Raw genomic sequence first — 60,948 nt, 5'->3', positions numbered from 1 at the left:
ATGCGGCCACCACTGCGAGCCCACCACCTGCCACTTCTCTCCACGTCTAATTCTTCCAGACTCGGCGTGCGGAAGCTCCGCTGGAACGCCCCTGCCACTCGTGGCTCCACAGTACCCGCCCCGGGCCACCCTCTTCCCGACACCCGGGAGAAAGACCGTACGTTCTACACGTTTCTGGTCCACGGAGGGTGTAAGGCGAATCTTTGGAGCCCGTTTTACGACAACTTGCGGCCGCGCGGTGCGGCTGACGGCAACGACGCGCTGCTCTTGGAGAGGTCACTTCGGAGACGGCGCTGGCTTTGGGGTGTGGGGGTCAGCGGCAGTATGTGGCGCGTCTGTGCGCGACAGGCCCAGAATGCAACCCCAAGGGCAGGATTTGGGGCTCGGTGGACGGCCTTGCGGGAGGAGCCGGGAGCTCGGTGCGTGACCCCGCAGGCTGGCTCGGCTCCGGCTCGTTGCTGCAGCAGGACCACAGGGTATGGCAGGCTCCGGGCACTCTGCGGCTGGAGCCCCAGCTCCTGGGCCACACCGCGGAATCGCGTCTTGCTGCAGCTTTGGGGACCTCCTAGGCGACGCTGGTATAGCCTCCCCCCGCATCAGAAGGTGAGCCCCATACCTGTCCTTCGCGGGACCCCGTTGTCCTTCATGGGATCCTTCCTCAGAGGCCTCAGTCAGTGATCCTCCATCCCCCTCCAAGTATACTGCGTGTCAGTGTCCCTTCTCCATTACCCAGCTTTGCTGTAGCTCTTGAGCTTCCTTCTCCTGACCTATTCCATTGAAGAGCGCCAAGCCTGGGGCGGTATGTGGAACGTCTGCTGAGTACAAGCTGTGAGACCCACGCAGGCCTGTGGAGCAGGAAGCCTGTCCTGGTGGAGAGCTTCTGGTGGCAGGAACCCCCTTTATATCCCCAGTGCCCACTGTGTGTTGGGACTCAAACTCTTTGCGTTAAATTGTAGTGACTTGAGTGAAGCGTTAAACCAGAATGAGAGTTAGGTAGCTCTTTGTAAATTTTGTATTTCTCCTTTGTCTTCTCCAGGTTCCATTGCCCTCTCTTTCCCCCACAATGCAGGCAGGCACCATAGCCCGCTGGGAGAAAAAGGAAGGGGAAAAAATCAACGAGGGTGAATTAATTGCAGAGGTAAGTTGTTTTAAAATATGGAAATGAGTTAGAAGGGACCGGCTTAGCTAAACTGAGCATTAACTTCCTGAGTGAGTAGTTATCCCTTTTGCTTAAGAAACTTTTAGATGTTTTTTACAATTTGATATTAGAGAAGGTTGGTTAGCTAAATAAGTTAGCAGCAGCTAGCCAAACTGATTTTTAGCTAAGATATTTTTAATAGTAATTCTTTCAAACCTGTGATAGAGGCTTTATTTTCTCGTGACTGTTGAACTGTATGATTTTTTTTAAATTGAAGTATAGTTGATTTACAATGTTGTGTTAACTTCTGCTGTACAGCAAAATGATTCCGTTATACATATATATACATTTTTAAAAAATATTCTTTTCTATTATGGTTTGTCACGGGAAACTGAATAAAGTTCCCTTGTTGGACCTTGTTGTTATCCATTCTATGTAATAGTTTGCATCTGCTAACCCCGAACTCCCACTCCATTCCCCTCCCGCCCCATAACCACAAGTCTGTTCTCTGTGTCTGTGAGTCCGTTTCCGTTCTGTAGATAAGTTCATTTGTGTCATATTTTAGATTCCACATATAAGTGATAGCGTGTGGTATTTTTCTTTTTCTTTCTGACTTACTGCACTTTGAACTGTATGATTTTAGACACAAGCTAATAAACTTCATACTGGCAGCAGAAGTCTAAGCTCCTGCTTTTGTGTTAAAAGGTTGAAACTGATAAAGCTACTGTTGGATTTGAGAGCCTGGAGGAGTGTTACATGGCAAAGATACTTGTTGCTGAAGGTACCAGAGATGTTCCAATTGGAGCAATCATCTGTATCACAGTTGAAAAGTGAGTAGTACCATGGCAATCTGTGGAACTTAGATGCTCAAGTGGAGTATTTTAACCCAGAATTGAGAAGTTAGTTAAAGGCTTCTAAGACTACTGAATCCACTTTATAACCCCCTTATACTTATGCATTCTTTCTCTTCCTTAGACCTGAAGATATTGAGGCCTTTAAAAATTATACACTGGACTCTTCAGCAGCACCTACCCCACAAGCAGCCCCAGCACCAACCCCTGCTGCCGCTGCTCCGTCACCTGCGCCTCCCGCTCAGGCTCCTGGTAGCTCATATCCTCCTCACATGCAGGTGAGGCTCAGCCTCTGGGTGTTTGCTCTAGAAAATTTATTATTCATTTATTATTTTTCATAGGTGGCTCTCACATCCTGGGAACTGACATTAAGTATGGCTAGTTTTTGTCATTTGAAAGTAAATAGAGGTTTAAACATGCAAATTGACAACTTTTATTCCTGGTGGTTATTTCCAGGTGTGTGAACTTGGCTAGTTCTTTTAACCTTTCACAGCCCCAGTGTAGCAGATAGGATAATGTTTGGTACTTCTCATTCAAGAACATTTTGTTAGATTTTGAGGATGATTTGTACTTATACTACTCCCTGTATAAACAAGAGTTTTTAGTAGGCCCCAAGTACTGTCTGTTGAATGAAAGTTCCCAATTGGTGTTTTTCCTTGACATGTGGTATTCTATTTTCTAAGAGTAAGTGAAGTAGTCCAGTAGTATTAATAAAAGACTGAACTAAAATAAAGAATAAGTGTCAAATAGACATATATAATAACATTGCAACAAAGCTGAAGGTGGTAAATATAGTCACTGTTGATTCTATTAACTAAATCAGTTTCTAAGAAGCTAATTAGTTTATTAGATATTAAGATTATCCCATCTATATTTGTGTTTCAGATACTGGAAATGGATAAAAGCCAGCTGCACTTTTTCTAAAGGATTAAGACTAGAACTTTCCTTCACTTAGTTTATTTGTAGAAATTTTTGTATAGGAATAATTTTTTCCTTTGGACATCATGTTCTATTCCATGGTCTTTTTTTTTTCTATAAATTTATTTATTTATTTATTTATGGCTGCATTGGGTCTTTGTTGCTGTGCACGGGCTTTCTCTAGTTGCGGCGAGGGGAGGCTACTCTTCGTTGAGGTGTGCAGGTTTCTCATTGTGTTGACTTCTCCTGTTGCGGGCCCTGGAGTGCGTGGGCTTCAGTAGTTGTGGCACATGGACTCAGTAGTTGTGGCTCGCGGGGGTCTAGAGCACAGACTCAGTAGTTGTGGCGCACGGGCTTAGTTGCTTCGCGGCATGTGGGATCTTCCCAGACCAGGGCTCGAACCCGTGTCTCCTGCATTGGCAGGCGGATTCTTAACCACTGCGCCACCAGGGAAGTCCTCCATGGTCTTTTATTAACATTCACTCATTATAAAGTTTTGCCTGGTGGTCAGTTCACGCATTTATCTCATCCTGTTCTGCAAATTCTGTCTCACTACACAAGACAGTACATTTCTCTATAATTTATGTCTTTGGCTTTTTGTGAAAGTTTTAGGGTTCTGTCTTAATTATCCTTTAAGATACAGTATAGAGATTATTGGATCCACTAATTTTTAAGAAGTAGATGAAGATGAGGGACTTCCCTAGTGGTCCAGTGGTTAAGACTCCACGCTCCCAATGCAGGGGGCCCGGGTTCGATCTCTGGTCAGGGAACTAAAAAAAGATTCTGCAGGTTGTAATGAAGATCCTGCACGCAGCTACGAAGGTCCCGAGTGCCACAACTAAGTCCCGGTGTTGGTAGGTAGGTAGATAGATAGATAAGATAGATAATTCTGACCAAGAAAAGCATTTTAAAAATTTTCTAATTAGAGTTCTAAGTTTTGTTTTACTGCCCCCCTCACCTTCCTGAGACATCATCAATTGAAATGATTTTTCTCTCAGCATAATCCTGTTGTTAATTAGAGGGCTTCCCTGGTGGTGCAGTGGTTGAGAGTCTGCCTGCTGATTCAGGGGACTCAGGTTCGTGCCCCGGTCTGGGAAGATCCCACATGCTGCGGAGCGGCTGGGCCTGTGAGTCATGGCTGCTGAGCCTGCGCATCCGGAGCCTGTGCTCCGCAACGGGAGAGGCCACAGTGGTGAGAGGCCTGCGTGCCGCAAAAAAACAAAACAAAACAAAACAAACCTAAAAGATAGCAAAGAAAACCCATAATGAGTAAGCATCCAAATTCAGTGGACATACAAGCCATATAAATAAGAAAGCAATTTTAAATTTAGATCAGCCAATCTGATGTTTAGATTTTACTGGGGTGGAAGTGACTATTGTAAGAGCAGTTTGTTCATTTGTTCATTCATTCATTCATTTTTTTTTTGCTGCACCGTGTGACATGTGGGATCTTAGTTTCCCGACCAGGGGATCGAACCCGTGCCCTTGCATCGGGAGTGCAGGATCTTAACCACTGGACCGCCAGGGAAGTCCCAAACAGTTCTTAATAAGAGTTTTTTTTATCTTGAAAAAGTATCTGGGAAGTTTGGGAGAAATTCAGTTTCCCCTGAGTGAAGAGATAGATGCCAATACAGCACACAGTAAAATTTTAGTGGAAAGTCTGGACTAAGGTCATTCTGTGAAAATGAAAAACTGTAGCTTAATCTAAGTGTTAAGAAAGACAAAAAGATGTCCTGTGCTTAGATATTTATTGAGGAATTAATTTTTAGTAAGAACTCTTTCCCATCTGCCCATTGTTTTTACGTTCGGAGGGTGGAAAAGTATTTCGAAGGTGGGTCAGAGTATCGCTGGTACTATAAAAGCTTGAGATTTGAAAGATTCACGTGTAGGGACACTTGAGGCAGTGGGCTTTTACTGCTGTGGGGGCATGGGAATTTGGATGGTCACAGTCATTATCATTCCATAAAACTGTTTGCTGGCCTGAGTTCCACTGTGTCCACAGCTTCCTAGTTATTACACAGTAATAAAATGTGTTTGTTTCTACAGGTGCTTCTTCCTGCCCTTTCTCCCACCATGACCATGGGCACAGTTCAGAGATGGGAAAAAAAAGTGGGTGAGAAGCTAAGTGAAGGAGATTTATTGGCAGAGATAGAGACTGACAAGGCCACTATAGGTGAGATTTCTTCAGCTCTTAATGGTTGAGGCACTGAGTTTTCCAATGAGGGAAGAGGATTGCCGTCCTATCCTATAATGAGTGAGTGATAACATGAAAAATTTTAATTCTTGGGATTCATTTCCTGGAACAGAATATTTCATAACAAAAGTGTGCATAGTTGGATTTGTCAGTACCATACTGTAGTCTCATTGGATCAAGGATATGTCAGGGATTATTTTTAGGCCAGAGTTTGCTTATTTATTAGCCTTATCATTGTCTAAACTGGGCAAGGGGGAAAAAAGAAGAAACAGGAGAAAATAACATCAAAGGCAGGAAAATACCAAAGAATTTCAGATGACTTTGAGGGAAGACTTGAAAGCAGGGCTTAGATTGTTTTCATAGTTTGAGAATGAGTGATGGAATGTATGTATTACCTGTTCAGATATCATATCACATTTCCTTTTATTCCCTCTCTGATTTATTTTTATGCTTAGAACAAAACCCATATAGATAATCATATTTGTCATACCATGTATAGATATTTGTATTCTCTTTTTTTTTTTTTTGCGGTACGCGGGCCTCTCGCTGTTGTGGCCTCTCCAGTTGCGGAGCACAGGCTCCGGACGCGCAGGCTCAGCGGCCATGGCTCACGGGCCCAGCCGCTCTGTGGCATGTGGAGTCTTCCCAGACCGGGGCATGAACCCACGTCCCCTGCATCGGCAGGCAGACTCTCAACCACTGCGACACCAGGGAAGCCCTAGATATTTGTAGATAAATGTATTTCCTGTCCAGTTCTCAGAGATGCAGTAGGAGATTCTGGGCATCCTCGGCAGTGGTTGTTTTCAGATTTTGTTATTCAAACCCTTGATGGCACGTTGAGGCAAAGGAGAACTTAAGGAGCAGCACTCTACTGTTCCGTGCCCGCTGCCCCACTTCCACCAGGACACCTCCTTTGTATCTTTCTGCATATTGCGCTTCCTCCCATAAGATTTTATTAGAAGAAAGGATTCTGTTTGTTGAAAAGAGAGAAACAAACAAAAAAACCCTGGCAAAAATAGATCTGCTTTGCATTTTAACTTGAATACCAATGTTGCTGTAGAGACTAGTAGTCTAAAGACTCTGGTCACTAGAGAAGTATTACCTTGGTCAAACTCTTTAAACTCCATTGTGGCCTTGGAGTCTTTTCTTTTTATACATGTCTTGTATATTAATTCTCACCTGGGATATGGAAGGATTCATCAAAGATGTGTTTGTCAGGGAGAGGCACAACGCCACAGAAAGCCAAGATCTGGAAGGCAAAAGTTGTCCTCTCCAATGGGTTCTTTTAGTTTTACTTTCGGAACTCTTCATATTTGAGTTATAAGAAGAGCATAGCTGGGGATTCCCTGGCGGTCCAGTGGTTAGGACTCCATGCTTCACTCCCGAGGGCCTGAGTTCAATCCCTGGTGGGGGAACTAAGATCCCGCAAGCCGTGTGGCCAGAAAAAGAAAAGAAAAGCAGTAGCTGAATAAAGTCAACACCACAGAATCTCTAGTTATGCTGTATTTCTTCATAATGAAATAGTTGGTGTAATACCAAGCATGACCTCTCAAAAAGTTCCAAAGATGCTTTTAGGAGTGTAATCCCATGTCACTATCAACTATAGTAGGTCTTTTAATTTAACCATGTGGTTCTGATCTTTAGCAGTACAACTGATGCCATCTTGGAGTCTTGTGGGTCTGCAAGGGGCTGCCCCTGGGGATGTTTTAAAGAAAACGTTCAGAACTAACCACTGTGTAATCTCTTATAGTTTTATTTAACAGATATTTATTTAGTATTTACTTTGTGCCAGGTACTGTTTCTAAGTACTTGGAAAATGTTCACTTACTTTTTGTAATATCCCCGTGAGGTAGGTACTATTGTCATTCCCATTTTGTAGGTAAAGAGGCTGAGACACAGAGAGGCTAAATAGCTTGCAAAAGGTTATATAGCTACTTTGAAGAAGAACCTTTTACTTAAAACTGTGCTTTGAGTTTGGTAGGATAGTGGAGTCCTTTAAGTTCCATAATGGTTTTTTCTTTCTATTTAAGGTTTTGAAGTACAGGAAGAAGGTTACCTAGCAAAAATCCTGATCCCTGAAGGTACAAGAGACGTCCCTCTAGGAACCCCACTCTGTATCATTGTAGAAAAAGAGGCAGATATACCAGCATTTGCTGACTATCGGCCAACTGAAGTAACTGATTTAAAACCACCAGCACCACCACCTACCCCATCCCCGGTAGGTATGCTTCTAGAATTGAGGGAACACTTAAACCTTATTCATCTCTAAATTAAGGGATTAAAGTAGATGATATTCTAGGTTCCTTCCAGCTCTAAGATTCTATGAATAAGGAAGGAGATAGTTAACATTTGTGGAGACCTACACAGTGTGTGGCACTGCACCATTCACATAATGGTCAATAGTTTGATTTGTATAGCTTTTTTTTTTCCTGGTGTCTTGAGTCCTGCTGAGAACAAAGCTGAGGTGACATGTTCTTTTTCTGCTTTAGGTGTAGATATATATATATACATATATATACATATATATATATACACATACGTATACATATATATATATATACATACATACATACATACATGGAAGGTAATGCTTTGTCACCCATTTTCTGTAGAATTTGTAGTTTTTGTCATTGTCAATCCTCTTGGTATTAACATATAGTAGGTCAAGCTTATATTTGTAATACATTGGAACCTTCACGTAAATGGCTTATTTTGCATAGAATTTAGTCTGTCTCTATGCACTGTATACTATATACCTGTAACATGAGCTTGTATGAATTCCAGGCATCAGTAACGCTATAATGAAGCTTCTGCAGGTGTAGAATCATGTGAGTTTAGATGAGGTACACAGTTCTGTCAGAGAAAACTTGATTTCTGACTGCCGTACATATATGGGGAGCTGGCAAGTGGTTGTAGTGGTTTATTTTTTAATGTGTTTCAACATGGAACCTTCCAGAATAATTTATTATTTTGGAATTAGGTTAAGTAAAAACAAAAGCCATGTAGGTGACATAAGAGAATGAGAATAAAGAAGGGACAAGTGATTAAAGTGAAGAAAGGCTATAAGGATGTTATATACTGGTTACCAAAATTAAATTCCATGCCTCTCTTTGTTAATCATGGAGTTAGAGAATTTGACTTTGTTCTGTCTTTGACATAAAATAATGTTATTCTATTCATATTGCTGTATTATGTTTAAGCAGGAAAAATGTGCATTTGATATTTGGAAAAAAGATGAAAGTTATTTAATTAAAATAGGTTTGACTAAATAAACTATAAACTCTTAAATCTTTCAGACCAATCTTTGCAGTGGTGAATTAACAATCTGTAACTTTTTTCAAAAGGCAGCTCCTGTTCCTCCAACTCCCCAACCTGTAGCCCCTACACCTTCAGCCACCCGCCCAGCTACTCCTGCTGGACCAAAGGGAAGGTTGTTTGTTAGCCCTCTTGCAAAGAAGCTGGCAACAGAGAAAGGGATTGACCTTACACAAGTAAAAGGTAAGTCTGTTTCTATGGAGTGGGGTTTTACTAAAATTTAGTAGAGTTTCTTCCTTAGGACCAGAGGGTACAACTGTATATAGTCATCTTATCTGCGATAGTCGGGGGAAGGATGAGGGAGGGAAATATCTCCTTTGGTGCCACCACAGAGTAGGAAAATTTACTGTGCTTTGTTTAGTCTGTCTAAGATCTACCTATATAATTTAGATCTTTTTTTCCTTCCCTGTTAACGGGAACTGCTAAATTGTTGGTGAAAGTATGATGTGTTTGTTCGGCAGAGTTGGGTTATGGTACTTGATTGTATAATAAGAAATCTGTATTAGTGCCAGGCTGATTGAATGTAGTAATACACAGAACAAAACATGAAGTTGGGGTGATTTGAAGTGACTTAAAATAATAAAGTTCATACAAAACTGAACTAATGCCCCTTGAGGGCAAAGGAAAATGTCTTACCTATCTTTTCCTCCCCAGAGAGATAGTGTAGCTTAGTGATAAGAGCATGGGGTCTTGAATCAGACCATCTAGGGTTTAATCCTGGCTTTATCATTTTCTGTGTAATATGTCTTTTGATGAATTACTTTAATCCATCTGTTTTTCCATCTGTAAAACTAGATAATAGTTTACATTAAAACAGGTGAAGTGCTTAGAACAGTATCTAGAATGTAATAAGTACTCAATACATATTAGTTTTGTTCACATTATTACTATTATTGGCTGGCATTTAAATGTTTTAAGCTAAAATTTAATGTAAGGTAATTAATATACTTTGGAAAAGGGGGGAAATTACTATTCCTGGAACATGGTTTGATGGCTAATACTATGTGCTAGTCTTTTAATTACCAGATTTAATTTGCATAACATTTATTGAAGTAAGAATTATCATTTCCCATTTTTTTATTGTCCAGCTATGAGCACTCATCAGTGGTTATCATCTGTCTGCAATCTATTGTTTTTATGGTTAGAAAGCAAGCCAATCCCCAAAGGCACAAGAATAGAATGTTATCGCTGTTTTACTTCAGAGGATTCTTGTAATATTGGAAGACCCTTTTTTCACCTTAATATTATTTCACTAGTGTATTGCCATTCTTTATGTACATGTGATTAGAATCAGGGACAGCAATTTAAATTGGAATACATTTTAAGGGGAGGAGGGACTAGGTTAATAATTATATCTGAAGAATTTAGACAAGTAAACAAGGACCATTTATTAGATATTTAGCAATACTGACTGCCTTAGGAGAGATTTAAGTGGAAAAATCTCAATATTCTTATCATGCAGTTAGAGTTAAATGATTCATTTATTTAGACAAATATTCATTGAGTATTGTTTATGTATCCAACACTTGTTCATAAGACAGACAAGATCCCAGTTTCAGATGCTCATATTACCAACAATAAAGAATTAAATGGACAGGGAGTTATAGCATAGTAGTTAAGAGTATTGGCTTTGGAGCTGGAGTGCTTGGATTTAAAACCCAGCTCTGTCGAACACTAGGTGTGTTACCTTTTGTGTCTCAGTTTCTTCATTTGTATATAAAAATAATAACTTATAGCTTGTTGGGATTAAATAAGTTAATAAACAGTGCCCGTACATAGAAAGCATTAGCTATGATGATACCATTAGCTATGATGATAATAACTTATTAAATAAGATGATTTGAGTGCTAAGAAAGAAATAAACCAAGTGATATACTAGTGAGTAACAGGGTGAATATATGTGTAGTCATGACTGCTTTTGGACGGGGTGGTTGGAGAAGGTCTTTTTGATGAGGTGACATTTGATCTGACCTGAAAGATGAGTCAGCTATGAGCCAACCATGTGAAGAACTGGAGGAAAACCATTTTGGGCAAAGACCAGCTTGAAGTGGAAAGAGCTTGGCATGTTTGAGGAACAGAAAGGAGGCCAGTGTTAATGGAGCATAGTGAGCAAATGATCTAGTGGTAGGAGATGAGGTCAGAAAGAAACTCAGGGGCGAGAACATAAAGGATTTTACAGGTTATGATAGTATTTGAATTTTATTTAAAGTACAGTAGGAAGCCATTGAAAGATTAATATGAGGAAGTGGCATAAAATGATTTATATTTTTAAAAGATCATTTTGGCTGCTCTGTGCAAATGGATTAAATGAAAGCCAAGGCACCTGTTAAGATGCTGTTGCTGGAGCTGATGATGGTGGCTTACACAAGGGTGGTGAGAGTAGAAATGAAAAGAAATGGACAGCTTCAACATACACTTCTGCTATAGAATCAACAGAACTTAGTCAGGGATTGGATATGGGGACTCGACAACAGCAACTTCAAAAGAAATGCGCAGTGGACGCTGGTCTGGACAGCTTGAAAAATGAAAAGTGGATGAGGAAGTGGAGATAACATTGTGGACAACTTATTCAAGAACATTTGCTGTGAAGGAAGGCATAGAAATAGAAGTGTAGCTTTTGGGAGCATTTGGGCTCAAGAGAGAGCTTTTGAAAATGAGTGATAGTAGAACAGGTCTAGTGTAGAGTTTCTCAGTTGTGGCAATGTTGACATTTTTGACCAGGTAATTCTTTGTTGGCAGGGTGGCAGCTGGTGTCCTGTGCATTGTAGCATGTTTAGCAACATCCTTGGCTTTTACCTGCTACATGGTAGTAGCATACCCCACTTGGGACAACCAAAAATATTTTCAAACATTGCCAGATGCCCCCTTGGGGGCAAAATTGCCCTGGCTGAGAACCAGTGGTCTAATAGAAAGGGATAAATTGGTGATGTAGAAAAGGAGAAAGAGCAGAATAATTTGGCAAGGTACAAAGTTTTTGAGAATGTAAGAGGGGATGGGATTGGTTTGGGGTAGGAATTAGGACAGTTTGTCTACTTTTATAGGAGAGAAGAGAATATGGGGTAGGTTTATAGGTTTGTTGGTAGCAGATGAGGAGAGTACCTCTCTGGTTCCTGCTATTTGATCAGTAACATATAAAGGGAGGGGGTAGTTCCCTGGTGGTCTGGCGGTTAGGATTCGGTGCTTTCACTGCTGTGGCCTGGGTTCAGTCCGGGTTAGGGAACTGAGATCCCACACGCAGCCAAAAAAATTAAAAAAGTATAAGGTGAGGGGATCTGCTGGAGAGTTAGTGTGGGAAGGTCTGAGATTAGAGAGATTGTGAAATAGTGTTCTCAGAGACAGGGAAAGTGAATTCAAGGGAAACAATTTAATTTCTGGATAGTTTTGTGTGTCTATTTTAGTTTTGTGCCTCTGAATTTATAGTACAGTCATTCAGCTAGGCGTGTACTTTTCCCCCCAGCAATATTAAGCTACTCTGGTGCTGGCACTGAGAAGGCATATGTTTTAGAGTTTGACCAGGGAGTCATTATAACAGTGATCCATAGAGTGTAGGCTGGGTAAGGAGGAAGTGAAGACAGGAGGCTTGACAACATGATGAAAGCAGAGGAATTAGTGGAGTGGAAGAAATTTTGCATTAGGGGGAGTAAGTGGCCTGAAATAAGTGAGCTGAGAGGATCAGTGGTTGGTGTTTTATGACACCACCTCTGATACTAAATGTAATTTTCTTTCCACACCAGCAATCAGTTCTCTACACCACGTGAGTATCCAACAATTCAATCCTATTCTGACACTCTCCAGAGTTAGCATCAGACTCCACACGTTTTTGTTTTTGTTTTAAATTATTTATTTTTGGCTGCGTTGGGTCTTCGTTGCTGCGTACAGGCTTTCCCTAGTTGTGGCGAGCGGGGGTTACTCTTCGTTTTGGTGTGCGGGCTTCTCATTGTGGCGGCTTCTCTTGTTGCAGAGCACAGGCTCTAGGCACGTGGGCTTCAGTAGTTGTGGCTCGCGGGCTGTAGAGCGCAGGCTCAGTAGTTGTGGCGCACAGGCTTAGTTGCTCCATGGCATGTGGTATCTTCCTGGACCAGGGCTCGAACCCGTGTCCCCTGCATTGGCAGGCGGATTCTTAACTGCTGCGCCACCAGGGAAGTTCCGAGACGCCACAGGTTTAAAGGCTCAGTCCCACAAGTCTGCCCCCACTTGAGATGCCAGTCCTGAGGATCACCCATACTTCTGACACACTGGCTATAAACCAGGAATTCCCAAGACCCCCTCCTCGGGTTTGATAATGCACTAGAATGACTCACAGAACTCAGGAAAGCACATTATTTACTATTGCCTGTTTATTATAAAGGATACAACTCAGAACAGTCAAATAGAAGAGATGCATGAGACAAAGTATGGGGAGTGGGGGTTGGTGCTGAGCTTCTGTGCCTCTCTGGGAGCACCCCCCCCACCCCCGGCACATTAATGTGTTCACCAACCCAGAAGCTCTCCAAATCCTGTTGTTCAAGAGTTTTATTTTTATAGGGATCAATTATTATTTTTATAGGCATCGTTGATTGTATCATTGGCCATTGGTTATTGAACTCAATCTCCAGTCCCACCCCTACCCCTTTCCCCCAGGGACAGATTGCTTACCAAATTTGACCAAAATGTAATCATCTGGGGAGAAACTGTTCTGAAACCCTGATATTCAGAGTTTGATTTGTCTCAGAGCTACCCATATTATGGTTTATATTTCTTTGATGCAGAGCATTTTCACATCACTGTCCCATTTTATCCTCACAGCATTCCCATGAGTAGGGGCTGGTATGATAATCTGTCCTACAGATGAGACTAAAGACCAGATAAGATTAAGTGACCACAATCATCTGTCTAGTTTATGTTTGACAACAACCCTACGTTTTTCACTCCTAGTCTAGTGTTCTTCCCTTTATACCATATTGCTTTATGATGGTCTGTTGTGCCTTCTTAGGGAGAGAGACAAAAGAATTTCAAAGATTTCAGCTAACTCCTAATAGGAAATTCTTATAGGTGGATGAAGCTTAGTATAAGGCAGGTGGTACTGCAGTTTCCTCATCTTGAGGGGCTGCAGTGTCCAGATGAGCCTTGATTGTAAGGGGAGGTTATGGTTTCTGTCTTTTATAAGGAAGGGAATCTAATAGGCATACTGCTGCCTCTGTTCTAGAGCTCCTGGTGAGGATAAACACAATCCTAGCCAACTCAGTTTTCATAATGAAGGAAAGGAGTTGGGACGAACTGCACACAACGAGAATCCTTTTAAAAGTCTGCCTTGGGGGAAGATGAATCAATTTGACCAAATATTTTCTAGAAGTGGGTCAGTGTAAAAGGTATTTTAATAACTAAATTCTGAATCTCCTTAGAATTAAGGTTCAGGATTATCTACTTAGGTGTAATGTTAAACCTAAGAGGTTGTGGATGGGAGGAGGAAAGAAATTGAATGAAAGTAAAATTAAGCCTGTTGAGGGAACTTTTAAGATCTTTCTTCATGTGTAACATGGCACCTTTTTCCTTCATAATCTCTAACACAAGCCAATATAGTGCCTTGGCTACTGTGAGAAAGCTGTGAATAATGGAGACCACATATAGAACGAATGGTTCTAAAGATGAGATCATTGCATTTGAGAGTTATTCATGCTATTTCAGGGTAAAAACAGTTGACTTGCCTGATTTGTCCAAAATAATTGTTATCATATCTGTCGACTCTGTAGCAAGGGAATTGTTTATGAGCAAATGAATGTAGAATCCAAATGAGATATATTGCAGGATTTCAAAAAGGGTGTTTTGGAGCTAACGGAGAGGAGGGCAACAAAAGGTGTTATTTTTAGGGAAAAGTTTAAGGGGCATGATTAAGGCAGTGGCCCCTTTAGAGGGTCTTTGTTAGAGAACCTTTAGGAACTTGCACTTCAGGATCACAGTGCTGATCTCCTTGAGGAATTAGCGGTACGCTGTCATGTGTGTGGTATTCCTGTGTCTCTTCCAGGGACGGGACCAGACGGCAGAATCATCAAGAAGGACGTCGACTCCTTTGTGCCTACTAAAACTGCTCCTGTGAGTTATATTTCGCTTCCTAAATTTTGGTTGCAGTTTGTCCCTGCAGAGTGCTTTGTCCAGCCTGTTAGACCTTTGCATACATTATTTATGAGTGAAATAGCTTAATCAGAACTGTGTTTCTGTTGTCTAATTTCACTGGCTAGTAATAAGTACATATGAATGTGCTGTTATTCATACACAAAAGCAAAGATGATATACCACATTGAAATCCACTCCAAGTTGTTTTTGTTCTTTTTTGAGTAGTGATACTAAATTTTTCCTAACTTATCATCTTATTCAGGCCCTATTTTTTAATTTTTTTTTTTTTTTTGGCGGTACGCGAGCCTCTCACTGTTGTGGCCTCTCCCGTTGCGGAGCACAGGATCCGGACGTGCAGGCTCAGCGGCCATGGCTCACGAGCCTAGCTGCTCCGCGGCATGTGGGATCTTCCCGGACCGGGGCACGAACCCGTGTCCCCCGCATCAGCAGGTGGACTCTCAACCACTGCGCCACCAGGGAAGCCCCAGGCCCTACTTTTTAAAGCATGCTTGCAAGTTGGTTGGCTAGTGTTTGAGTTTTATGTAGTTAATTAGTTCACAGGGGGATTAAATCCACATAGCCAACTCCGTTTGATCAGTAAAGGTGCTAAAATAATCAACTGTAAGTAAGGAAAATGATTTAGTTATTTAGATGTTTGCTTTAAAATAAAAGATTTGTCTTTCTTTTTTTAAAATAAATTTATTTATTTATTTTTGGTTGCGTTGGGTTTTTGTTGCTGCGTGTGGCGTTTCTCTAGTTGTTGTGAGCAGGGACTACTCTTCGTTGCGGTGCATGGGCTTCTCTTGCTGTGGAGCATGGGCTCTAGGCGTGCGGGCTTCAGTAGTTGTGGCTCGTGGGCTCAGTATTTGTGGCTCACGGGCTCTAGAGCACAGGCTCAGTAGTTGTGGTGCACAGGCTTAGTTGCTCCACGGCATGTGGGATCTTCCTAGACCAGGGCTCGAACCCGTGTCCCCTGCATTGACAGGAGGATTCTTAACCACTGTGCCACCAGGGAAGCCCCTGTCATTGTTTTTTCTTAACAGTATTCAGGAAAATACATTACTTTCTTTGTATTTATCTCTTAATCTTTTCAATTTAGGAATGCTTTGATTGCTTTTCTTGAAGAAAGTTTTGTGAAAACAAAATTATTTTGATATAAACTAGTCATAGAAACATTTAAAACATGATTACCCAATTCTAAGTATGAAAATTAGAAACAAAACTCTTAAACAAGCACAGTCCAAATCGGAGTTCCTTTTGCTCCCTTGGGATAGAAATAGCTGTTTTCCTATAAACCATTTAATTTTCACTTTGCCATCTGTAAAAGAGTCACTAACAGTTGTTCACAGTTGCTTATGCTAAGACTAAGAACTTTTTTACCTCCTTCTAGACTCCAGCAGCTGCTGTGTCTCCCCCGAGTCCAGGAGTGGCGCCGGTTCCTACAGGTGTCTTCACAGATATCCCAATCAGCAACATTCGCCGAGTAAGAGTATTACCATAACTTTTCGACCCAAAGCTGTTGGGGACATCTTTACTCTGATTGTTCAGTTGCATCCACAGTTTGAAACACTAAGAAGAGACTTTTTTAAAATTGGGAACCTTAGATGATTCATTTAATAGGTGTTTGGTTTGGCCAATAGAATTCTTGGGATACACAAACACTGTGTTCTGATTAAATACTATTGGAAGGGGCTAAGTTATGGTGCAGTCCTCCATCTTCCAGTTCTAATAATGCTTGAGGTAAGCATTACCAGGGAGCAAGGTAAAGGGGCAAACAGAGCCCTGAATGAGATGAGGTCTCATTTCAACTCAAGATAATTGATTTTTGAATCTCTTTGATTTTAGGTTATTGCACAGCGGTTAATGCAATCTAAGCAAACCATACCTCATTATTACCTTTCTGTTGATGTAAATATGGGAGAAGTTTTGTTGGTACGGAAAGAACTTAATAAGGTAAAAGGTCTGGAAATTCTACCTTCATAAATTCTAAAAATCTTGTTTTCCCTCACTGAATATTTACATTTTTGCTCATATATTGTATTTTGTTACAAACGCCAATTGATAATGGAAAAATGGATGTCATCTTAATTTTAACTGACAGAGAGTATCCTGGAGAATTTTCATTTTCTAACCCTTGATTAAAGTTTATGATTAAAGTCAACTTTGCTATGTATCCATTTTAGCCTAACATAGTCACTATGATCCTATGAGACTACTTGAGTCTCTTCTGGTAGGAAATAGTATGTTTACTTTGTGTTTATAGTTAGTACCAAGCACCTACTTAGTGTTTAGTTACTTAGTAACTTATGGGATGCAGCTAAAGCAGTGTTTAGCAGGAAATGTACAGGTGTAATGGTCTACATTAAAATAGATGAAGAAAACCAACTTTTGGTTTCTTTTCATCCTTTCCACCTCAGGACATAGGTATATCCACCCCCTCCCACCTTCTCAAGATTATATAGTTTCAGTCTTTGAGAAGAGAATTTAAGAAACTACTATGGTTTCTTGTCTTTGCAGATGTTAGAAGGGAGAAGCAAAATTTCTGTCAATGACTTCATTATAAAAGCTTCAGCTTTGGCATGTTTAAAAGTTCCTGAAGCAAATTCTTCTTGGCTGGACACAGTTATAAGACAGTAAGTATATCACTTCTGGGGAAGGTATATATATATACATATATATCCATCAGCAGTGTTTTGTGGGCTGTCTCACATATAACTAGGAGTATAGGGAGTAAGGAGAAGCAGAAGATGGAGGGGAGATGGCTTCCACAGGCAAGACAATTTGAAAACAACATAAAGCTATTTCTGAGATAATGCCAAATTTAGTTAGTAAAGACTACAGGTTCTTTGAGTTCAGAAAAGGGAGATAAGTGTACAAATATGTATAATTAAGTTGATAATGACTCTCACAAAGCAGGATTGAAATGGTTTTGTTCACCAATGAGTTCTGCTAAACTTTAGTGGGGGCAAAATTGAAAACAAAACCAAAAAAACAGTATTTGTTAATATTATGGTAGCATGTGACTGGCATGGTGCTCTTGGTGTCTTTCACATGTTGTCTCATTTAATCCTTATGACCACGTTATGAGTTAGGTGGTTTTACACATTTTCTAGATGAAGAAACTGAGGCTCAGTAAGTTGAGTTACTCGCTGAGTTAATATGTTAGTAGGTAGCAGAACTGTGATTGGAACCAGGATTCTGACTCAGCCTAGGTTTTTTCTACTATGTAGATGCTTTTATATTATTAATTTAAAATTTTTTACAATAATAGTATGTACATTAGAATATTAATTCATGGCTTATGGTGACCTGCTCAACCTTTAATCTGAGGTCCACTCCCAAGAGGCAAACACAGCCTTTAAATTGTTATTTCTTTTGGTATTTACTTTCCTATTTCTAAACATTTTTCTGTTGCCTTTCATAAATTTTTCATTTCATTTACTTTATCAACTGACGTCCTATTAAAGAAGGTTAAGATTTAGCTTTGTTCTACCCTCTCTACAAACACACACACACACACAACCCATCATCCTACCAAATTGATTGTAGCACAAATTTTGGACAAATCAGTATTCAGTGTTAATATCTTTATGACTATGAAAAATTGTTTATGACTAAGGAAGTATAGTATACCATGAATACTGACCTGATTTTAATGATTGCCTAAGAGGGGCTAATTTTTAACTTACTCACCATGAAATCTTTCTGAAACTCCCCAAGAGAACTCTAAACGTGTTTCACAGGACTGAAAAATGGTTTACTGATTCTAATTTTTTCCTTGGTCACCCCACTCTTAGAGAACATCTGAGGGTCTTACTATATTTTTAGAGACTATATTAGCTTTCTGGGGCTGCCATGACAAATTACCACAAAATTTGTGGCTTAACAAAAATTTATTCTCTCCTAGTTCTGAAGGTCAGAAGTGTGCAATCAAGGTGTCGGCAGGACTGTGCTCCCTCCACAGGCTCTCGGGTGGACTCTTGCTTGCATTTTCCAGTTCTGGCGGCTCCAGGCATACCTTGGCTTGTGGCTGCACAGCTCCAACTTCACATGGCCTTCATGTGTCTATGTCTTCTCTTCTGTCTCTTACAAGGACACTTGGCATTGGATTTAGGGCCCACCCAGATAATCTAGGGTGGTCTCATCTCAGGAACTTAATTACATCTGTGAAGACCTTTTTACTAAATAAGGTCACGTTAGTAGATTCTGGGATTAAGACATAGACATATCTTTTAGAGCATGGTTATGAACATTTGAGGACAGTTCTTTGTGTTGACATATGTTTTCACTTCTCTTGGGTAGACTCCTTGGAGTGGAATTACTGGGTCATAGGGTAAATTTATGTTTAATCTTTTAGGAATATCTGAAGGAAACACTACGTAGATGAAAGGATGGACATTGCAGGGCAAGTTCTATAAATTATTTATTAATCCTTACCAAATGCCCTTCAATTTGTTCGTCCAGCTATTCAACAAATATTTATTGAACATATACTGTTTGCTGGATTTAGTGGTGAACAAGATAGGAAACACCATCCCTACTGTCTTAGGAGGAAGATTATTGAAAAAATAATATTGTAATGACAAGGTAATTTAATTAAGAAAGAAGTGTTTGCTGTTTGATACCTTGGCCAGAGCCCAGCTACGGTAGTTGTTAAGTGTCATACACTGTATTATTAGAGCAGGTCCCTGTGTTTGCAAGTGATAAAAGCCTGCTGCCTCTGGCGAGCTTGGGCACACTGGGGGGTATGGTCCCCATAATCTCCAAAGAGCTGGAGTTCTTCCTTCATGTGAAGTTTTAACTTTTTCTTTTTTTTTTTTTAATTGAAGTATAGTTGATTTACAATATTATATTAGTTTTAGGTGTATGGCATAGTGATTCAGTATTTTTGCAGATTATACTCCATTATAAGTTATTACAAGATAATGGCTATAATTCCCTGTGCTATACAATATATCTTTGTTGATTATCTATTTTATACATGGTAGTTTGTATCTGTTAATGCCATACCCCTAATTTGTCACTCCCCCCTTCCCTCTGTCCTTTGGTAACCACTAGTTTGTTTTCTGTATTGTATCTGTGAGTTTGTTTCTGTCTTGCATGTGCATCCATTTGTATTATTTTTTACATTCCGCATATAAGATACACAGTATTTGTCTTTTTTTGATTTATTTCACTAAGCATAATATTCTCTAAGTCTGTCCACATGGCTGCAGATAGCAGAATTTCTTTCTTTTTTATGAATGAGTAATATTCATGTGTGTGTGTGGGTACTTGGGTTGCTTCCATGTCTTCTTTTTTGGCCATGCATGCAGGATCTTCCCCAACCAGGGAGCCACCCTGAGCCCCCTGCAGTGGAAGCTTGGAGTCTTAACCACTGGACTGCTAGGGAAGTCCCTTCTTCCATGTCTTTAATTAGTATGTTCATTTTTTCCAGATATATTCCCAGGATTGGAATTACTGGATCATATAGTAGTTCTATTTTTAGTTTTCTAAGGAACTTCCATACTCTTTTTCCACAGTGGTTGCACCAATTTGTTGATACATTCTCACCAACAGTATACAAGGGTTCCCTTTTCTCCATATCCTCACCAGCATTTGTTAACTTTTTCTTTATTGCAGATCACTTTAGCAGGGGCCCTTACATAGACGACCCCGAAGGAGACTCTGATACAATTCAGGAGTTTGGGAACTTGGTTGGGGGGGGGAAGTCATTCTTTTCTACTAACCTTTAACTGAAATTTAGCATTTCCTCCCATTATAAATATAAAGAACAAATCAAAGAGGTATTAATAGTACTTGTGCTGATGACCAAATAAAAATCAAGTTACTTTCGTATCACATTGTAGTTATTGCGGATATCTTAAAATATATTTTTTTCTTATCACTACTTCAAAAGTATAGCCATAATTAGACCTGCTGCAAGATTGTTGAGTTAATACAGAAGTGCATGTATCACAATTTTGTTTTTTGAATAGTTTGATAACTGAATTTCAATATAGTTTGTTTTGGGGGAAGTTTTTCTGGTAATTTGTGTATTTTGTTTTCTGTGTTTAAAAAATATATATATTCTGAGAAGGGACCCAAATGCAAATGTGCCCCATGGCGTAGAAAGGATTAAGAATCCTACTTTTATGTTTTGAGACAACACCACCACCCTACCACATGAGTACTTCTGTTTCTCCCGCCATGGAGTCCTTTCCCTTCACTCTTCCGTTCATCTGCTCAAGTTCTGCTTGCAGACTCAGCTCCAGCCAGTCCATTTCGTTTCAAAATGTAAGGAGTTCTTTTTAATTCTCACCGATGCTGAACCTTTTTTTCCCCACCTGTACCCATGGTGTTAGTCAAGGCAGATGAGGGATAGTTAGTGAGTACGTGTGAAACCAACCTACTGACATATCTCTCATTCATTTTTTAAAAGTGCAGGTCTAAGGGAGGCCACAGCAAAATTTAAAAACCAGGAAAGAGCTCTCCCTGGCTGAAAAGTAGCACAAACTGAAGTAAATACCACTATTCTTGGGTAACCTAAAACAAACTCTTAATTAAACATTGTTGATGATTATTGAGGTTTACTTTTCTTTTTCTTTTTAAATAGAAATCACGTTGTTGATATCAGTGTTGCAGTCAGTACCCCTGCAGGACTCATCACACCTATTGTATTTAACGCACACATAAAAGGACTGGAAACCATTGCTAATGATGTTGTTTCTTTAGCAACCAAAGCACGAGAGGGTAAACTACAACCACATGAGTTCCAGGTAAGGTATTAATTATTTATCTTCTGAATGTTATTATGTTATTTTAATGAATTATGTTATTTTAAAATTTGGTATTATGTTTCTATTGCATTTTCTGCCTTTTGATTCTGCCTTGTGTTCTCACTGACACAAGGTCTTGAAAATAAAGAAAAATTGAGTAACCTATCAAAAGCTGAAAATAACACATTTTCAAGTAGTGTGCAAAAGCCACGCAACTGACTTTCGTTCATATTGCTATAGTTGTATGTTTTCAGTAAAGTGTATTCCATTCATTCCTTTTTTCCTTTCGGCTTTATTTATGTATAATTAGCAAATAGGAATTGTAATATTTAAGGTGTACAACTTGATGTTTTGATATATGTATACACTGTGAAGTGATCATGACAAGCTAATTATCCATCCCCTCATATATTTACCATTTTCCTTTTCTTTTTTATGGTAGTTAAATCCTTTTTTAAAATTCATTTTATTGAAGTATAGTTGATTTACAGTGTTGTGTGAATTTCTACTGTACAGCAGAGTGATTCAGTTATACATGTATATACATTCTTTTTCATATCCTTTTCCATTATGGTTTATCACAGGATATTGAATATAGTTCCCTGTGCTATACAGTAGGACCTTGTTGTTTATCCATTCTATATATAATAGTTTGCATCTGCTAATCCCAAACTCCCAATCCATCCCTCCTCCACCGTCTCTCCCCACTTGACAACCACAAGTATGTTCTCCCTGTCTGTGAGTCTTGCTTATGTTTCGTAGAGAAGTTCATTTGTGTCATATTTTAGATTCCGCATATAAGTGATATCATATGGTATTTGTCTTTCTCTAACTTACTTCACTTGGTATGATAATCTCTAGGTCCAATCCATGTTGCTGAGAGTCCTTAAAGTAAAATATTATCTTAAGGTCTTTTCACAAAACATTTGTCATTTTTTTCTAATTTATGTTGACAAGCAGTTACCATGATCTGTTTTTAATCTTTTTTTCTTTAGGGTGGCACTTTTACGATCTCAAATTTAGGAATGTTTGGAATTAAGAACTTTTCTGCTATTATTAACCCACCTCAAGCATGTATTTTGGCAATTGGTGCTTCAGAGGATAGACTGGTTGCAGCAGATAATGAAAAAGGGTAAGTGCCAAAATGGAGAGGGAGTTGTAAACTCACTTTCATTACAATATACCTGTTTTTGAGTCTCAGTTTTTATAATTATTGCCATGGCATATTGGAGCTTCAGTCAACAACTCTTCTTGTTTTACTGTTTGAGATGGGAAGTCTTGTTTACTCTAGGTCAGGGGTCAGCATACTTTTTTCTTAAAGAGCCAGTTAGTAAATTATTTTATGCTTTCTGGGTCATACGGTGGCTATTGCAAATACTCTGCCATTGTGGTGTAAAAGCAGGCATAGGCAATACATAAATGTATTCCAGTAAACCTGTGGGATTTGGTCTGAGGGCTGTTGTTTGCGGACCTGTATCCTCTAGATGGCTGTTTGGTCTGTTTCTCCAAACTGTTAATTTGAGCTAGAGGTGTACAGCCCATGAAGAATAGGTGGAAAATAATGTTACCTGGTTGGGATTATAAGTTAGGTGTTGTCATTTGGGCTGGTTACTAGCTAAAATCTAGTGATTGCTTTCAGAATTCCTAATAATGTTTTTATCTTTTTCTAGATTTGATGTGGCTAGCATGATGTCTGTTACACTCAGTTGCGATCATCGGGTTGTGGATGGAGCAGTTGGAGCCCAGTGGCTTGCTGAGTTTAGAAAGTTCCTTGAAAAACCTATCACCATGTTGTTATAATTAACCCAAGAATTTCTAGACTTTCCCAGGTCACACTGGTTCATTCTTACCAAGATATAAATATGTTATTAAACGGTGGTTCTCTTTTTATTTTAAGGTTGACCAGTTACTTTTGAGTCTGTCCAGATAAGTTATTTGTAATGGGCATTACTGAATTTTTTAAAATGCCAATTACATCCAAATATTGTGCACATTTAATCAATACCAAATTTTAAGCTGTATACTCCTAGTCAAGGGGCATGTGGCTTAGCCCTTTGGTCATAAGGACTTCCACTGGGAAATGTAGAGGTAGAATTGTGGTTCCCTATCGAGACAGGCACATAAAAGTAACCTTGATGAGATCTTGAGGTTTTGAAATTTAATTACCTCAAATGTTTTGTTTAGATTTGAGAAAAAGAGAAGAAGTCGGGAAAATTAGTTCTCTTGGAGAAACGGTTTGAATTGAAGCTTGATTTTGGAACATAAACCTAATTTAAAATTTTCTGTTACATAATCTCGGTTTATCATGGATGGGAAGCATAGAGAACTTCAAGGAAAATAAGTGAAATTTTAAAAGTCAACATTTTCTTAGAACTGTTCCACCAGCTGTTCTTTGTTTATTTTTCTATGAATTCAGAAATGGTTGTTTTCCCCTCTTGAAATGAAGATATAAATATGAGCCAGCTACTTGGTATAAGTGAGAATTTGTGTGGGTATCTATTTAAACAATTGAAATGTGTCATTCTGAGAGCAGAATTCTATAATTACCTCCAAATAAAAGAATATGCTTATAGAATTTAACAGAGTAAAGTTGTGAAAGTAGAATTTTTCCTCCAAAATTAACTGGTGGTTACTTGCAAATGAACTTAATTACCAGGATTTATTACTTAAATAACTTTGAAAAGCTATATCAAGTAACTATGGAATTAAGTGTGCATATGTAAACTATGTTTCCTAGTGAGATATGTGCCAAAGTCCATTTATCACCAGGTTCTATCTGAAAAGAAGAGGGGAGAGATACGCTGGTGAACAGTTTGGAGTGATAAAAGATGATGACCAAAACGAAGTGGTTAGTTCTACTTGGATAAAGTGAAAAATGTTAAATGTGTACAAAAAAAGTGTTCTGTGTTTTTCCACCCCAGTGTTGTCTCATGTAAAATAAGAAAGCCCTAAAATCCTATCGGAGAGAAAAAAATTATTTAGGTTGTTTGCTACCTTATCAACCTAAATTTGTTTTTTCCATTTTGTTACGATTTGCCTTTCTTTGTGGGGGGTGGATGGTGTTCATATTCAGGATAATAAAATTGAATTAGAAACATCACAATTCTAGACTTTCTACTGAATTGATGTGTTTTAATAAATACTTGGAATTGTAATATGTGGAGCTGTTCCCTGAAATTTAGGTCTTTCAATGTTGAATCTATTTCTAAATGTTCGTTATTTTATGGTGCACAAGTGACACTCCAAATATTCCAGAAATATTTTCCTTGCTGTATTATTATGAAAACAATTCAATACATTAATCTGATTTTTCAGTAATTAGTAATTTTAGCTTGAACTGAAGATTTTGCAGAAGGAACAAACTTATGACAAGGGACCATCACCAGTATGAGCCATATCTGGTTCAAATACATGAAACTTCAAAGATAACTCATTCTTTGCTAATGTTTATGGCTCTATTGTTCCCTTGAGAGAAAAACAAAAAGTTGCATTCTAATAAAAATTGTTCTGAGTTAAAAATTAATCTGAGCTATAATCTAAATCTGGATTCAGTCTAGTTTGCTTACCAGAACTGAATGAACAAAAGTTAGAAATAGTGCTTTGGTTCAAATTAGATTGTTTAAAAATTAAACTATATGATTTCAATGTTTCTGGTCTAATATTTTTGATCTGTGGGTAATTATTTCTCACATTAGATTATTTAAGACCAGGAACAGCTGTGTACATGGTAAGCTGTACACAGAAACATTTTGAGTTTATAGAATTGGTAAAATAAGGACTGAGTTTAGGAGCATATAACCTAACGCTTTAGGCTTAAGGAGCTCTCTTGTTGGGGGGTGGCACATAGCAAGATGGAAGTGTGGTCTGGCTCTGTTAGGTACTTTACTCCATTCCTGAGGTTTGTGAGTGAGGTTAAAATATCCCAAGGCATGGTCTACAAGAGGAGTTGACCAGTGCAAGAGATAATAGGAATGTGCTGTAAGGAATACTCATCCCCCAGTAACGCGTGAACTCTGGAATACATGGGAAAATAATCACTGCTGATTACCTATCTCTAACACCAAGTTTACAGAAAAATCTGGTATCTAAATCAAGGCTAATTCATGTCCATCTCAAAGTTTTCAGTTTTGAAGAAGAAAAATCTTGGTAAGATTCCAATTTAAACTACTCCACAGTTCATCACTAGTTAATGCTCTTCCTGGACAAAGTTTTGCTTTTTGTAGGGAGGGTGAGGTGGAGATGTTAGAATATAAGTGAAAGTATTTTGGAAAATAACTAAGATGTAAATTTACCATTTTAACATTAAGCATGTTAGATCTTGTACTCATTTTATTAGTAAGTATCCAATTATATAGCTGCTGACATAAGTACCACCTAAGTGCGAGAGTGCAAGAGTAGAGTCAGCCAGTTCAATATAGTTAGGTATGGGAGTTTATAGGAAATAAGTTTCCACAGTGATTTTGTAGAAGCAAAGATAAGGTCAAAGCATTCCAGGTATTTTTGAGGGATAAGGAGAATATAATAGGTTTGTTAATTTTAGGACATCATATAGTTCTAGAAAACTTTCAGACAATAAATTATCCTATTGCTAGAAAAATTCAAGTCCAGGCCAGGTTTAAGAAAATTATATTTGTTTTTAATTGTCACATTTCAATTATTTCTATTACACATACATTAGTTTCTAAAGTTAAAAAGTTTTAAAGTTAATGAGAACTTTAAAGACCTTATGTTGAATTAGAAACTAATAATTACAAGGAAGTTGTTTTATATCTAGAAAAGACCAAGAGATGTTTAAAGTTTGATGTGAATGTTCCTTACTTAGGATATAAATTGGAAAGTTGATACTTTTGTATTGAACGAACTGACAGATGAATGGGAGTTTAAAAAGTACATCACTTCTGTATTTTAAAAATTATTTTCTTAGGAGAAAGGCACTGGTCCCAAAGTCAGCTCCTTTTTCTTAAATTAGAATTGGATGTATTTTGTGTCTTATGTGTAATAACATCCAATTACTGTTACTGCATCGTTGTATCTAATCCACAGACAAGTCCATATCTGATATTAAAAGGTAGGTAGGCTTGGACTCCTGCCAGAGCTGTTTTACAGAAGTACAGAGGTTAATAGAAGCAAAGGTTTGCATACTATTACATTGGCCCTACATCTTTATTGCTGGAGGAAACTGTCACTGCTAAGGCACATCTTGGTAATAAAAAACTTCTTTCACAGTGTGGGATTTATTCCTGACGCAGAAATTTACTAGAGACAAAAATTTTTTTTTCAACTGGTAAAGCAAGAATTCTCACATATTATTGAATACTTGGAGACAAATAGACTTTTCCCAAATGATATTTAAGTTACTTAAGACCATTACAAATATCTTTGAAACAAGTATATCATGGCAGTACTGTTTTCAGTAGTTTCTGCTTGATGCTAAGTTTACTTGAGAAGGAGAAAGAATTAAAACAAAACAAAAAAAACGGCTGATGAGAAAATCTCATTCCATCAAAAGGAACTCTTAGAAAATGAAACTAGTGTTTAAGATAAACCTCTTCACCCATAATGAAAGCCCTCTAGTTCACATGACTTTATCACTGAAAACTCCAAAAACTCCAAATACACGATGCTCTTAACTTACACCAATGGCATTGTGACAATTAATGTAGCTTTCTCTTTGATAAATTTTGCTGTAGTCATTTCAGTATCCACAGATTCTGGAAGATTCAGATGTAATCTGTACTCAGAAACCTCGATCAATAAGTCATCCTAAGAATAATAAACCAAGAGAAAATTTTAAAGATGAAAATAGAAAAATATTTCCTGGTTAAAATTTGTGTTATTTGTTTATTGTTCCCAGTTATTCACTCCTTTCGCATAAGAAGAGGATCCCACTTAAAAGCAATAAAGTTGCTGTTGTAAATCCCTGAGATTTTGAGGTGGTTATTGCTGCTCAGTATATCAAAAGTTAACTGATACAGTACCAGAAGATGGGTGTTGCCATCCTAAATTATGTAGCATTGACTTTGGGGCTGACCAGCAAACAGCAAGGAAACTTATTGGAGACTGGAAAGATGGTGATCTATGTTTTATGGTGACAAAGCCCTTTTCACAATAATTTGGAAGACATAATGTACCCGGTTAATTTGTGGCTTTAGGTACAGAAGTGGGAAAATAGAATGTTATTTGCATGCATTGGTTCTATTGGCCACATTTAACAAGGTACTACAAAAAGATGAGCTTAGAAAAGAATTTCTCAGTTTGCAAGGGAAAATACAGAATTGAAAGGGAATATACAGAGCCCAGAAATTCTAAGACTTGAGGAATGAAAAATGGAACTAATTTTTATTTTCAACCAGTAAACAATAAAGTTGAGAAATTATTTCTTTATCAACAAAGGCTGATTAAAGCTGCCTAGAGGCAAATACTAAATCATAAGTCTTTATACCCTTTGCTAAAACCTCTAACTGGATTAAGATGGACCTCATTAAAGCCTTACATTTGGCCCAGATGACAGCAATTAAGTCAAAAGAGGCTATTGAAAAATGGACATGTCTAAAAAAGAATTGAGAGGTGTAGCACTGACTGGAATCAAAGAAAGAAAGTGCTACCAGTCTGGACTAAAACTAATTTAAAATAATCTTTTGACCCCAGCATTCCATGGGCAGCAAACAGGCTGAGTAAGCTGCTCAGCACCTAATGACAGCATATTCTTCAACGCTCTTTTCAGATGTGGCTAAGGTAGATTATGAAAAAGGAAAAACGTCCCAAAGAATGGAGCTGAAAGTCATGGAAAACAATGGAACTAGGAGGCTAGGTAATCAAGGAACCTTGTCAAGGGACCTAAGCAAGAACATCCTCTACCTCCAGGAAAGGGACCCTCGCAATATCTGCCTACCAGGATTTCAGAATTGCCGTGCATCAGCAACTACTGTGTGCCTCATATTTTTTCCAATTTCTGAATTGAGACTGTTAATTGTGGTAATCGTCTCCCCATTCCACATTGTATGGTGCATGGGGTTACGGGAATAGATAACTTGTCTTTGCAGTTTGTGCAAACTTTGTCTAACGCAGAATATGATGGCAAAATCCTGTACTTTGGCGCCTGATACTGGGATTGGATGTGTCGTTCTGGGGAAAGAAGCAAATATTTGTGACCAAGAGGGTGGACTGTGGTAGACTGTAGGATTGTTACTCTTCTTATATAAGGGGATTATATATCCTTGCCATGTAACTTCTAGTGACTACCTGTGAGAAGAATGTTCTTCCCAGCCCTGTTGATGTAGGACTTGGCCTTGTGACTTACTTTGATCAGTACAGTGTGAGTAAAAGTAATATAGTCCATATCTGAGAGGAAGTTTTAGGATCTATTGCATGGTTTGGCCATTTCTATTTTTCCCTCTTCCATGAGAATGACTTACCTAAATTAGGAATTGTTTCTTCACCTGTATCTTAAAATGTGCAACACTCATGAAGCAAAGCAGGCTGAGCTGACATGTAACCTGAGAAAATTATTGTAAGCCACTGAGATTATGGAGTTTGTTACTAAAGCATAATATAGTGAATATTGACTGATACAAATTTACAGTATTATCCATTCAACTTACCTCAGAAACACTAAGGTCACAGTGAGATACTGAATTAATACCAGGTAGTTCAACTTTTAATTCAATTTTCAGAGGTTTCTCATTCTGATCTGCCACAATTTTTAATTCATAGGCTGGTCTCTTCATCTCCACTTCAATCTCTGTACTAGAAATCTCTTCTATCAGACACCTTGTTTTACTTGAAACTTCGTCTTTTGGCAGTAAAAGTTGAGGAAACTGATCTGAATTGCTCACAGTACTGCTTCTTATCTGTTCAAGGGTTAGTTCTTTATGAAAAAAAAAGAAGATGAAATCACAAAATCAATCAACAACATGAAGTACTATCAGGCGATGAGCTGTAGTAGATGTAGTGTTAGCCAAGATGGCAGATAAAGCTGCAGCTAAATCGGTTTGGGAAATCTTTAAAGACTTTTTTTTTTTTTTTTTTTGGTGGTACGCAGGCCTCTCACTGTTGTGGCCTCTCCCATTGCGGAGCACAGGCTCCGGACGCGCAGGCTCAGCGGCCATGGCTCACAGGCCTAGCTGCTCCGCAGCATGTGGGATCTTCCCGGACCGGGGCACGAACCCATGTCCCCTGCATCAGCAGGCAGACTCTCAACCACTGCGCCACCAGGGAAGCCCTTAAAAGACTCTTAAACCAAAGAATCTGGTTTAAAAGTTTGCAGGATTTAAACATCTTTAAGGACATGCTAATTTTAAAAAAAATTTATTGAAGTATAGTTGATATACAATGTCGTGTTTCATTTCTGCTGTACAGCAGTGACTCAGTTATACATATATATTATTTTCATATTCTTTTCCATTATGGTTTATTACAGGATATTGAATATAGTTCACTGTGCTATACAGTAGGACCTTGTTGTTTATCCATCCTATATATAATAGTTTTGCATCTGCTAATCCCAAACTCCCAATCTAGCTCTCCCTGTCCCCCCTCCCCCTTGGCAACCACAGGTCTGTTCTTTATATCTATGAGTCTGTTTTTGTTTCGTAGATAAGTTCATTTGTGTTATATTTTAGATTACATATATAAGTGATATCATATGGTATTTGTCTTTCTCCTTCTGACTGACTTCGCCTTGTATGATAATCTCTAGGTCCATCCATGTTAGGACATGTTAATATTTCTAATATCTAACATTTATATTTTTCTATCTTAAATTTCTCATCTTTTGCAATTGAGACTTCTAATCTGCAAAATGTACACCAGAGGCAAGAAAACATTTTAAATCAGTTTAATTTTCCATTACATTCATTAACTTACCCTTTCTCATTTTCTCTCTTAAATCTGTGGAATCAGTTTGGATTCCCATCAGATTTTGTTTCATTCTGTGAACACTTCCTTTTATTCTAAATTTGGTAACATGGTAAGAGTTTGAGAGAGTGAATTGGAGTTTTTCCTCAATGCATTTCATGGCCATCTGTATTAGTTGATCTTTTTTCACTTGGTCTTTTTCTGCTGCCTGGAGAACATCAGGATGGTAGGCAACATCAATGACTGTGTAAACATCTGTGTGTGTAATTCAGAGGGTGTGAAATGAAAACGATTTGTTTCACTAATGATATCATCAGGTAATATATTAAGCCATATCCTGATAAAGCTGGAAAAGTATAAATTCTATTTCTGTATTTTCAGAGACAATCACAATGGTGCTATATACATAAAATTCCAATTAGAGCATTTCTTGATATTTTATATGGGTTAAAAATAGCTCATATTATTAGAAAAGTAAACAGTATTCAATTTTCAAAAAGGTATACTTATTAGTCATTAAGTATATTATGACCAAATAAAATATGTAATGCCTTTTACCAAGGAAAATCTGGTTCTTGCTTATTTCCCCCCAAATTTTTAAAATGTGCTTTCTCTCCCATAATTCTAGGTACCTGATGTCTCAGACATATCTTCTGGTCTGCCAACACGTAGAGGTACTGGATGAGTGGCTGACTGGGGAGCTGGGATCCTTTTCCACTGACATAGGTTGATAAAAAGTATTTTTTCTTTCGGTTTCTAGAAAGCAAATAATTTTGCATATCTCAAAACCTAGTTTTTAAATTTTAAAATAATATCCTAAAGGTAACTCATCACAGAATTTGAAGAGTGAGAACTTTAGGCTCCAAATAAGTCATTCCATGGATTTAAACTGCATTTGAAAAACTGTAAGAAATTACTGTTACCTGATTTCCCTAAAGCTGCTGGCTTTTCATTAAGCATCCAGTTGCTGCTCCCACAGGAAGTGGGAGGAGGGTGGGGGAATTGATCTAAGCTGTTCCAGATGAATTTGAATTTGACCCTATTTCACCACTTCCTTACCTCCTCAATCAAATCAGTTTTCTTTGTTTGGAAAATCTCCAACTCTATTATTCTCCTTTACATAATTACGTGACTTTTAATTTTCATCCTAGCAGAAAAATGGCTCATTTCGAGATCTCCAAAATGTATAAATATGAAATTCCCATTCTTACTCCTTCAACACAATCTTCCACACTATGTTTAATTTTCCATTCAGAGTGGCAGTTTCCCTCAAGTGTTCTTGTGTTAAGGTAGTAATAGCTAAGGGTAAGCCATTCTCTCATTATTCCAGGACCATTTCATTCAGGACTTCCCTTTCCCTGGGCACCAACTCTACATACCAGGATCCTGGTTTGTAGACAGAGCTGTGGTTCTGGGGCAGCACAGAGCTGTTTCCCCTCTTTCATCTGCTGTTGAATGAACTTCTCATAGCTCTCAGGGTTACTTTCAGCCAGATCATCTAGGAGGTTCCAGAATTGAGTAACTTGGGTGAGCAGACCCTTTGAGGATGACTCCATGATTGAGATGAATAGGCCTCTTAAGTCTGTGGAAAGACATGACTTAAGGAAGAAAAAAGTCTATTGATTCATTTCTTCTTTTGGGGGAGGAGGAACAGTTCAGGAACTGTTTTGTTGGAGTTAGCAGCTATCCTTAACCCCTGTGTGTAAAAGATTGTGGACCAGCACCACTTTATCTTTTCCTTATTCTCTAATTATCTAATACCTTTCCCTACATTCTCAAGATGTTCTCTCAGATAATAAGGCCTTACCTCTGCCTAGACCCTCACAAGCCCTGAGAGGACAGAACAGTCATTTAAAGTCTGTATTTCCTGGAATTTTCTTGTTCCAACACCTGGGTATTGGCTGACTGGGGCCTATCCAGTTCCTGATCTTGTGTGGGTCGAGGGCCACATGAGACTTCCTCAATCCTCAGCATAGTTTAGGAGTTAAAAGCATGGACTCTGCAGCCAGAATGCCTAGATTCCAGTCTTAGCTCTATCACTTACTAGCTGTGTGATCTTGAGAAATTAATTTACATATATGCCTCAGTTTATTCTCCTCGAAATGAAGACGATAATACCTATCTCATAGGGTTATCGCGAGGATTAAGTAAGGTAATACAGAGAGGCTGGAACACTTGGTAAGCATTATATGAGAATAATAATATTCTACCACTTGAATAACCTCCCTCCCTCAATGAAGAAGTGTCCCACAGCATCCACAAAGTGAGGAAAAGAGGTTTGGGTTCTCCAAATACTACATTAGGGTTAGACTAAACGGGAAATTTAATCATCTTTCCAGAGGCCGACGAACCCACCTCTTCTCTCGGTTTCTTGACAAACGGCGACGCCTGTTACCAGGGTAACCAGACTGGTACAACATCTAATTGAGTCCGGAAAGCTCCAGGAAGAAAGGTCTTTTTACATCCAGTTCCGGAAGCTTCTGCTGGTGCTGGGCTTGCTTTTCGGCTGAGCCCGACCCACTTCTTTTCCAGGAAGGCGCCCGCCTCCCTTTCTATACCTGTCGACTTCTAGAGTGTCCTGGAAACCCTCCTGTGGGAGTCTCTGGGACTCCTGTTGGTGGGAAGAATTTCTCAAGAGCACGACTTCCGGCCTGGAAGGGAAGTCGGCACCCTCTTCTCTCAGACCGCTTCCTCCCCTACCCCCGCCACGCGAGGCTGCGGCGCACGGTATGGGTGTGTTTGTGTGTGTTTGTGTGGGGAGGGCGTTTGGAGGGAAGGTTACCGGGAGCTCCGTGGCCGCTGGGGGGCAGGGGTCCCGGTGACGAAGATGGGGGTATTTTCTCTGTCTTCCACTTGGAAGCCCCAACCCCCCCGTCAGCCACTCTAGATACAAATTGGGGCCCAGTCGAGGGTCGTACCCGTCCAAAGTGCCCCCATCCTTTTTGGGGAGCGAAACCCAACCCCCGGGTCCATCCCAGAGGAGCGTGAGCGGGGAATGCCCCAGCCAACCAGGCCGTCCGGATTCCGCGCCGGAGCAGCCTCCGGCCTCAGTCCGGAGAGATATTTGCCTGTCGGCCTGGGCTGAGGGAAAGGCGGCCGTGGCCTGGGCCACGGGTGAGGGCGGAATAACCGGTGGGAAGGCTGCGTTTTCACGAAGGACTCGGGTGAAGCTGCAGAGCTGCCTTTGCTTGGCTTCTGGGTCGGAGGAGATCTTGTAATGGAGTGGTTCTTCGTCTCACACTAGCAAGATGCCTGATTTCCCCAGGATCGAGGGGTGAGTGAGCGTTGGAGTGGTGCACAAAGCCCCTGCTGGCTACACACGTGAATATCCCTGTCATCTATTTTTTTTGGAGGCTTCTGTACAAAATAGAACATAAAATTCTCTTGAATGAAGAAATTTAGGGCATCTCTGCATTTAATGTTTTTAGGCGTCAGTTTTTTTTACTGTTGACATTTGTGGTCCTGACACTCTCAAATCTAGGTGTTTAATTGCAAACTAATTTTGGGATTCGGGAGTTGATTTCTAGTCTGAACCATGTTTGCCTTGGACTATGTGGCCTGGGCAAGTTATGGCTTTAATGGAATTTCATCTACAAAATAGGAATGAAGACACTTGCCTCATAAAACATAGTTATTTTGAGGATTAAATAAAATGGGTCTCTTGAAAGCACTTAATTTGGTGCAGTTTCAAAGAACTCTCATGAACATTATCTCCTTTTATCCTCACAGTAGTGTGGTCAGGTGTTTTCCCCTTTTAATGGTGAAGGAAAAACTATTCCTCAGGACCTCTGACTTCTGGTTCAGTGATCTTTCCTTTATCTCATGCTTCATTATAACATAGTAATAAAAGATAAGGTAATAAAATGAATTATTATTAAATGTTACTTATTGATTCATTTCAGATTGAAGAATGTCCCGAGTTCCCTTGGGGAAAGTCCTCCTGAGGAACGTCATCCGGCACACAGATGCTCACAATAAGGTGAGAGGTACAACTTAGTTATTCCACATGCTTAATGAGGGCATACAGTGTGCTAGGAATTATTTTGATACAGTTAGAAGAGACAAAGATCAATAAAATAATTAGAATATAGTTTGATAAGTATTGTAATGCAGACATACACAAAGTCCTTTTATGCACTGAGGAAGGAATAATGAAATCTGCCTTGGGGAATTAGGAAAGGCTTCACACAATGGGTGTTATTTGAACTAGTTCTTGATGAACAGGATCAAGTTTACCAGGTGTAAAAGATCATTCAGGACAGAGGGAACATTATGTACTAGTGTATGGCAAGGAACATGAAGCATTTGGGGCAAGAAATTGTATGCATCCAGAAAGTAGAGAATGTGGGAGGTAGTGGCAGAGGATGAGGCCCAAATGGTAAATTGAGTTGGATTGTGATGCTTGGAGATTAGACTTTTTCCTGTAGGCAATAAAGAAACCATCAAATTTTTTTTTTTTTTTTGGTGGTATGCGGACCTCTCACTGTTGTGGCCTCTCCCGTTGCGGAGCACAGGCTCCGGATGCGAAGGCTTAGTGGCCATGGCTTACGGGCCTAGCCGCTCCGCAGCATGTGGGATCTTCCCGGACCAGGGCACAAACCTGTGTCCCCTGCAACGGCAGGCGGACTCCCAACCACTGTGCCATCAGGGAAGCCCGCCATCAGATATTTTTAAGCAGGGTTTGACATGATTGTATTTGTATTTTAGAAAGATGACTTGTTAGCTGGGTAGGGGATAGATCAGATGGGTTGAAACAGCAGAGGGACCAGTTAGGAGGCAATTGCAATGTTCCAGGTGAGAGATGATGAGTGGTTCACTTGAAAACAGTGACAGGGATGAAGATGAGGAATTTAGGCAATGAAGTTCAAAGAACTTGATGATTGATTGGATAATAGTGATAATTACGGAATCAAATATAACCACCTTGTGTGACTGGGTGAATGATGATGGTGCCATTAATTGAGTTAGGGAACTAAAGAAAAGAGACAAGTGTGATGGGAAAGGTAATTAGTTTGGTTTTGAACATCTTGATGGTGAAATGCTTATAGGATGTCCAAATAGTTTGCAATTCAGTCTTAGAGAAGAGTTGAGGCTGGATATAAAGATTTGGGGATTACTGATATAGGAAATGATAGAGGTCATGAGTGTAGGTGAGGTCACCTACGAGAGCACATATAATGAAACAAGGGTCAAGCACCCTTGTTTGGTTTTCTTTGGTGAACCGTACAACTAGTTTGACCACAAATGTTATTATTGTCATATCACCTGATATTCTCATTGTGAGTGAGGGTATAACTGTTACCTAAGCAGCCTCTGCAATTGCATAAACCACCCCAGTTGGATGGTGAGCTTAGATTTGAAAGCAGTGGCTAAAAAAGATAAATCTAGGACAGATTTAACAAAATATTACAGGAGGACTTAGAAATAAAATTTATTATTGTTCTTTGTGCAGCTATACTCTGCCTTTCAGGAAATTCTCTAACAGTTCCCATGCTGTTTGTTTTGTTTTGCTTTGTTTTTAACAAAAATTATTATGTTGTGAAAAGAGACTTAGCCTAGAAAGTTTCAAGACCCGTCCTTACTAGCTTTTTGACTTCGGTAAAAATCTCTGAGCTTTTGTTTCTTCTCAGTAAAATATAATAATGGTACCTGCTTTGCTTTCCTCATAAGATTGCTTAAAGTTCAATAGAGAGATGATATAGTTAAAATCATAAAGCATTTTAGAAACATAAGGGATTATCATTTGCTAATTGCAGCATAATTGCTTAGTTAATAAGGTGATAAGTGTGTCTATGCAGGGGTGAAAAAGCTCTTTTGTTGCTGCAGAATTCTACATATTTGAGATTTACTAGATTGGATTGTTTAATCACTCTAGAGAAACCAGAATTTGTTTCCCAGGTTCCTGATCAAAACTCAGTTTGTAATCCAGTAATTAGTGCAGACCGTATTTTCAGTTACTTTTTGGTGATATAATGTGTTATTTTTAGTAACTTACTTTTATTTCTTTCCTTTAAAAAAAAAATCCAGATTCAGGAGGAATCAGATATGTGGAAAATAAGAGAACTGGAGAAACAGATGGAAGATGCGTACCGGGGGGCGAAAAGGAAAATGTTACCCAGCAGTTCAAGGTGAAGTTGCGACTCTGAGAACCAAAATAATTCTCATCTCATTCAGAATCATCAACTTTTGTTTAAAAACATTATGGTATGCTAAAGATAGATGAATTCAGTTCTGTGAGTCCTTAAGCCTTTCCTCTTCAATAAATCTAGACCCAATCATAAAGGTAATGGCTATGATGCATGTGGCCCCACTTTTTGCACTTATTTGCAATGGAGAACTTAAAAATTCTGCCTTGAACAATTGTAAACGTTAAGGATTCTGTGGATTCTGACCTTATCTGATGGCTTTTAAATTAAGATTTTCTATAGGTATCTTATGGTCACTTAGCTGATCATTCACACCTTTCCCCTATTAGTCTTTCATTCTCTCTCAGCCTTTTCTTTGCCCCATCTTCTTACTATCTTAGTCACACAACCTTTCACATTACCTTCTTAATAATTTGAGTGTGGATATGAAGGATCATGCAGGCTTAGTTGTCTTACCTGTGGAGGTGTAGGAATATCTGAGTATTGGGAACATCTCCTGCGTCTCATATGCCTGTTAGTATAGATCTGTGTGTATGAAAAATGATTATAAAGTAATAATGCTGATTTCTAAAACCACACAGGGAAATAGTTAATAGTGAGATATTTAAGTAGAGTGTGCCTGTGCAGTGTGTGGACTTTGGAGTGTGATTGGCTGTGTGTAATGGCTTTTGACAAGAAAGTAGTCAGGGTATCCATGGTAAAGAAGGCAGAGTCTCAACATAAAAATAAATACCTTGTCAGTCTGTTTTCTCTCTGAAGATGGTTCTTTGAGAATTTGGAAGTACTTAGTGCAGATGATGATTTGTTTTGTATTGGTTATTCAGTTACAAGCAGCATTTCCAGGAACAAAATATTGTTCTTTTGGAGTGGACTATTAATGCCTGTCATAATGAATAAGTCTTTAAAACATAATCTCTTTAGGGGCAGGTTTCTGATTGTCTCACTTGCCATTATAGTCCCAGCAGCTAGAACAGTGCCTGGCAGGCACATAGGAGGTCCTCAAATATTTTGGATAACCAATTAACTGGCTTAGTGACTGGTTAGTGGATATTGTAAGTACAGGCTAAGTCAGTGGTTCTCAACTGTTTATCCACCCCAACTTACTCATGGGTTACACCTTGCTCCCACTGTTACTCTGACTTACCTACAGCAGGTTGCTGATGTTCAGGGAAGGGAGTGTATTTCAGAATCTCTAGGGCAGTTTGAAATGTCCCCAGCTGTGATTATGCTCTGCTTCCTTCTTTGAGGATCAGTGAGTGAGGTACAGCATGCCACAGTCGAAAAGTCATTTCGTCTATACTCTGCAATAGGACGGGTAGTGATGATCATATTTTCATTGAACACCTAACTGTACAAATTAATAGAGAGGAACAGATCATGTTAAAAAAAAGTATTTTTTTAACATTAAGTATCAGGTTGTTTTTGTCTCCCCTTAGCCTGTTCAGTGAGTTTTGTTCATGATATTCCATAAAATAACCTCACAGATTGCTTTTCTATCTAAAAGTTCTTCTGTTTTCTCTTACAGCCGGATGCGTAGTGATGGTTTTGATGAAGAAAGTCAAAGAGACTATTGGAGGCCAAAGAATGAAATTTCTGGGGCACTGGATGATGATTTTCTTAAGGCTAAATCCTGGAACAAGAAGTTACATGATTATGAAGCTAACATGCCAGACAGGTTTGTGACTAAATTCCTGTGACCATTAATGGTATTTGGCCTGAGAATGTGTACTTTTAAAAATTAATTATCTCTGCAAAAGCTTATACAGAAATGTTCATAGCATATTTATTCATAATGGCCAGAAAAGTGGAAACCCAAATGTCTATCAACTGATAAATGGATAAAAAATGTGGTATATGGGATGGTAATATAATGTTATATGGCAGTATAAATAAAGTACTGATACATGCTACAACATGTATGAACCTTGAAAACATTATGCTCGGTGAGAAAAGCAGACACAAAAGGCCACTCATGATGATTCTATAGAGATAGAAAGTAGATTAGTGATTGCCGTGGGCTACGGGAGATGGAGGAATGGAGTGACTGCTAATGGATTGTTTCTTTTGGGGGTGATGAAAATGTTCTGAAATTAGTGGTGATGGTAGCACAACTCTGAAAATACTAAAAGCCACTGAAATGTACACTTTAAAAGGGTGAATTTTATGGTATATGAATTATATCTCAATAAAGTTGTTACTTAAAAAAAGTTGTCCTAAGGTAGACAGCATTATGTTATGAAGTGTTTTTGGAGAAGTACTTCACAGCTGAAGAGTAGAATATAAAAGCCCCTTAGTGTTTCTTAAGTAAGAAAATGTCAAGTTTTCTTACCAATGGACAAAGGAATCCTTTGTGTCTGAAATGAGCGTTCAGTACAGAAAATGTAACCAAGTTACCGAGCTATAAATGTGGTGTTGGCTCTACCATATCTCTTTTTTCTTGGTTCTGTGTGTCTCTGTAAATGTACACTCCTAAGTCTAATTTGTCTTTAATTTTTAAGAAATGTATGCATTGCTTTAACAATACATGTACTAAAATGTTATTTTACAGATGGGGTCACAGTGGATATAAAGAGTTATACCCTGAAGAATTCGAAACAGACAGGTAAGGCAAGTACACTTACTGAAAAAAAGTTAGAAAGTAAGATTAGTACACAGTCTGAATTATAAATTAAGTTCTTAATTTTTTTTCTGAAAGAGTGGATATATGTATATGTATAAATGATTTACAGACTTACTTTAGTATTTATTTATTTATTTATTTTGGCTGCACTGGGTCTTAGTTGAGGCAGGTGGGATCTTCGTTGCGGCATGTTTAGTTGCAGCAAGCTTGCAGACTTCTTAGTTGCGGCATGCGAACTTCTTAGTTGCAGCATGCACGTGGGATCCAGTTCCCCGACCAGGGATTAAACCCGGTCCCCCTGCATTGGGAGCTCAGAGTCTTACCCACTGGACCACCAGGGAAGTCCTGAGTTAGTAATTTTTATAAAGTATACAACATTTGCCATAAAAAATGTAACCAGAGAAATAATAGGAGATTTAGTTGGGAGATGACTGGTATTTTGCCTTTCCCTGATATTTGGCATTATCTACAGCATGTAGGTTTTTTTTATATATAGTGTTCCATACAGTAACTCAGTATGGCAGATTAGAATTTTTGTCTTCATTTTAAAGATGAGGAAACAAAAACTCAGTGATAAAGTCTCATAGTAACACTATATCAGTTTTGATTTAAAATTCAGATGTTAACCCCAACTTCCCATCTAGAAAGCAGAATATAAAAATTATATAAATACACTTATTTTCTATAGTAAAGCAATTTTTCTTTTTTATTAGTAGTGATCAGCAGGATATTACCAATGGGAAGAAAACATCTCCCCAGGTAAAATCATCTACCCATGAATCTCACAAACACAAGAAGTCAAAGAAATCCCACAAAAAAAAGCAGAAAAAAAAGTCACACAAAAAACAGAAGAAAAGCAAAAAGGAAGCCACAGATATAACAGCAGATTCCTCAAGTGAGTTCTCAGAAGAAACTGGGGCTTCTAGTACCAGGAAAAGGAAACAACCACATAAGCGCAAGAAAAAATCCAGGAAAAAATCTCTCAAGAAATCTGCTTTATTCTTAGAGGCAGAGTGTAACACTTCCCAGTCAGATGATTCTGCATCCAGCAGTTCTGAGGAAAGTGAGGAAAGAGACACTAAGAAAACCAAAAGGAAAAAGAGAGATAAAAAAGCCCACATCCCTGTAGTTAACAGTGAAATACAGGAGAGGACAAACAAACGCACAAATTGGAAAGTGGCTACAGATGAAAGGTCTGCTGAGAGTTCAGAGGATGACTAAATGAGAAAGAAACATGTTTCCTGCATGACTCTGGATATTTACAGCTCTTACACCTTGGGGATTTGCCAGTGACTCTATTGCTCAGCACAGGGGGCCTGAGGTCAGAGCTGTCCTGTGCCATCTATATACATTCTGACAGACTTCTTGTCTTCTATTTTGGCCTGTTAAACTTGATCCTCTTATTGTTAATAGGGAGTTGGTTATTTTGTTATGAAGGTTTCTTGAAGAGATTATTTTTTGTGATTAATCACATTTAGCGTAGAGTGCATATGCAGCAAATTAAAGGACCCGGAAAGCTGAATCCAGTAATGACCTGGGTATACCAATTGGAATGTTGAATTTGGGGAAAGCAAGGGCTGGGGGTCAAGAGATGGATTGGAACTAGTGCTGTATACAATGGTATGATAAGGGAACATCATGTTGCTCTTGTCTGTTTACATAGTAGGTGCCACAACTTGACTTTGTCTTTAGCCTTGGTGCTTTTGATCTTTCTGTATTTTGACCCCACAGGTGTGGTCCAGTTTACTTGATGAGGAAATGAACATAAGAACAAACATTTTCCATTCATGATAACATCCATAGACAGCTGTTATTGGGAGACTAGGAGTTTTTGACAAATTTCCCTGTTGGACAGGGTCTGTGGCTACACTCAGTATACCCCTAAACATGGTAATTGGATAGTAAAAGGTTTTCTAGTTCCATTGTTTATTGCTTAAATGCACTTGTGTTCAGAATTATTTCTTCAGTTCTCTTAGGTAAGTCCTCAACCAAATGAGGAAGAATTAGGCATTAGTTGTGCTAATGGTGCTCTGAACAGGATTCAGGGCAGCAACAGCTATTTAAGTGTTGTCTTCCTTGTTCATTTCTTAATCTGTTAATGAACTTTAGATTTTTCCTGAAACTAGATTGAATCAGTTCCAAAATGAAATAGGCTTCTCAGGGACATATCCGTTTCTTCCTAGTCTGCCTTTGGATTAAAGCACCAAGCAGAGACCTTGTTATTTCCCTTTGCTATATACTGTGATCCCTACTATGTTAATTCTTAAGAAACCAAAATATCACTGGAAGAAGGCTGGCAGAACACATGAATTATTTTCATTACGGCAGATCAAGTGACATTGTTTTGTCTTGGTCGTCACTTCATGGGTGAAGTAAAGCTTGAAGGCGCAGACTTTTGGTCTTGGTCTGCCATTCATTGGTTATGAGGTCCGGAGCAGGTAAGTCAACCTCCCTGGCCTTACTTTCCCTATGTGTAATACAGAAATACTTCATGGTAGCATGACTGTACGACACCAGCAATAGACTATGACAACATTCCATGAGGTGGTAATATTTTGTAGTTCTTAACTATTAAATTTGTTCTCTTTACAGAACAGATTTCTAATAAAATGCTTAGTCATAAAATACATGGTTGGCCAGAGGTTCCCTATCCCTTGATTATAAGCAGGTGCTACTTTTTGGGATATTTATTTGAAATATTAATACTTTGGTACTTAATTGTTGATGTCCCATGGTGCATATTTTTACCTTTGGGATTATTAGTGGCCCAAGCAGGGATGAATAGTCTATATAATTACTACCTCTTAACCTAATGCAATTGTTTTGTTCTTGGAGCAAGTGAAATCTTCGTGGGAAGGAGTTTTCTACATGGATTTTTTTTTTTTTTTTTTTTTAGCATAGTTTCTGTGCTATTAAAGTACTGATTCTAAGCACAGACTCAGGAAGATGGGCCATTGGAACAAGGCTTCTCCAGGAAGTTGGTTCTGTTTGGGTCTTGACCTTCCCTTCCTCTCATACTAGCAGGCCTCTTCCCAGTGAATACACATTTTGCCTGTTCTGTTTTTTGCCATGTTTACCTTTTCTTGGTCCTGTATAAGCAATAAAGCTGTTTTCTGTTCTTCACCTTTCTCAACCCCAAATTCTCTTCTATGCCTTAGGGTAAGGCTTTGATGGTTCTTCCAGCCCCCTTAAATATGGCTTAGGGTGGCTCTTCAAAACCTAAGATCTCTCATTTGCACTATTGGCCTTGGAACATAGTTGTTTCTAATGTTCCTGCCAATCAGAGATCTATATATTAAACCCTAAAATGGGATTTAAAAAAAGAGAGTTGGAGAATTCACATTTATTGAATAACTGTTGTGATACAAGATGGAATTTCTGAATTCCCAATAAATAAATTTCACTTTTTGAACATTTGATCTCTTACTTTTTAGCACCAACAGGCTTGGTAACAGCCTGAAGTTAACCTGACAATGGGTTGACAACATTCCCCTGCTGGCCCTTCAACCTGCTTAATAATAAGTCTTTTGCTTCTTCGGTCATTCTCCCACGGGGTGGCCTACTGCCCTCCTTTCTGTACAATCTGGGCAAACCGACTGGTGATAGCAAGAGTAGTGTCAATGAAGCGGTCCACACAGCTAGAGAGACAATTTTCTGTGCGAGAGTCTAGGCGATTCCCTGGCTTCTCCACACATTTATCCCAACATAACTCCATGAAGTGATGCACCTAAGAAGAAAGAAAAATAGTAACAACTTGGGGTCTGCAGACAGGCCTAACTCTATGAATTTTCTTATTTCCTTCCCATTTTTCTCATTTTCTGTCACCTGACTATTCTTTGACTCTCTCCTCACTTCTAATTTGTCACCAATATGGACCAACTCCTCATCCCTACATTGAAACAATCCTTTTATTCTCTCCTTTTCTGTTTTTCTTAGTAATTAAAAAATATGTACTTTCCATCAAGTCACCCTAATGCATCAGTTTCTCTGTTAGCCACTGAGGGCACTCCCTTATTTAACACCCAACCCATCTGTTTCAATGAGTTCCACACACAGCATACTCAACTTGACTCTCAATACTCCTCCCTAAAGATTTTTCCACAGTTTAAATTATTACCTCCTTGAGAGCACTGCCCATTATTTTCTAACTGTGTCACTTCCTTAGTCAGATAGAAAATCTCAGGCAGGATTAATACCTTCTTTTATATTTCCAAACTAGCACCAGCATAAGCTGGGAGGCTATGGTACCAATTAATTCCCCCAAACCACTGCACTCATCTCATTCTAAACCTATTCTTAAGTAGTTCTTAACCTTTTTGGGGTCATGGACATATCTGAGAATCCGATGAAGGTTACGGGCCCAATCTACAGAAAAATGCACACACAGGCACAGAAAATGTATGCACTTTCATAATGTTCAGCACCCAAAGATTTCTAACCAGGGTTCTTGCTACTTACATTCAGCGAACTCTCCCCTTCCCACCCCCTCCCCCCCCTCCTCCCAACACGGGGGAATAACCATTTACCAAGGGCTTAACTACTTTGGGAGGCTGGGTACTAAGCAGTCAATCCTTTCTGCGGTCCTAAAAGATGACTATCACCTCCGTTTAAGAGGCACGGTTAAGTAACTAGGTTTAGGGTTAGTCATGCAGCTAGAAAGGGGCAACGCCGCGGTTGGAACCATGCTCCAAAACCCTTGTTCTAAACTAACAGTCTAGACCGACTACTTCAGAGCCCACCTTGAACCAATAATGCTCTACTGCTCTATCGTTTTCCAATACATTATTGCATATGATCCTCGATATCCAGTGAGGCAGCGGGCGACTGCGAAACCAAGACTTACAGTGGACGGGCGTTTTGTCTATGGCCACGTGACCTGTAAGGGGCAGAGGCAAGCTTAGAACCGGAATCTTCCGAATGCCAGCCCAGAGAGCTCACCGCCAAGCTAGGCTCCCGTGCCTTTGTGTCGCCCGAGCCTTTCTTCGCTTTACACCTTCTCTTTCCCCCCACTACAGGCTTGCTTAGAGGGTACCTGAGCACTACGGGTCACCAGCGGCAGGAGAGACTCGTTTCTTTCGTGAGCAGAACCGGGCGCAGCAGGCACGGAGCATAGGGCGGCCGCACCGCCCCGCCACCGTTCAGAGCTCCGCGGGTGCCCGGAACCTGTACTTCACCCTCTTTTCTCTTCACACTGGTCCCTGTCCCCGCACCTGTGCAGTGAACTGCGCCTTCTGCTGTTCCGCCGCCACCAGGCGCTGCAACTCCGCTTCATCCGCCTCACCCAGCTCCGCCATTGCCTGCGTCGAGCTCGGGACCTTCCGACGAGCTGTGTGCGCATGTGCGGCGGGACCGAGCCAACACCAACTTCCGGTTCACCCGGCGTTTTCCGTTTCCTCGTTTTCTTTCGTCGTTGCGGGTGGATGTTGTCATATGACTGCTTCCGGGTTGCTGGATGACCTTGAGCCTTCCCGAGCGACATGGCGACTCTCTGGAGGCTGAGTGTCCTCTGCGGTGCCGGAGGTGGGCGAGGTGAGGGTCCTGGCAGCCGGAGGTGCTTAGGGGGAAGGGAATGCGATGAGGATTCGTCTGCTGGGCGGTGAGACCTTTTGAGCGGGGGTAGGGTGGGGCGGGGCGGGGGTGTCCCTCCTCCTTCCCTTTGGCAGCTCTGGCTCCTGCCGAAACCACGGCATCACCAGCGTTGCCTGCGGGCCCAGATATTTACCCGAGAGCATATCTCCCCTGCTCTGGGCTGACGTGGTGATGGGGTAATTTGAAAGTTATGGTCTTGCAGAGGCTATTCACATGAGTTCTCTTTTTCTCCCCATTCGCTGTTTTTAGAGTACTCCCTCCCTGAATCGCAGAAGTGTCAGGGTCAAAGTCCCAATCCACGTCTTGCCTATTTCCCTTGGAGTTGAGTTCGATAATTATAGAAGTGGGCATTTGTGTTATACCAGGCACTGTAGTATGGTTGGGTTACAAATGTGAAAAAACATAGTTCCAGCCCTCAAAGAGTTTTCGTTTTTGTAGAGAAAACACATATAAGCATAATGTAAAGAGAAAACATAACATAACATAAAGAGAAAACATAACATAAAGAGAAAACTGTGCAGTAAGTAAATTGTATGCCAGTCCAGAGGAAGAATATATTAGCTATGTGTTTTGGAAGGATCACCCTGTCTGGGTTCTTGAAGGAGGTGTGCCTGATTTGAGTGTTGAGGGTAAGGAAGGCCACAAGAAGAAGGGCATTACAGTTAGGGCTACTGGGATGAGCAAAAGAATGATGAAGGAGTAGAAACTGCTTGTTAAGAGAGAAAACAAAACAAATCAGATATTAGAGTGTGAAGCTCAAGATGAGGAGTGAGATGGTTCTGGAAAGGTGAACTGAAGTCAAATCAGAGAAGAACTTGTCTTGATTTGGAGTATGCATTTTACTTCGTGTGAAGGGGAGCCCTTGAAAGATTTGACATAGATTTGCAGTTTACATTGACCACTTTGGTAACAATGTGGTAGATGGCCATCATGGGAAATGGGGCAGGCTAAGACATAAGTCAGGGAGACGAGTTGAGACACTGTTGTAGCCGTGTTGGCAAGGATGGTGAGGTCCTGAACTTGGAAAGTTGTACATAAGAGAAGATTGTCTCAGGAAATGTTAGGAGATACATCGTATGATTTGGCATTTGACTGAATTTAGAGGGAATGTCCTACATGACTTCCAGATTTCTGGGTAAAGTGAAAGAGTGGCTGGGATGTCATTAAATAAAGTGGTAAGCATGTAGATGGGGGGCAATTTTAAATGAGAAAGTGAGTTGAAGGGTGATTTTAGTTTTTGCCATGGTAAGTTTGAGGACCATGTGGGGTATCTCAGGCGAGAGGCCTTCCAGGCACTTAAACTTCTGAAACTCTGGGGAAATATCAGGCCTGGGGATACAGAGTTGGGTTTCATCAGCTTAAAGGCACTAGAAGTTGAGTGGACAAAATGTCTAGGGGTGGGCATAGGAAGCAAGGAGAGCAATGGGCAGATGATGGAATCCTGGGCAAACATTTAAGAGCGGCTGCAGAGGAGAGAATCAAAAGGAGAAGCAGAAGAGAGTTCTTTCAGAGAAGAGAAGGGAGGAGAGGCCACCAGTGCCACGTGATGCAGAAAGCCCATAAGATGAAGACTAAACGGTGTCTATTGGATGTGGCCACAGGAGACCATTGGTGACTTACTAAAGCAGCTTTGGTGGGGATAAAGACGAGTTTCAGAGTTGAAGAATGATAAGGAAATGAGGAAGTTGAGGTGATTTAGACAACACTTTAAAGAAGCATGTTTGGAAAGTGAAGAAAGGGAGCAGGGGAAGAGTGCATGGGCATTAGAGGACATAGGATCAAGGGAAGGGTTAATTATATTACATCAGTTGAGGGAAAATGGTCAGTAGGAAGGAAGGAGAGGTTAAAGATACAGGAGAGAAATTACATTTTATCGAGTGCTTATAACATTCTGGGAATTATGCTGAACATTTTACATATATTTTAAAATTTTCAATGGAGTATTATGAAGTAAATACCAGTATTTTCATTTTACAAAAGAGAGGACATTGACTCTTGGAGAGACTATTTAACTTAATTGCTCATCGTCTCACAGCAGCATTGGTAGGGTTGGGTGTACCTAGGTCTGCCTATTTTTAAACCAAGAGACAAGATCTAAAAGAGGACAGAAAGGGATGGGTTCAAGAGTGCAAGCAGAGAAATTGATCTTGAAAAGGAAGATGGTATTTCCCAAACTAGACTGACTTCCCTGAAGACAAAGACTTTGTCTTTTATCTCTCTTGCTATAGTGCAGAGCATAATCTTGCATGTATTAAATGTTTGTTGGATGAATAGATGAATACATGGGAGAAGAAAGGAGCTATAAGTTATTTTTTTTAATTAGTCAAAGTGAAGCCCTTTTATGTAAGTGTTCATTGATTTTTCAATATTTCCACGGCTACTTAGTCTAATCTCATAGCAGCCCAGTGAAATAGACGCTATCCTCATTTTACAGATGAGTTGGTCATTCCCTGTTTGGGGTTAAATCGCTTGCCTATGGTCATTTAGAAAGTCTGTCAATCCTGTTAAAGGAGAGGTGCTTATGATCCCCCTTATGTCTCTTTCCTTAGCTCTCTTCCTCCGAACCCCAGTGGTCAGACCGGCTCATGTCTCAGCATTTCTCCAGGACCGATCAACCCCAGGATGGTGTGGAATACAGCACATTCACCTGTCACCCAGCCACCATTGTATGTCCATCTTCATCTGGGCTGATTATCATGCCTTTGGCAGGATTTGCTGTCTCTGAGAGGAACTCTTGTGTCCAACTCTGTCAAATGAAGACCTAGCCTACACCTGGGCACACAATGCTAGCATGGTTGAATCATGCCATTTACACTCATACAGAAACTTCTGGTCTAAGTCTTTTTAAATTTTTTAACTTTTTAAAAAGAAAATAGTTCTGTGGGAAGAATCTGTTCAATATAGTTTAGTTACTTTTATTTATGTAGCTAATGGAGAGGAGCCAGATCCAAATAATTTGGCATAGTAGACAGTTTAAAAAATCATGCATATTTATAGCTGTAATTGACATGCTTATTTTTATTTAGGTTGATATTAAAATCATGGCATTTCTTGGATGAATACTGTTTAGGTATTAAATCTTAGAAAATCTGTAGGTGAATAACAAGTTAACTATATTTTCATTTTTAAAGTCTAGAAAGATCAGTATTTTACAGAGAAGACTTCTTTTGATTCTTAAGTCTACCAGTTATAATTGCATCTGAGTTATGAGTAATTAGGCAAGTATAGTTTTCCTGCTTTTTAGAATTATGTTATCTTTGAAAAGTTTTTGTTTCTGAACTTCGTTCAGTTAGATTTAGCAGAGTGGTTTTAACTTGGGGTGCATGGGACTAAAGGAAGTTCCCCCAAAGTTGTATACACAGTCTCTATTTTTTAAATTTATTTATTTATTTATTTATTTATGGCTGCATTGGGTCTTCATTGCTGCACACAGGCTTTCTCTAGTTGTGGCGAGCAGGGGCTAGTCTTCATTGTGGTGTGCGGTCTTCTCATTGCGGTGGTTTCTCTTGTTGTGGAGCACAGGCTCTAGGCATGTGGGCTCAGTAGTTGTGGCTCGTGGCTCTAGAGCGCATGCTCAGTAGTTGTGATGCCCGGGCTTAGTTGCTCTGCGGCATGTGGGATCTTCCCGGACCAGGGCTCAAACCCGTGTCCCCTGCATTGGCAGGCAGATTCTTAACCACTGCGCCACCAAAAAAAAAAAAAATTTTTTTTTTTTTAAATTTTTTGGCCACTCTGCGCAACATGTGGGATCTTACTTCCCTGACCAGGGATCAAACCTGCGCCCCCTGCATTGGGAGCGTAGAGTCTTAAGCACTGGACTGCCAGGGAAGTCCCCCTACACAGTTTTTAATGTGTGTATCTATGTGCACTTTTCCAGGAAGTAGCTCCATCCTTTTATTAGATTCCCAATGGGGTGTGTAACCAAAAAAAGGTAGAGGCTCTCAAAGAGATGTTTAAAGCCCGTTTTATTTTCACTTGTTTAAAAGACGTTTTCAGGGACTTCCCTGGTGGTCCAGTGGTTAGCAGTCCACCTGCCAGTGCAGGGGATACGGGTTTGAGCCCTGGTCCAGGAAGATCCCGTATGCCGCAGAACAGCTGAGCCTGTGAGCCACAACTGCTGAAGCCTGTGCATCTAGAGCCCGTGCTCCGCAACAAGAGAAACCACCACAGTGTGAAGCCTGCGCGCTGCAACGAAGAGTGGTCCCCGCTCACCGCAGCTTGGATGAGAGGGCCCATGCACAGCAATGAAAACCCAGTGTAGCCAAAAATAAATAAAAATAAATAAATGTATAAAAAAAATAAATAAAAGAAGTTTTCACATTCCATATCTATTTTTGGCTGTTTATAAGTAACGGAACAGAAGAAGAACCATGACCCTAAAAGTTGACAGTAGAACTTTGCTTCTATCTATCTATTTATTTATTTTTGGCTCTGTTGGGTCTTCGTTGCTGTGGGCGGGCTTTCTCTAGTTGTGGCGAGCAGGGGCTACTCTTCGTTGCGGTGTGCGGGCTTCTCATCACGGTGGCTTTTGTTGCGGAGCACAGGCTCTAGGCACGCGGGCTTCAGTAGTTGTGGCTCACGGACTCTAGAGTGAAGGCTCAGTAGTTGTGGCACATGGGCTTTGTTGCTCCTCGGCATGTGGGATCTTCCCAGGCCAGGGCTCGAGCCCGTGTCTCCTGCATTGGCAGGCAGGTTCCCCCCCCCGCACCCCGTACGTGGGCCTCTCATTGTTGTGGCCCCTTCCGTTGCGGAGCGCAGGCTCAGCGGCTCCGCGGCATGTGGGATCCTCCCGGACCGGGGCATGAACCCGTGTCCCCTGCATCGGCAGGCGGACTGTCAACCATTGCACCACCAGGGAAGCCCCTGGCAGGCAGATTTTTAACCACTGCGCCACCAGGGAAGCCCGAGAACTTTGCTTCTCTTTGAGTTGGCTGGTTTAATTTTCTTTTGGGAGGATTTTTAATATTACTTTACTTACTTTAATATTACTTTACTTACAATATTACTTTACTTTTGATTAGGTGTAAACAAAAGAGTGATGTTTTAAAGGAATTCCATAGGTGTCACCAACTTATATTCATAAGGTATCTGTCTATTACACTGAAGTCCAAGATTGGTAATTCTGCAAAGATATTTTGTCCATCTTCTTGCCTATAAGCAAAGTGGATCTGTCTTCTAATTAACATATGTAGGTGTTGAGACACCCTGTGCTGAAAGACTTCAAAGAAAGGAGATTGCATCTCTCACTTACCTTTATCTTACCCTGTTTATGCTCAGAGTTAAGTCTTCCATGCATTCTGTTTGCCATTATGTCAGTGGGTTATTTTGTGGCAAATACTGAGATGTGTGTTTCCCCCTGCAACTCTTACGAATCTCGTCCTTCTACAGCTGGTTCCAAGGCTGCGTCTCTCCACTGGACTGGTGAGAGGGTTGTCAGTGTTTTGCTCCTGGGCCTAATTCCAGCTGCTTATTTGAATCCTTGCTCTGCGGTGGACTACTCTCTGGCTGCAGCCCTCACTCTTCATAGTCACTGGCAAGTACAGCAGTCCTTTCAGTATTACATTGTCAGCTCAATTTGTTTGCTGTGAGCTTGTCTCACTATTGCATATGAGGGAGAAGTTGGTTGAGATACTGAAGATCTGAAGAGAACCTTAAAACATATGTAAACGATTTATATGCCCAGATTTATGTATCCACATGCCTATTTGATGTCTTTGCTTTCATATCTGTATACATTTTGAACACAGCATGTCATAAAACTGAGTTCCTGATCTTCCCCAGATCTCTTCCTCCAGTATTCTTGACCATTTGAGTTAATGACATTTCCATTCTTCTATTTGTTCAAGCCCCAAACCTGGTCATCATGCTTGATTCCAGAAGTAGTCTCCTAACTGGTCTCCTGTCCTCAACACAGCAGCCCCTGTGATCCTGTTAAAATATTAAGACAGGTCCAGACACTCCTTGAAACCCTTCATTGTCTCCTAATCTTACTTAAACTAAAAGGCAGAGTTCTTACAGTGATCTACAGACTCTATATGGTCTTGGCCCCTCTTTCTTTCCTCATTTGCAACGATTTTCTGTCACATTCACACTGGCTTCCTTGCTAATTCTTGAACACACCTGGGTCACTCCAGGCCTCAGGGCTTTACTCTTACAGTTCCTTCTACTTGAAACTTTTCCTAGTTATGTACTTGGCTTGTTGCCTCATTTCCTTCACATCTTAAATGTTACCTTCTCAATGAAGCCGTCTCTAACGACTTACTCAAAATTGCAGTGTCTCTCCCAACATTCCTTATCCCTCTCCCCTGTCTTTATTGTCTCAGTAGCACTTATTTCATTCTAATATACTTTATCATCTGTTTATCTTATATATTTCTTGTCTCCCCTCACGAGAATGAAAGCACAGATACAGAAAATCATAAGAATCAAATCTATGGCTTAGTGAATTATTATAACAGTAATACCCCCCAGGTCAAGAAATAGACCTTTGCCACCTACTGCAGGAGCCTCTTCCTTGTGTTGTATCTCAGTCATAATGGTTCAACATCCCCCCACCAGAAAAAAATTTATTCTGATTTTTATAGCAATCGTTTTCTTACATTTCATCATAGTTTTATTACCTAAATGTGCATCACTAGACACTATAGTTCAGTTTTGCTCTTTTTAAAAAAAGAAATGTAATAGGAGTTTTGACTGTTTTTGTTGTTATATCTTTAGTGCCTAGGGCAGTATCTCACACATAGCACTAAGTAAATATTTGTCGAATGGATGAATTTCCAGTTTTTATTTATTTTACCCAGTGTAGTTTGTTAGACTTTCTAAGTTAATGAACCTTCTAGAAAGTTTGTTAATAACAATTGGGTTCCTTAAGTTGTCCCTTTTATGTTGTTTTGCAAGGACAATATGCTGTCATGGGTGGGGGAGGTTTTTTTTGGATTGTTAGTACTGAAAGCACTTGGGGGAGTATCTTAACCAACCCTATTGTTTTACAGTTGTAGAAACTAAACCCCAGGGAAGTTAAGTAACTTGTCAGAATCATTTTCTAGCTAGTATTAAAGGTGATTTTGCTTACCTAGTTTTCTAGGGTTGGTTAGAATTACCCTTTAACCAGATAGACCTCTCACAATAAAAGATTCCAGTTGCATATGGAAATACTAGCTCACAGCTACAGTAGGATTTCTCTGATGTGTGTTTCTTGAAAGGAGATCCATCTAAATCGGTGAAAAATCAGAATAAGAGATAAATCTAAAGTCATACATTTTCTTTTTTGGCCGTGCTGTGTGGCATATGGGATCTTAGTTCCCCAACCAGGGATTGAACCCGTGCCCCCTGAAGTGGAAGTGTGGAGTCTTAACCACTGGACCACCAGGGAAGCCCTAAAGTCATACATTCTAAAAATTACGATTGACTTCTCCAATTACCTTACTGATTCTCTCTTCCTTTTTCAAACATACACAGAAAAGACTTGAAAGAATTGTCTATAATTGTGCACTAGTTCCTTAGCATCCAATCTGCTGGGTTTTTTTTTGGCGGTACGAAGGCCTCTCACTGTTGTGGCCTTTCCCGTTGTGGAGCACAGGCTCCGGACGCGCAGGCTCAGCGGCCATGGCTCACGGGCCCAGCCGCTCCGCAGCATGTGGGATCTTCCCGGACCGGGGCACGAACCCGTGTCCCCTGCGTCAGCAGGCGGACTCTCAACCACTGCGCCACCAGGGAAGCCCAGCATCCCATCGTTTTTAACCCACATTAATTGGGCTTTTTATCCCAACTGTGTAACTGAAGTCATTCTTACCAAAATCACTAAAGACCTTCATTTTTTCCAAATCCAGTTGTCCATTCTCTGTCCTCCACTTGAAACTCAGCAGCATTCAACTTAATCGACTGTTCTCTCCTTAAGTAAATTTTCTTTGGCTTCCTAGATGCTATACTCACCTTGTTTTCTTCTACCTTACCAGCTGTACTTTCTCAGTCTCCTCTGTCAGCTCCTTTTCCTCTTGTCTGACCTCTGAATAATAAAGGTCTGACCTCCAGGCTCATTCTAGGCTTTTTAAAATTTCTCTGTTGACACACTTTTCCAAGGTGAGCTCAGATCAGACTTCTTTTCCTGAGCTGCAGACTTGTATTTCCAGTTGTCTGACCGACTTATCCACTTGGATGTCTAATAGTCATCCCAAATTTAATATTGCCAAAAATCACTCTTTCCGCCCCCCACCCCCCGAAATCTCTTTTGATTTCCCCTCAAAACCTCCTTCTCTCCCGTTCTTCCCTAATTCAATTAAATCTTGTTGTTCAAGCCAAAAATCCTGGGAGTCATTCTAGGTATTACTTTTTGTCTTAACCCCACAACCAGTCCATCAGCTTGCGTTAGTTCTCTCCTCAGAACGTAGTCTGAGCCAAGTTAAGCCAGCAGCCTTGCCTAGGCTACTCCGGCTGCTTCCTAACTAGTTTTTTATTTCTGTTCTTGCCACCCTTCTGCCCACACTGTCCTTTCACCACGTATAGCCAAAGTGACCTTTTTAAAAGGTAAAATTACATTTATCCAAAGAAGATATGCAAATGGAAAATAAGCACATGAAAAAATGCTCAACATTGTTTGTTATTAGAGAAATGCAAATCAAAACCTCATTGAGATACCACTTTACACCTTACACTTTATACCACTTTACGCTTTACACCGACTTTACACATCGAGATACCACTTTACACCACTTTACACTTTACCAGGATGGCTGTAATCAAAAAGATGGACAATAATGAGTGTTGAGAAGTGGGAGTCCTCATATACCTCTGCTGGGAATGTAAAACGTTGCAGCTACCTTGGAAGACAGTTTGGCAGGTCTAACAAAAGTTATTATAACAAAGAGTTATAATATGAGTTAACAACAGAGAGTTGCTATATGACTTGACAATTTCACTTTTAGGTGTATACCTACCAAAATTGAAAACATATGTCCCCACGCACACAAAAACTTGTACAATAATGTTCATAGCAGTGTTATTATATAATAGCCAAAGAGGCGAAACAGTCCAGATGTGTATTAATTGATGAATAGCTAAACAAAATGTGATATGTTTTTACAAAGGAAGATTATTTGGCCATACAAAGACTAAAGTGCTGATCCGTGGTGCAACATGGCTGAACCTTGGAAATGTTATGCTGAGTGAAAGAAACTCAACACAAAAGGCCGTATATTGTATGATTTCATTTATAAAAAGTGTCCCAAATTAGCAAATATGTAGAGACAGAAAACAAATTAGTGATTGCGTAATGGGCTAAAGGGTACAGAGTTTGTTTCTGATGAAAATGTTCTGGGATTAAACAGTGATGGTGTTGTACAACTCTGTGTGAGTATACTAAAAGCCACAGAATTGTTAATTTTATGGTACATGAATTATATCTCAATAGAACTGTTACTTAAAAAGTAAAATTAGGTCACTGCTTACTTTGGTCACTGCCTACTTAAAGCACAGCTGTGGTTTCCCGTTGTATTTCAAGTAAAATTCAAACTCCTTGTTATGACCTTCAAGCCCCTATGCGATCTGCCCCTGCCTTCTGGTCTCTCTCTTCTCCAGCCACATAACCTTTCTACGATTCCTCAGAGATGCCAAGGTCATTGTTACTTTTGTTTGGGATGTTCTTTTCATTCAAGCCATCCTTTCTAAAATATTTCTTCATAGCACGTATGTACTTTTTCTTTCTCTTCACTAAAATGTTTGTTCCATAAGGGCAGGAATGCTGTCTTATTTGCTGTACTCTCAACATCTGTAACAGATTCTGGCACATATCTGCTTAATAAATTCTTTTTCAATTAATGAAAAAGTCTGTAGGCCATTTGTTTGGGTTTAAAAATAAAAAACAAAATTTTATAAATAGAGTAGGAATTAGTTACTGTCTTTGATATAAACGACTCGAAAATTGAATCTGAAGGATAGGAAGGTGTCTTTATTGTTAGGGTACACTTGATTCTTTCATTTTGGTTTATGATTTTTGTTACCATGAGTTGCATTTTGACTTGACTGATTATTTTTTTTGCAGCCAAGTTAACCGAATAGCCTTCTAACATCACTTGTGGTTTTTCATTTGTACTGTGATTTTTTTTTTCTTTAGGGGCATTGGACAAGTTGTTACTGACTATGTTCGAGGGGCTGCGTTGCAGAAAGCTGCCAAGGCAGGCTTTTTGGTGCTCTCGGCGTTCACCTTTGCTGGGCTTTGTTATTTCAACTATCATGATGTGGGCATCTGCAAAGCTGTGGCTATGCTGTGGAAGCTCTGACCCTTTAGACTTAACACCTTGAGAATTGATTGTACACCTGCTTGCCTCTGCTATGTCATGCCATTTCAACTCACAATAAGAAGGAAATAACAGATTAGTCCGCTGGTAAACCTCTTCTCCTAATCAGCCAGTTATGTTTAGAGTTTAATCTTTGAAGAAAGATTTGAGAGAAATTGTATCCAAGAAGTTGTGAGACTGAGTTTTGTATTCTGGAGAGTTAATGGGGTGTCTCACAGCTTCTCAGAAGACTCACAGTATAACTAAACATTATATATGAGCCTTTGCCTGTTAATTTATCAGACTTTTAAAGGGAATTCAGTTTTATTACTCTCAATATTTGATCAAACTTCTATATTTGTCCTAGGATGATGGAGAAAGGGAACGACTGTTAATTCATAAGTAAAGACTTTGCAGAAAATTAGGCAGTGTTTTGTTTTTGTAAACATCCCCCCCCTCTTTTCAGTCGATACCAGTTACTGATGGTTACGTGTCCTAGGGAGATTTGAAAATTAGAAATGCTGATATTTCACATTACTGATTTCTAGATCCTAGGAAGAAGAACCTGGAGAGTTTCTGAATATAGAGAAGTTTCATGTAGGGAGGAGGTCCCTTTATAGATGTTTCAAATTGTTACAGGTTCTAAATGGAGACTTAATCCTCAAATGTGTTTATTTTACTGGTCCTAAAATAATCTGTTCACAAATATAAAATTGTAAGTAATAAGTTGTTGTTTTCCCACCGTGGGAATCTCTAATGTGAAAATGTATTCTATGAAGGTAAAGTTTTTTTAAAAATAAAAATGCTGTATAATAAAAATTTATTCTACTCTTTTATGTCTTAATTGTCCATAGTTTTATTCAGTAGAACTGAGTGTCTATTGCATCTATAGCACGGAAACAGGACTGAGTGTTTAAATTTCCTTCTGAGTTTAGCAGTTAGGTAAATCAGATACAAAGTGCTGTAATACAGAAAAGACTTACATGTAATAGGCAGAAATATACTGAGTATAAGTAGTTTGGTATGAGGAAAGTAATAAGATTAAGTAGTAGGAATCAGAATTGGGTCCAGATTATGGTGTTCTGTGGTTGCCAGCCTTTATATTCAAATTTTATACTGTATGCAGTTAATCTGGTCTTAAGGGATGAGTGTAATGCATGATGGTTTCATCTAGCAATGTAGATGAAATGGGAGTTGGTGCATTTCACTCACTGAGGACCTTACTGGATAACTGAGGCAAACTATCGAAGGGGAGCTGGCTAGAAGGGTAAGTGTTCATGCTGGAGGTTAAAGATAAGGTCCCCTTAATGTGCTTACAACCTTGTAGGATATTTATTAAGGGTTTAGGAAGAGGTGGTTAATTCTGTTTTGGGGCAGTTTAAAGGTTTCAGAAGGGGGTGATGCCTGAGTAGCAGTAGTTCACCAAGGAGTCATGGTGGTGGGCCAGTCCGCCTTGGCAGGGAGGAGTATTTTATTACTGACTTGGTTTAGAATTGGTGGTTCATTATGATGATAAAAAAGCGGACTGACCTTTAGTCAGTTTCGTTATTGTTTTAAAATTCTCTATAGTGATCCCCCTTAGAGTCATTCCTCACCACCCCCCCACTGCTCCCCCATCCCTCCAGCCCCCAGTACACCACTGCTGTCAAATGGAGTGGGGAAATGGATTTTTCCGTAGAGTAGCTATCACCAATACCATCAGATCGTAGTTTGGCTTTGGAAGGGTGTCTAATGCTAATAAGCTTCATTAGATCATGATTGAATGTTAGAGTGGAGGCTGGTTAGAGTGGACCTGCCCCACGTCCTGGTCAGTTTTGTAATTAGGTTGGAGCTGAGCTGTCACTTTGGAAAATCAGTGGGTTGCTGTGAGTTGCTGGAGCGGCAGCGAAGATGAGGCAGGATCTAACAGCAATAAGACGTTTCTGAGGTTAGGCAGGACATGATCAGAATTGTGCTTCAGAAGGAATTTAGGCAGCATTAGGAAGGTTGATGAACTAGAGGCAGAAGGATGTATAAGAAGATAGAGGTAGAAGACAGTGACAGTGGAAAGTAGGAGTCAATTTCAAAACATATTGTAGAAGTCAACATTCATTTGGTAGGTATTAAGTATCTTGTGTAATTGGCACTGTGCCAGGTACTGTGGCTAAAGAGGTAGGAATTTCTCTCTCCTTAGAAAGAATTCATAGTCTAATTGGGGCAACAGATAAATGATTGCAGTACAGTGTAATAAGTGCAAGAATAGTTAAGCACATTGAGCAGTGATGTAACAAAGGGTACAGGAAGAATTTGCTTGCAAGTTTCATGGGAGACAAGAGTCTTGACCTGGATTCTGAAAGATAAGGAGCTGATACGAGGCCAAGGAAGCTGGGGTGAGGTGTGAGGAGGCTAGAGGATGGTAGATAGATCAGGCAGAAGATTGCACGTGATTCGGTACGATTGCAACGTAGAGAGGGACTGATTGTAGAGGACCTTCTATGCCATGGTAAGTAATTGAGAGAACTGAGTCACTGAAGATTGTTAATTATGCAAATGACATGGTCAGATGTATATTTTATTTTTTTAATAAATTTGTTTATTTGTTTATTCTTGGCTGCGTTGTGTCTTCGTTGCTGCACACAGGCTTTTCTCTAGTTGTGGCAAGCGAGGGCTACTCTTCGTTGCGGTGCACGGGCTTCTCGTTGCGGTGGCTTCTCTTGTTGTGGAGTACGGGCTCTAGGTGCGCGGGCTTCAGTAGTTGTGGCTTGCAGGCTCTAGAGCACAGGCTCAGTAGTTGTGGCACACGGGCTTAGTTGATCCGTGGCGTATGGGATCTTCCCGGACTAGGGCTCGAACCCGTGTCCCCTGCATTGGCAGGCAGATTCTCAACCACTGCGCTACCAGGGAAGCCCCAGATGTTTATTTTAAATAGGTTGTGCTGGCAGCTGGGCACAGTGTGGATTTGAAGGGGGAAACAGGTTATTTCAGTGATCCAGAAAGCAATTATGAATTCTGAAGGTAGTAGTAGTGAGGATGAAAATAAATTCAAGAGTTATCTAGAACTTAGAATCAATAAGTTATACTGGGGTATGAAAGATCGAGAGAGGAGCGAGCCTAGCCCAATTTTTTTGTTGTAAAAAATGAAAAATGGGAAGTCGTGTCATTAATTTTTGAAGGAAAATTAGATATGGTAGTGGAGGGATAGGTCACTACAAAAGTTTTGGATTTGTGAGATATCCAGGAAGAGAGAGAATTTGTAGACTTGCATTTTTTGTCAGTATGACAGACTAAATTTTAGGAATTACTTTGCTATGACGCACCTAAGAATGTTAAACAACAAGAATAACTTTTAAAACGTGGCTGACCTTGCTTAGAGTTTAACAGCTGTTGAACAATACTGAAATTACTCTTTATCATGAAGGGGAAGTATGGCAACTAGATTTAGATTGGAGTGGCACTCCATAGTTATAAAGGAAGCAAACAATGAAATAATATTATAAAAGGTAGCTTATGTGGTTCCTACTTTTGAGTAAGGTATCACTAAAACACAAGTCTGTCTTTCATGTCAACAAGAATGGTTTATCATAGTTAGGAATGTCCAAAATTAAGAGGTTAATGGAATATAGGTTATTAAAGAAAGAAAAGTCCCGTTGAACATCTGTAGCCCATAGCAGAGCTCTTGGATATTTTAAAGTCAGTTCATGGGACTTCCCTGGTGGCTCAGTGGTTAAGAATCTGCCTGCCACTGCAGGGTACATGGGTTCAATCCCTGGTCCGGGAAGATCCCACATGCCGCGGAGCAACTAAGCCCATGCACCACAGCTACTGAACCTATGCTCTAGAGCCCGTGAGCCACAACTACTGAGCCTGAGTGCCACAACTACTGAAGCCCGCGCGCCTAGAGCCCTTGCTCCACAAGAGAAGCCACCGCAATGAGAAGACTCTGCACCGCAACGAAGAGTAAACCCTGCTCGCCACAACTAGAGAAAGCCCGTGCACAGCAATGAAGACCCAATGCAGGCAAAAATAAATTAATTAAAAAAAAAAAAAAGTCAGCTCATATAGTGTTTTAGCTAACCAAAGTATGAAGAATACAAAACGTAACTAATATTTTTAGTATCTCTCCTTTCATGAGGTAAGAAAATACTATAGTCATCTAGGACACCCCAAAGAAAGTTTGGATGTAAAAGTCCTCTTAACAATTTTATTATTCTGAATTTAAGCCTTGAGTTTAGGAAATGAACAACAGCAACAACAAAAAAAACCTGTCGGAGAATATTGGTTATTAAATATAGGCTTAAGTCAAAGATACCAAAATACATAAAACATCTTGCTTTAGAGTAACAATATGCACAACAGGAAACTTTCAGAAGTGAGGAACTTTTTCTAAGACTGATTCAAGAGAATGATAAAGGCACAAAAACTATATTTAAAGATCAATCTTATCCTGTACTACCAATTTTCTCTTTAAAAATGACTGGGGCTTCCCTGGTGGCGCAGTGGTTGAGAGTCCGCCTGCCGATGCAGGGGACACGGGTTCGTGCCCCGGTCCGGGAAGATCCCACATGATCCCACATGCCGCGGAGCGGCTGGCCCCGTGAGCCATGGCCGCTGGGCCTGCGTGTCCGGAGCCTGTGCTCCGCAACGGGAGAGGCCACAACAGTGAGAAGCCTTTTTTGCCTACTAATCTTAGTATTTCTTCATAAGGTTCACATTTCACTTCATTGCAGATTTTAGTCTCAACAGTTTATTTCATTGCAGCAAATGTGATCCATTTAACACATTCAGAGAGACGGCAACACACTGAGATCTTCTACCGTGCCTTAATGGTTCAGATTGTTTTTTGGGCTACCATAGCTTATTAAAGAAGTGTCCATTGCTTGATGAAGATGATATAGTTGGGTTCTGTTTTGATATAATCTAACATTCCAAGCAATGTGACTTAAAGGAATAATTTTAGTAGAAGGTTCCTCATAGTTTGTCTTCCTCCCAAAGTGCACACATCATAAAAACATTTAACCTTTAAAATTAAGATGTGTAAGTTATGTTTCTATATTTTAATTAAAAACAGTGTGGCAGTTATAATTTGATTCCAATTTTGTTTTGAAAATTTGTGTGTATATATAGTGCATATATATATATACATATACTATTAACAATGGTTAATTATATCTTTTTGTAATGTTTATTTTTTGGCAATGAATATATATTCCAATTAGAAAAATAGATTAACAAAATAAAACAGTGGGGCTTCCCTGGTGACACAGTGGTTAAGAATCTGCCTGCCAATGCAGGGGACATGGGTTTGAGCCCTGGTCCGGGAAGATCCCACATGCTGCGGAGCAACTAAGCCCATGCGACACAACTACTGAAGCCTGCGCGCCTAGAGCCCGTGCTCTGAAACAAAGAGAAGCCACCGCAATGAGAAACCTGTGTACCGCAACGAAGAGTAACCCTTGCTAGCTGCAACTAGAGAAAGCCCGCGCGCAGCAACGAAGACCCAGCGCAGCCAAAAATAAATAAATAAATTTATTTTAAAAATAAATTAAAAAAATAAAACAGTGCACACACAGGTAGTGCGTATTTTATCATCCTGCTAGGGTTGGCCTCTTCCTGCTCTGTATTCTTTGATGAAATTAGCTGGGTGGGTTTCAGTAGTGAGCGGACGTAGGCTGGTTATCTTAATCTTTGTTTTTAGACTAAAGCATGTTGGTATCTGGAGCCTCCTTCATCCTTACTCTCCAGAAAGTGTGTTCACTTATTGTTAGCATTTGAGCACTGGGGACAGACATGGAGACAAATATGTTGCTACTGTATGAAATTAAGTGATGAGGTAATGGAGGAAAAAAATGTGTTGTATAATCATAACTGAGAGAATGGGGCCAACACACAAAGAAAGTCTTCTAAAAACATTAGTTACATGAAAATCCCTTCTGTTCTGCTGAGCATGTAATGATTGGGAAAGGCAAATGTGAGCCCAACTTTTAGAGCAAAGATTGAGGGGTATGAAAAATTGTTTTGCAAAATAGAATGAGAATTTGAAGTTCCTAGAACTAATCCAGGAAGGAACTTGGGAAAGAGGAGAGATCAGAGGGACAGATAAGGAAAGAGGTGGCAAGAGGGGGTGAGGCTGGGATCTGGGGGACAATGGGGAAACAGTAGCCAGGGAAAAAAATTCCTGGTCGTGGAGTGACCAAAAGACGGACAAGATTGTCTGTGTGCAATT

At 39.8% G+C, this 60,948-nt stretch overlaps 5 protein-coding genes across 10 annotated transcripts; 3 read left to right on the top strand and 2 right to left on the bottom strand.

The window, feature by feature from the left end:
• Positions 1 to 274: 274 nt before the first annotated feature.
• Positions 275 to 24,878, top strand: DLAT (dihydrolipoamide S-acetyltransferase). Its single transcript, XM_060017963.1, has 14 exons — positions 275 to 603; positions 1,037 to 1,138; positions 1,844 to 1,968; positions 2,114 to 2,267; positions 4,954 to 5,080; positions 7,132 to 7,319; positions 8,446 to 8,599; positions 14,418 to 14,485; positions 15,897 to 15,989; positions 16,352 to 16,459; positions 17,024 to 17,139; positions 21,102 to 21,264; positions 22,260 to 22,396; positions 22,935 to 24,878. Exons 1-14 carry the CDS (start codon positions 325 to 327, stop codon positions 23,062 to 23,064), a joined length of 1,944 nt encoding a protein of 647 aa, XP_059873946.1. The 5' UTR covers positions 275 to 324; the 3' UTR covers positions 23,065 to 24,878.
• A 603-nt stretch (positions 24,879 to 25,481) lies between these two features.
• On the bottom strand, positions 25,482 to 32,586 carry PIH1D2 (PIH1 domain containing 2). Its single transcript, XM_060017964.1, has 6 exons — positions 32,476 to 32,586; positions 31,500 to 31,702; positions 30,753 to 30,876; positions 30,130 to 30,375; positions 28,866 to 29,131; positions 25,482 to 27,027 (listed from the first exon to the last, which is right to left on the bottom strand). The coding sequence occupies exons 2-6, from the start codon at positions 31,674 to 31,676 to the stop codon at positions 26,896 to 26,898; spliced, it is 945 nt and encodes a 314-aa protein (XP_059873947.1). The 5' UTR covers positions 31,677 to 31,702; positions 32,476 to 32,586; the 3' UTR covers positions 25,482 to 26,895.
• A 115-nt stretch (positions 32,587 to 32,701) lies between these two features.
• NKAPD1 (NKAP domain containing 1) lies at positions 32,702 to 42,077 on the top strand. 3 transcript variants are annotated; one of them, XM_060017955.1, is made up of 6 exons: positions 32,702 to 32,847; positions 34,023 to 34,099; positions 36,148 to 36,248; positions 37,792 to 37,941; positions 38,815 to 38,868; positions 39,600 to 42,077. In XM_060017955.1, the coding sequence occupies exons 2-6, from the start codon at positions 34,031 to 34,033 to the stop codon at positions 40,105 to 40,107; spliced, it is 882 nt and encodes a 293-aa protein (XP_059873938.1). In that variant the 5' UTR covers positions 32,702 to 32,847; positions 34,023 to 34,030; the 3' UTR covers positions 40,108 to 42,077. The 3 variants fall into 3 exon arrangements, with proteins under 3 accessions (XP_059873938.1, XP_059873939.1, XP_059873937.1); XM_060017956.1 differs by lacking the exon at positions 32,702 to 32,847 and adding an exon at positions 32,854 to 33,394 and having other exon boundaries at positions 39,603 to 42,077; XM_060017954.1 differs by lacking the exon at positions 32,702 to 32,847 and adding an exon at positions 32,854 to 33,394.
• Positions 42,078 to 42,214: 137 nt separating this feature from the next.
• Positions 42,215 to 44,252, bottom strand: TIMM8B (translocase of inner mitochondrial membrane 8 homolog B). The gene is made up of 2 exons (XM_060017962.1): positions 44,097 to 44,252; positions 42,215 to 42,613 (listed from the first exon to the last, which is right to left on the bottom strand). Exons 1-2 carry the CDS (start codon positions 44,178 to 44,180, stop codon positions 42,446 to 42,448), a joined length of 252 nt encoding a protein of 83 aa, XP_059873945.1. The 5' UTR covers positions 44,181 to 44,252; the 3' UTR covers positions 42,215 to 42,445.
• On the top strand, positions 44,253 to 55,576 carry SDHD (succinate dehydrogenase complex subunit D). 4 transcript variants are annotated; one of them, XM_060017959.1, is made up of 4 exons: positions 44,253 to 44,406; positions 47,025 to 47,141; positions 49,864 to 50,008; positions 54,584 to 55,576. In XM_060017959.1, the coding sequence occupies exons 1-4, from the start codon at positions 44,364 to 44,366 to the stop codon at positions 54,747 to 54,749; spliced, it is 471 nt and encodes a 156-aa protein (XP_059873942.1). In that variant the 5' UTR covers positions 44,253 to 44,363; the 3' UTR covers positions 54,750 to 55,576. The 4 variants fall into 4 exon arrangements, with proteins under 4 accessions (XP_059873942.1, XP_059873940.1, XP_059873944.1 ...); XM_060017957.2 differs by having other exon boundaries at positions 44,253 to 44,415; XM_060017960.1 differs by having other exon boundaries at positions 44,366 to 44,482.
• The last annotated feature ends 5,372 nt before the right edge of the window (positions 55,577 to 60,948 follow it).

The sequence above is a fragment of the Delphinus delphis genome, chromosome 8 (assembly GCF_949987515.2).
Source record: "Delphinus delphis chromosome 8, mDelDel1.2, whole genome shotgun sequence".
Lineage (NCBI taxonomy): Eukaryota > Metazoa > Chordata > Mammalia > Artiodactyla > Delphinidae > Delphinus > Delphinus delphis.
Note: the sequence above shows the minus strand (reverse complement) of the source record. Positions and strands in the feature narration are given on the sequence as shown.

Bases quoted from the DNA above. Each gene is read 5' to 3' on its own strand.
- DLAT (XM_060017963.1), top strand. From the start codon at position 325: ATGTGGCGCGTCTGTGCGCGACAGGCCCAGAATGCAACCCCAAGGGCA. The intron at 5,081-7,131 runs GTGAGATTTCTT...TTTCTATTTAAG, and splicing joins GACTGACAAGGCCACTATAG to GTTTTGAAGTACAGGAAGAA. The intron at 16,460-17,023 runs GTAAAAGGTCTG...TTGTCTTTGCAG, and splicing joins TACGGAAAGAACTTAATAAG to ATGTTAGAAGGGAGAAGCAA.
- PIH1D2 (XM_060017964.1), bottom strand. From the start codon at position 31,676: ATGGAGTCATCCTCAAAGGGTCTGCTCACCCAAGTTACTCAATTCTGG. The intron at 30,376-30,752 runs GTACCTAGAATT...TTACACACACAG, and splicing joins AGATATGTCTGAGACATCAG to ATGTTTACACAGTCATTGAT. The intron at 27,028-28,865 runs GTAAGTTGAATG...TATTATTCTTAG, and splicing joins GTGACCTTAGTGTTTCTGAG to GATGACTTATTGATCGAGGT.
- NKAPD1 (XM_060017955.1), top strand. From the start codon at position 34,031: ATGTCCCGAGTTCCCTTGGGGAAAGTCCTCCTGAGGAACGTCATCCGG. The intron at 34,100-36,147 runs GTGAGAGGTACA...AAAAAAATCCAG, and splicing joins ACACAGATGCTCACAATAAG to ATTCAGGAGGAATCAGATAT. The intron at 37,942-38,814 runs GTTTGTGACTAA...GTTATTTTACAG, and splicing joins GAAGCTAACATGCCAGACAG to ATGGGGTCACAGTGGATATA.
- TIMM8B (XM_060017962.1), bottom strand. From the start codon at position 44,180: ATGGCGGAGCTGGGTGAGGCGGATGAAGCGGAGTTGCAGCGCCTGGTG. The intron at 42,614-44,096 runs GTGCGGGGACAG...CTTTCTTCTTAG, and splicing joins AGGCGCAGTTCACTGCACAG to GTGCATCACTTCATGGAGTT.
- SDHD (XM_060017957.2), top strand. From the start codon at position 44,364: ATGGCGACTCTCTGGAGGCTGAGTGTCCTCTGCGGTGCCGGAGGTGGG. The intron at 44,416-47,024 runs GTGAGGGTCCTG...CTCTTTCCTTAG, and splicing joins CGGTGCCGGAGGTGGGCGAG to CTCTCTTCCTCCGAACCCCA. The intron at 50,009-54,583 runs GCAAGTACAGCA...TTTTTTCTTTAG, and splicing joins CTCACTCTTCATAGTCACTG to GGGCATTGGACAAGTTGTTA.